Source organism: Quercus robur, chromosome 2, assembly GCF_932294415.1.
Source record: "Quercus robur chromosome 2, dhQueRobu3.1, whole genome shotgun sequence".
In the NCBI taxonomy this organism is placed as follows: Eukaryota; Viridiplantae; Streptophyta; class Magnoliopsida; order Fagales; family Fagaceae; genus Quercus; species Quercus robur.
The window spans coordinates 63,511,702-63,569,088 of record NC_065535.1 but is presented as its reverse complement, the minus strand read 5'-3'; the positions used below and the strand labels follow the sequence as shown (position 1 = coordinate 63,569,088).

The 57,387-nt window shown below is 34.8% G+C and overlaps 2 protein-coding genes across 3 annotated transcripts; both read right to left on the bottom strand.

The window, feature by feature from the left end:
* Positions 1-13,705: 13,705 nt before the first annotated feature.
* Positions 13,706-28,647, bottom strand: LOC126714428 (nuclear transport factor 2-like). 2 transcript variants are annotated; one of them, XM_050414574.1, is made up of 9 exons: positions 28,418-28,647; positions 25,173-25,358; positions 16,392-16,686; positions 16,049-16,281; positions 15,802-15,970; positions 15,491-15,612; positions 15,319-15,381; positions 14,661-14,724; positions 13,706-14,329 (listed from the first exon to the last, which is right to left on the bottom strand). In XM_050414574.1, the coding sequence occupies exons 2-9, from the start codon at positions 25,356-25,358 to the stop codon at positions 14,076-14,078; spliced, it is 1,386 nt and encodes a 461-aa protein (XP_050270531.1). In that variant the 5' UTR covers positions 28,418-28,647; the 3' UTR covers positions 13,706-14,075. The 2 variants fall into 2 exon arrangements, with proteins under 2 accessions (XP_050270531.1, XP_050270530.1); XM_050414573.1 differs by having other exon boundaries at positions 15,319-15,384; positions 28,418-28,644.
* A 19,830-nt stretch (positions 28,648-48,477) lies between these two features.
* Positions 48,478-51,995, bottom strand: LOC126701753 (malonyl-CoA:anthocyanidin 5-O-glucoside-6''-O-malonyltransferase-like). The gene is made up of 3 exons (XM_050400106.1): positions 51,797-51,995; positions 49,304-49,621; positions 48,478-49,220 (listed from the first exon to the last, which is right to left on the bottom strand). The coding sequence occupies exons 1-3, from the start codon at positions 51,993-51,995 to the stop codon at positions 48,478-48,480; spliced, it is 1,260 nt and encodes a 419-aa protein (XP_050256063.1).
* Positions 51,996-57,387: the final 5,392 nt, after the last annotated feature.

Genomic DNA, 57,387 nt, shown 5'->3' with positions numbered 1-57,387 from the left:
TGAATCAGGAACTCCTTCTAACTACCACGTGTCCTAGATATATTATTTATACCCCACCTCGTAAATCGCAATGGTAACGCTACTCTCTCTCTCTCTCTCTCTCTCTCTCTCTGAAATTTGATGACTAAAGTTTACTTTTGGTTTTAGGGTTGTTTTCGTTAATTTTTATTTTTACCACCCTCTTAAAATATTTGATTTTGTTTTCCTATTTATATCTTATTATCCATTGCTTTTAAAGGCATTACTTGTGGCAGTGTATTAGTGCGCTTAACATATTAAAATGCAGACATATATTTCAAATTGAACAAATATTTGTATCTTAATGCATTACACACAAGTTTAACCATGTTTTTAATAATCAGATAAACATGATATTTATTTGTGAGATCTATGACTTTATATTGGTTTGGGTTATCTTTTTCAAACTTTTATATCTTAATTTATAAGATATTCAAGCATATTATTTTTCAAAGAAAAATGTGTATTATTTGAAAATAAATTATTTTTTATAAGAATGAAAACGTATGATTTCTTTAATAAATTGTGTCTAAAATTATATATGAATAATCTTTCTAACTGTCACATCATAGATTAAAGTAAGATAGCTTTAAATCATTTTAAAAGCTAAACATGTGACTTAACAAATAGTACACCTTTTATCTTTTTTTATTACTATTATTACTCTACAATCAAAATATTATCAAGAGTCTTTGTACTTTCAAATTCAAATTCTTCACTGCAATTACAAATAAAATAGAGTAATCAAATTATTAATTTGTACATAAATAAATAAAAACAGTCAAATTACTATAAATAAAAAATTTGATAATATAGCCAATACAAAAATAAATCAAACATAAAAGATCAAATAAAAAAAGTTTAAAATAGAAAGGATATAAATGAAAAACAAACATTAATCAAATTCTTGAAACAGCTGCAAGTACTAGATGGGGTTGAATAAGAAGGTGACACGTAAGCAGAAATGCTCGGGATTTGGGTCAGAGGGTTTTCGTAGCCGTATCTTTAGGTTTAGCCCCACGAGTCTCGCTGTCCCAAAGAAGGAAGGCTGTCGCGACGTCCGAATTCGATGAGTACTCGCTGCCAGAGATAGGACACGTTTCAATATCGGCATTTCCGTAATTCAAGACAAATCTAGTGGGAGTTGTGGAAGCTGCCCTAGTGGATCAATTTTTTTTTTTTGATTATTATTATTATTATTATTATTTTTTAATTTGCCAAATTGTTACCAACCGTTTGGTAGAAAGGATAATTAATAAGGAACGTAACGTAAGCGTTTTTTTCTTCCCCACTTTTAGAATTCATTTATTATAGCAGATTTTTATTATGGCATAAATATAAAAAAATATCTATTATATTTTAAAAAAAATATATGTTTGCCAATGCTTTTTTGAAAATACTAGTTTTGTGTTTTCAATAGAAGTTTCTCTTAAGAGATGAGTTCCAAGATGGAAAGGTTGTTTCTTGAAATGTTTTAGAACAATCATATTTTACAACATCATTTTTATAAATAAAAAAATTATTCAATAAAAAGGTCCTCATTTTTTTTTGAGAAAAAAATGTCCTTATTTTAATTCTAGAGTTTTAATTTTTATCATTTCGTTCTCGTATTTGTAAACATTGTAGTCATTCAGTGCTTAATTTGGATTACCCTTGACTTCCTAACAACATAGTTTTACTCTATTTTCAACTTGTAATCTTTTAATACTAAAAATACTTGTTAATTTGTATATATAAAGTCTATGCTAAAAAAATAAAAAATCTTCTTTCTTTTTTCTTTCTTACCAAAGCCAGCTCTCATTTTTCCTCTCTCTTGGCTTGTACATAAGAGGATTTGGATCGGTTGAATGTATGAGTTCGGTTAGAGTATCTTCAGCAGCTTATCTAAATTTTTGTATTGTTTGGACAGTGAACAGTGACATTTAGGGCCTGTTTGGATTAGCCTGTTTTCATCACTCAAACTGAGTTCTCATCACTCAAACTGAGAATTGTGTGGGACCCACTAAATACTGAAGTGTTTGGCTTGATTTCCTCTCCCAGTTTTCATCACTCAAACTCAGTTTGGGTTGAGTGAAAAACATGAAGGAAGCAAATGGAGAAGAGGTGGGATTTTGGGATGATTTTTGGCTCCCTTTAGGTCCCTTAAGGAAGCAAATTAAGGGTCCCCTTGCTGTGGGGGAAAATAATTTGTCAGTTAAGATGTTCTTATCTAACCCCAATGTGCTTTCCTTCAATTTTCCTAAAACCATTTTGAAGGACATTCAAGGTATCTCATTAACTTCGTGTCCTGAATTGAAGGATAGGCTTATCTGGGCATATTCCAAGGATGGTTCTTTCTCCTTAAAGTCTGCTTATCTCCTTGCCAGAGGTTTAAATCCTTTGAACCTTGCTTCTTATTCTTGTAGGTGGGTCTAGGATGCTTACACTACTCCAAGGATCAAATTCTTTTTGTGGCTTGTTTCTCGGAATAGTATTCCTACTCATGTAGTGCTTGGTTCAAGGGGTTTCAACCTGTGTTTAACTTGTGAAGTGTGTGGACTCTCAAATGAATCTATTATCCATGCATTGCGTGACTATCTTGGGGCTAAAAGAGTTTGGGCTGAGTTGGGCATCCAGTGTACAAATCAAGAGTTCTATGATCTCCCCTTACCGGAATGGCTGAAGAGCAACTGCTGCTCGGTCCAGATTTTTTCTTGGCCTCGTATTCCTTGGAAAATGCTATTCCCTTAGGCTCTTTGGCTTATATGGCTCCAACGGAATAAGGTAATTTTTCGTAATGGAAATCTTGATGCGAATTTAGCTAGTCATTGCATTAAAAAAAGGAGTTGAGTTCTTTGCTATTGTGCCTGAAAACCCCATTAAACCGAGTAGAGTGTTGACTCGGGTCTCTTGGACTAAACCCTAAGAGGGATGGGGGAAGTTGAACTCGGATGGATCGGTGTTAGGGAACTCGAAGAAGGCTGGTGAAGGAGCTGTGATAAGGTGTAGTAATGGGGACTGGATTGCGGGTTGCTTAAGGAAACTTGGGAACACGTCTTGTATACTGGCTGAGTTGTGGGCACTTAGAGATGGGCTTCTTTTGGCAAAATAGCTTAATTTAGATAATATTTGTGTGGATATGGATGCTGAATATCTTGTTTATTTGCTTTCTAATACTTCTGTGGTTAACCTTAGTCTTGAACCTTTATTATCCGATTGCAGGAACCTAATAAAGATGTTCCTTAACTGTACTGTGACGCATGTATTTAGGGAGGCGAATAGGTGTGCTGATAGATTAGCTAGGTTGGGGGCTGATCTGCATTCAGACCACCTTATTTTGTATAATCCACCGCCTGTGGTGGAAGACCTCCTAGCTAGTGATAAAGCTGGCCATTTTTGTAATAGACTTGTGGTGCCTTAGTTGTATATTACTTGCATGGTTTACCAAAAAAAAAGAAAAACATGAAAACTGAAAACAGCAAAATGTTGTTTTCTGTTTTCACCCCTCAAACTGAGTTTGAGTTCAGTGGCATTTCCGTAAATCTTTTGACCTCGTGGAGCCCACCCCTATGACTTTTCCTATCAAGTAAAGTCTCTCTCTCCAACCCGTTCTCTGTCACTTCTCCTTCTTCATTTTTTTTTTCTTTTACCCAGAGCCCTCTCTTCTTACTGACCCAGAGAGAGAGCAAGACCAGAAAAGAAAAGGGACGCCGGCGAATCGAACTGAGCCAAAACCAGAGACCAGAGATCGGTTCAGCCCAATTTTGCCGCCACCAGCCAATGAACCAGAAAAGGAAAACCATAAGACTATGATCGCCGGTGCTGGTTCAGCCCATTTCTGCCGCCACCATCAAAGCGAGAGCCTTGAAACACCAAGACCATGATCGTCGGAGTTGGGTTTTGATTTTGTCGTCGGTGCTGGGTTTTATTTTTATTTTGATGAATGAGTTTTGATTTTGTCAATGGTTGATGAATGGGTTTCGTTGATGGTTGATGGGTTCTGTTAATGGGTTTTATTTTGATTTTGATGAATGGGTTTTAATTTTGTCAATGGTTGATAAATGGGTTTTGTTGATGGTTACTCGGTTTTGTTAATGAATGGGTTTTGTTGATGGTTGCTGGGTTTGTGGTGGTGGATCGGTTTGTAGTGGTTGATGGTGGCTTGTGGCTGGGTAAATGGTGGTGGATTGGTAGTGGTTGATGGCACCGATGAATGGCTGTGGGTTGAAGGGAGGGAGAAGATAGAGAGATAGAGACGGAGAGACGCGGGTAGCAACAGACGCAATAGTGGGTAGTGTCAGTGGTGGGGTCCACGAGTTTGGGGAAAAGTGGTAGAGATATGTAACTGATAACTTAACCCAAACATGTGATTTGCAATTTTTGAGTGAAATTGAGTTTGAGAATTGAGTTATGAGTTTTGAGTTTGAGTTATGAGAACTGAGTTTGAGTTAGCTCTAAACCAAACGGGGCCTTATCTTTTACCTACCTACTTTTTCAAATACACTTTCTAACAAATTCTGTATCATTTTCTCCATCTCATTTAAATATTATTTTTTTGTTCATTCTTTATTCTTTTTTTAATAATCATTTATTCTTCCTATGTTCATTCCCAACAACTATATTTTTTAATGAGAAGTGTTATATCCACAACATTTTTCGCAATACTTTCACAAGAATCACAACAAAATTTTATATGAAAAATTGTTACTAGTTTTAACATGAACCCACCACTGAAATTATTTTTTTTTCTCACCAATATTAGCTAATAACAATTTGTTGCTTAAAATTTATTTTGAAAATATTATGGTAGCATTTCTTAATTGTGATTTCTTATTCTTTATATTATTTTTCCTTTCAATTTCATCCATACGTTTTTTATTTCTCTTGTTTTTTCTCCACCACACACATATACCCTCTCTCTCTCTCTCTCTCTCTCTCTCTCTCTACTTGATTCTAGAACATTCTCTAGCTCTCTACATGATAAGAAACAAAGAAAGAACAAGCAAGAGATATCTTGCTTGCTCCACTGTTGATCGAAGGACATAGGCAGGTGTAGAATCTTGCTTGCTCCATCGTTGCTAGCTCTCTGTCTTTTTCTTTTCTTTTCTTTTCTTTTTTTGGCTTTTATTGTTATGATTTGATTAATTTTAAGATTGTGTTTTTGAGTTTGTATTTTGATTATGCTTGAGTTTAGAGATGTTTAAGAGATGATTGTTGTGTTTGTAGCCGTTGTGAATGTTTGTAGCTGTTGTGAGAGGAGAGAGAAAGAATTGTTTTTTATTGAGTTGTATGATTTTTTTAAGTAGAAAAATTCATTTGGAGATGCTATAGTGTTTTCTATATTTAGAGAAGCACTGTAGCAACTTCAAATTTTTTTTGGAAAAGTATTGCATTTGGATAATCTGTTGGAGCTGATTTTTGGGGTTTGTTCTCCAAAAAATAGATTTAGCTAATCTATTGGAGAAAGTGAGAATGTGGGATGATCTCCCATCCACCAAATCACATGGGAACTAGGTTAAGATGATAGTCAATTAGCATTTGATGCAACTTGATGGTAATTGGAAGATATTAAATGAAAATTTTAGGGTAATGGTTGAAGTAGCAGTATGACTCTCCACAACCCCAATCTTCTGATGTTCATGTCATATTATTTCGTATTTCGCAATTTAAAGGTAAACTCCAATAGGTTATGGATTAGATTCAGTGCTTCCAGTGCACTTGACCCAGTCAGATTATGACATGTGTCCAAAAATGGACACGTGTCACCATCTCAACGGGTCCAGTGCCACTGGACACTAGACCTAAACTGCTCCCGTTCCAATAGGTCAATGCTGGACAATCCTTCTAATCGGCGACACTTGCCAAGTCAACCGGGGCTCTCATGATTTACGAGAATTTCTTTATAGGCCTATGGCAATTATTGTAGGTCAGCTTTTAACCAATACCAAAACTAGGCTTATAGGTGGATGGTCGATCCTACTATTGTTATGGGCCTATAGAGATGGATTCCCCCCTCATGGTTGAAATAATATTTTCAGTTGTAACATAATGCCATGCCAATGAAGCAAGCTTTGGTGAAAAGAACTATCATCACCGACCCAACATGTGACAGATGCAAAATTGCTACTGAAAGTCCATTGCCCGCATTGTGGTCTTGCTCAGAGATTGATATTGTGTGGGCTGATTAGACCTTGTGGGATTTTAGAAGTCATGTTGGTTTTGTCGATTTTAAGCAGTTGGTGTCATGGATAGTTGAAGAAGGAAAACAATTTGAGCTCTTTGCATTTACGGTTTGGTCAATTTGGCATTAGTACAATCAGGTCCAGGTTTGAGCACCTGCAACAGTGCTTCACCAAGTTGCTGAGGTATCACAAATTTCTTTGACTGAATACCACTCAAGGTTATCGAACACTGAATCACAGGTTGAGCCTCGCAATCATCGTTTACAAACAAAATGGCTGCCTCCTCCAATGAACTTGGTTAAAATAAATTTTGACGGCATGGTGTTCTTAAAGGAAAATAAATTAGGGATAGGGGTGGTGGTCAGGAATGAAAACGGGTGGTGTTAGGCTCTTGTACTAAGCGCTTGTCCCAAGCTTACAATGCAACAGAGATCGAAGCAATGGCAGCAGCAACAACCTTAGTTTTCGCAAGCAAGTTGGGCATAATATGAGCTATCCTTGAGGGGGACTCTATGGCTGTCATTAGAGCATTGAAAGAGTTCGAGTATCCTTTATCTCCTTCAGGTTTTTTACTGGAGGATGTCAGAATGTTTTCCCAAAGATTTGACACAATGCTTTACTCTCATACAAAAAGAGAAGGCAATTTTGTAGCACATAGTCTAACTAGATATGCTATTAGCATACCAGATTTTTTAGTGTAGATGGAGGATGTTCCACCACACATTCAGCATCTTGTACAAGCTGATTTGGCTTGCTTTTGTTAATAAAGTTCATGTCTTTCGCTCTCTCTCTGTCTCTCTCTCTCTCTCTCTCTCTGTCTCTCTCTCTCTCTCTCTCTCTCTATATATATATATATATATAACATAATTTGAATTCATCTTATAGGATTTGTTTCGTCTTTGTATAATTGGTTTTGATGGGATTTATAAATAGTTATTTTGAAAGAAGAAATTGATTAAGTAGCTTCTTACTATTTAATTTTTTTTTTTGAACATTTACTATTTAAAATTGAAAAGACAGGTTATACACAATATTCATTAATTAAATGTTATATGATAGCCACATTAAGAGAAAACCATTGATAATCTCATAATTGTATAAATTCTTCTCATATATCTCTAATTAAAATGTATACAAATCAGTTTTGTCACATTACATCAAATGGATGTTTGGTTCGTTGTGATGTACTCTTAATGTGATGCACATTATGATGATGTGACACTAAAATTTTTGATTTATTTTATTTTTTCTAACATTACCATAATTTAAAATTACAAAATATATCATATCACCTTAATTTCTTCACTTTCCTAAACAATGTAATATTGTATTCTTGTATTGAAATTATATTAATGTAAAATTACAATAATGTAATATTACGGTATAACGGCAAACCAAACGCCCCCAAGAAGAAAGTTACTCTCAGTTCAGACAAGGGGAATAAGAAAATGCTGCTAAAACCTCATAAAGTTATAATTTTATATTGAAAAGAAGAACTGAATAACACCTAGGAAATGTTATTGGATACCTCCCAAGTTAAGATCCTAGAAGACACTAAAAAAATAACCTGTTATTCACTATCTTAATAAAAAAGAAAAAAAAAAGAAAAAGAAATCACAGATTAAGAAACTAACCTCAAATCTCAAATCTCAAATTGTGGGGTTCTAAATTCTGGCATTCCTGCACAGCGTGTTGAACGTATTAAACAAATCCAATAGAGAATATATCGTCGGCTTTTAATAAATGTAAGCCATCAGATAAGCCCAAGAGCAAAATGGTCCACGTAATGACCAAACTTTTTAGTTACATCGACGGCCAGGAATGAATGTCCCCACAACCAGTGAAATCAAAAACTCTAAAATAAGTGGTGTGTGTGTAGATTAGAGAAGCCCAAAAGAATCTCCGGGGGACACGGCAAAAAGGCAAGAAAATCAAAGATGAAGATCAAGCGCGGGGCCCAAGAGGAACAAGTTGCACACTATTTATTAATGATTTTTACTTTTTAGGATTATTATCTTAGATTTTGGCGTCAGCGTAATCTATCTGGGTCATCGCCACGTGTCGCTGATGCATTATTGGGCACGTGTCAGGATATAGTTGCACATGCACAGCTAAGCAGAGCAATCAAAAAAGAAAAAAAAAAGTTCAAGTTGTTCGAGAGCGACATGTCCTGAATTTTTTTTTTTTTGGTTTCGAAAAAAGAGAAAAGAAAAAGGTAAGAAATGACGTGGCGTGTCGTGTCGTACGCACGCGTTGTGTCGGAAAGCCGGTTTGTTTTGATTCACGTTTGATAAAGACGGTTGGGTGAGTGAGAGTGAGTGAGAAGAAAGAGAGAGAGAGAGGGTGTGGTGGATGTAACGGGTTGGTTTGTGTTTTGGGTGACATCTGTCTAACGTTGGACTTGGCTAACCACAACTTGCCTATGCTATGCTATGCTAGGCTTCTTCTTTTTTGGTTAAATATGCTATGCTATCATATGTGTTTCAACTTTCAATTATTCCTACTAGAACTAGAGTGAGAATCAAATCATCAAACCAAGAAAATTTATGCATTCTTTTCTTCTTTTTCATTTTTTAATGTGTTATATATATATATATATATATATGTATGCATGCATGTATGTATTTTTTTACACGCACAAACGAGTGCTTCTCTTGTTTATCAAGAATTGTAGGGGTAATTATACTTTGCCATTTTAGATTAAACCTTAAGGTATACTTTGTATCATAAACTTTGGTTTTTCATCTAAAATAATGATAGAATTGAGAAGATAGATGTCATCCAAGATGACATAAGAATTGATGGCATAGTGCAAAGTGTATCGTGTGCTATAATTTAAGGTGCTAATCATGAATTTTGAAAATTTAGGTGTAAAATATAATTTGAGGTGTAATTTCTTTCAAATTTTAAACATGTGTATTGTCCATGACATTCAATAGAGAATTAATGGGTCATTGAATAGAGGGGTTTTTTTTTCCTGGTGGGGTGGGTGGGGTGTTAAATATTCCCTTGATGCAAAATATCACATAATTCACATCCAATCAAGGGGAAATAAAAATACTAGTATTCACTTTGTTTAAAAATCATATAAGATTAATGATATATAATTTTTGGTAGAATAAGATTAATGGCATTTTATGAGTACGGATTGTATGGTGAGAAGTTAATGTGTAAAATCAAAACGGATGAGAATATGCACAGATCATTTTGATTGTACCAACAATGTGCATGTCCTAACTTACTTTATCTTTGAGAATCTTTTTTAGCAAGCTTGGATGGCTCTCTTAGTTGAGATTTTATTTATTTATTTATTTATTTTTTAATATCAATTTTATTGCATGATAGAAATATTTTGTGAATGTCTCATATATTGGGCTTTTTAGTCTATCAGATCTTTCTTTTTTTTTTTTTTTTTTTGGAGAAGGAAGACACTGAGTTATTTTATTCTAAAACGGTGGCTAAATCAGCCTGAAATCTTTCAGATCTTTGATTATAATTATAATCAATACACCACACCTTAAATAATATCTCTACACCAATAATTGCGAGAATTACCTACTTATGTATAATTTTTTTATTTGGCTTAGTCATATATAAACGGATTTCAAGCTTTGATTTATCATCCATCAAGCGCCAAATTTGATTTTATCCAAATCCTTGGTAAAATATTTATTTTTAAATATTGTCAAGTACTTGAACGGTTTTGTTTGAAACTTTAAAAGGCGTCAATTGACCTAAAAGCCATTAATTTAATTCGTAAATAAAATGATTGAAAAGTAAAGAAATAATGTGTTTTTGCACTGTTTGTTTGCGCTGTAACTGCAATCCAAGTATTTTCTAAATAGTATGTATTCAAAATTCATATAATGGAGTTACTGTTCCTAAATAAACCTTTTGAGTTTGTTGAATGGAGTCAAAAAGAAGAATTTTTAAAGAAGACAAAAGTGTCAAGGCCCAAAAAACGTTCAGAGTTAAACAAAAGCGTGTTTAAACACAATTAAACAATTTCATATATATAGTTTGATGGTATAAAAGATCGTCATCACTGCCTAACAATTCAACAAAAAATTCCATAGTACTAGTGTGCTAAACTATGTTTCCTTCGTCCCACGCAAAAGCTCTCCTCACAAGTCACAATAATTCCTTTTTAAATTGAAACTCTCCAACCCCCCTTTCACAAAGCAGTGGAGAAAAAAAAAAAAAAAATACCAGTATTTTAAAAAGAGGAAGAAGACAATGGGAAAGAGAGAGAGGAAGAAGAATAAAACGAATTTATTGAAATCAACTTGGCAAAAGAAAAAACAGTAATGGAATCCAACTAAAAGGGTTATTTACACTTTGATGATTTTCTATTGTCAACTTGCCTTGTATTTTACTCTATAAAAAATTTAAAAAAAAAAAAAAAAAAAAAAACCCATCTTTTGTACCCTCCTCACATGGCTATTGTGTGAGGTTTTTTTCATGCATATTTTGTGCTTTAGATCTATCATTTTAGATACTTTTTTTTAGTGGTTACAACAATGGGAGGGAAAAGTTAAATGTCTGTATCACTATTATATATTCCCTCCGTCCCAAAATAAAGTCCTCTTTAAAAAGCCAATAAATAAATTTTTTAACATGTCCTCCTTTTTATTTAAATGCTAACATGCAAATTGCACTCTCTAACTTTGGTTGAAATTCATTTCAATTTTCTAATTTTACTTTTGTTCAATTGAGTCTTCTAAGTTTCAAATTTATTCAATTCAAGCATTTTGTCCATTTCCATTATAAAATTGTCATTAAGTATGCAATCAACTAATGGAAAAAAAAAAAAAAAAAAATCTCACATAAAAAATTTATAAAATATTTTTATTAATTTATAGATTTTTTTATGTGAGAAAAACATTACTTTAATGACAATTTTTAAACGAAATTGGATAAAAAACTTGAATTGAATAAATTTGAAATTTAAAAGATTTAATTAAATGAAAGTGAAGTAGAGGACTAAGAATTTTAGTCAAATTTAAAAAGTGCAATTTGCATTTTAGCCTTATTTAAAAAGTCTCTTCTTTCACTAAAATTTAAATTAAGGAGGGTAGTTTTGGAAACTTGTACCATTTAATGTAAAAGACAATGTATTAAATGATGTTCCCTTAAAAAATTAGATTCTCTAAATAGATCAAACAAAATGGGATGGAGAAAGTACTATATAGTAATAGGAGTAATAAAAGTAGAGTTTTAGGAATCATCGCCGTGACGCCGTGCCACATAACCATTTTCACGCTATGAATAATGGTTGCACTCTTCTTTTTTCCTTTTTTCTCTTCTTGTTCCAAAGGACTACTCTTCATTCAAGATTTTCTTATTATATAATTCCCTCATAGTTTGGGCCTAGGGTGTTTCAAGTTAAACCCTAAACTTTAGTAAATTTTAATTAAAATTAAATTGTTTCAATTCACACCCTTAATGAATCACAATTGAATCAAAATAAGTTGTAACTAAAACCTATTTAAATACAAAAAATCATTCCATGTGAATTAAGGCTAATCATAAATAAAATTTACAATGGATGGTGTGTGTTATTTAAGTTAATTTATGTATTCTATTTTGGGAGGTTATACAAAATTCAACTCACCTTCCCTCGAAACTATGGTGCGGATATTTTTGACTGTTGCATTGATTGGCAAGTAGTTTGAGAATCTCTTACCGAACATCTTTGAGTTGGGTGACAAGTTTATGAGTAGTCTAAACCAGTGCAACTTGTGCTCACCCCTAATATTATGAATTATTGGACCTTTGGCACACATTATATAAGAATTTTGAAATCACATAATAATTAGTCAAGTTACAGGGCAATTAAACCCACACCCACACTCTCACCCAAAACTAGAATGCAGTTGTTTTCGACCAACGCATCAATTGGAAACAAGTTCTAAAATATCTCAACTGACATCTTCAAGGTGGATGATAGGTTTATAGGTAACCTAAACCCGACCAACTAGTGCTTAAGCTTATGAATTATAAGAACCTTTGACACATTATATAAGAATTTTGAGATTCTATAATAATTAGTCATTTAATTAATGTTATCAAAATGTTCAAAATAATATTAATATTATATAAATTCATGTTCTAGTTATGTCATAACATATATTTATATTATATAATAACAATTGGATCCTTAAAGTCATGGTTGCACTCTCCTTGCATCAAGTGGCTACCTTTTAGTTAAGACTTTGGTAAATTACAAAACTCCCCTATAGTTTGGGGTGATATTTAAAGTAAACCTTACATTTTAAAAAAGTTTTTGATTAAAAGTATGAACTTTTTAATCATTTTAGTATATGGCCTCACAATTGAACAAAATTAAAATAAAATCACATAGGCTGTGATTAAAACCTATCTAAACACACACACACACACAAAAAATCATTTCATGTGAAAGTATAATACCTCTTGTTTACAATATGAAAATAGTAAAATCATTTAATTATTCACCAAACATTCACAAATTAATATTACTGACTATAATAGCTCATGTCCAAATCATATTATATCTTATATTATATAATAATATTTATGTCTTGCACACCGGTTGTATTAAGTGGACGCCCTCTCCATTTAAATTTTAATTAGATTTTTCTTTATTGAAGTAATAAGTATTTATTTTATTAGTCTAGTATGTTAAGCTAGAGTTTGCCATTTATTGGGATATGACTTACAATTTTAAACATTCTTAGAAATTTTTTTGGGTTTTAATCACAACACTTATATTAATTTATTGAGTATATATACATATTATCTTATATTACATCGATAATCTCAAAACATATATCAGCCAGTATTTACTAGTACTAAAATATTTCATTGACCTAATTAAACCAAAATGGGCTGTAGTAGGACGCTGAAAACATTGGCTAAAGGTTCCTCACTCCTAACAATATTATATAACTCGCAACCAATCATGAAAGGCGCTTGTCGGTCAAATGGTACTGATAGTCCCTTCATAATTCATATACAGACTCGGGAAAGCAGAGGGTAGGTAGGTATTCATGGGATTAATAGGTTCACTGATGGTTTCATGTGTCTGAGGGAGACAAGGTTGCTGCTACTACGGGGGCTTCGGGCTAATAACACATAAAATAATGCAAATGGAGAACACGCATATGAAAGGCAGGAACGAACAAAAATGACGTTTATAAAGAGATAAACAGACAAGTAAATAAATGTGAATCACAGAAAGTCACACATCCAGGTTATTACATTTAAAAAAAAAAAAAAAAAAGTTCTTTGAGCTATAGGTTAACCCCAGATTACTTTGAGAATATAGGAAGAACATGTATATTATCTAGTAGTTCCAACTTCCAACCAACACACTTAGAACATTCTCCAGAGGTTTTTACATCACGTTAAGATTTCATCGAGGTTGAATGTCTAAATTCATCAATCCAAGATTATTTTAGACGAAGACTGATTAACCCCAAAGTATATTCTAGCCAATCATTAACGGAATGCATTCCCAAAAAAATAAAAATAAAAATAAAGAATCAGAAAAACATCACATCTACTCAATGGTTAAGATCATCCCATTAGAAAAACTACAACTATGCAACTTCCATTGAGAGTTATCATCAAAAGTTTCTTGGTGGAGCTGGAGGATGACCAGAAGATGCAGCAAAGCTACCTTTGAACCCAACAGGGAAAAAGAGCTCTAAACATTTTTACCTAGGGCCAAAAAAAAAAAAAAAAAAAAAAAAAACCAACACTACTGAAAATGCCTTTCCATCTCAATGTCACTCCAACTTCAGAGTCCAAAGGTTAAACTATCTGATTAAATCACTTTCAGTTCTTTGATGCTAGCACTGACCATAGAAACAATTTTGTCAAAACTGGCTTCCAAAATTCACCACTAGAGTTTCATGAGGAAACATTTTGCTTTGGTCCACTGGAACGGCCTCCTCTCCCTCTGCCTTGCTGATAACCTTCGCCACGCCCAGCAGGACCCCTACCTCGACCAGGGAAGTCACTACCTCGACCAGAGAAGTCACCCCTGTTTCCATAATCACTTCTACCATATCCCCGGCCACCACCATAACTTCCACGGCTCTTGAAGCTCTCATTACGATACAATACCCTTCCAGAAGAGAACCTACCTCTTCCACTACTACCAACTGCAAGAAACAAGAACATGAACTATGTCAACCCAGCATAGAGTTTGATCATCCACAATGATATGCAGCCTCTTTAACAGCCAAATATTAGTTAATATCATTTCCCTTCTCTGAGTTTTTTTCATTATTTTATTTTTATAATTCAATAATTACAACAAGGGAGGGGGAATTCAAGCCCTAGATGTCATAAACACACCAGGAGATGCCAATCAATTAAGCTACAGGGCTCTTGACATTTTCCTTCTCCAAGTATAAAAAACTTTGAATTAACTGTATCAAAATTTTCTTTATATTTGGATGAGAATCCATATGATAATTCATTCCCAATTACCTCGTGTAGTAGTTCTCTTTATTTCAACAACAGCCTTACGCCCGCCAATAATGATAGGTGAATCCTGAAATATCACACAACATTTTTTAATAGGCATAAAATCAGAGACATAAAACCCCAATGATTGTTGTACAATATGCTCTGCAACATGCGACTAATCTTAGTGAAGTTCTCCTATGTCATAAATAAAAATAATTGAGATAGCAGCTTGGTCGAACTGTGACTATAAAGGCAAGAGAGAATTATTTTGGATTGTTAAATTACACATGCACCCAATTTTTGAACCCACAACCTCATCCTCACCTTGTTCTACAAGGGAAGGAAGCACCATTTGAGCTAAGAATACATGGCAAGAACTATAAAGAATCCTTTTAACAGTATTCTACTCACATTCCATGCAAAAAGAAGATTTACGTCAAACCAATGTCAATCAGCAGCTCAAAAGAGAATGATCTAAAGCTTGATAAACGGTGTGATGGCCTATAAGTTGATTATAGTCCTCAATTGGATTAGAATAGCCAAAAAAGGGAAAAAGAGAAAACATGTTTGATCCTGATGGCAGCTGGGATGACAGATGGAAACTAATCACTTTCAACATCCAAATTCCAAAAACAACAAAAAAAATTTCAATGAAAATTGAGTATAACAAGGACAATACCTCAATTGCTCTATTCATGGAGCTAAATGACTGAAATTCAACAAAGCCAAAACAGTATCCCTGCTGCTGCACAGACCCAAAGCCCCCAAGAGAGGCAGTGGGGAGATAAAACCATGTCAGGAAATGCTGAACTGAGAATATATTCTATGCATTTTATGCATCCGATACCAACCTTATTATTTCTGACTTGGATGCCTCCTGGCTTGATTGGCCCAAATTTCTTGAATTCCACCTCAAGCTGCTCAGCTGTCATGCTGAAGGGCAGATTACGAATGTAGATAGAGTGGCCCTCAACTGTGAGAATTAAAATGTAGATATTAAAATCACACAGATTTTGGCGAAGTGTTAATGAGAAGCAGGACACTAAGACACCAAACCATGGAGGTATTTTCAAAATTTAAATACAAGTGCAATCATGGGGAAGACCACAATGTATTGTACAACACATGCAAAGGAAAAGAAAACCACAAAGATATAATATACCATCCTCTTGAGTATTGCTACTTTCGGGAGTACCAACACTACTTGGGGCTGATGCTTCTGGAATAGAAGTAGGTGGCACAGATCCAAGTGACTGATTCTCACTTTTCTTAGGAACCACCTTCATTGTATTAGTATTAGTTGGCCCTGGACTCCCTTTTATTACTCTGACCTACATGAATAAATAATAAATTTTAAGAAATAATTCTATGGCAATGCTTGCTGGAGAGAAGTCTTTATATGAACTCACAATTGATGCATAAGACTGCTTTGGAGTATCATCCTGCACTGAAGAAGACGATTCTACAGCTATGGAAACATCATCACCATTTGAATGAGATGGAGGCTGCACAGCCTCCTTTTCAATAGCCAATTGTATCTCATGCTCGGATGGGTCATAAGATTTCTCAACAACATTTCCATCCTCTTCCACAGGAGAAGTTTCAGGATCTGTTGCTGGAGGATCAGAAACATGAGTGGGCTCTGGCAAAAAAAAAAAAAAAAAAAATATATATATATATATATTAAAGGTATTCCTGATTCAATGTCAGAATGGAATAACAAAAGCAATAATAACAGTAGTATAACCTTACCTCGTTCAGAAATTTTGGGGACTGTTGTCACATCATTAACTCCATTAACTGCATGGTTGTCCAATGGCTCACCATCTTCTACATACCTAAAAACATCATTAAGGACAAAGTATCCATTGTCTTGTGGAGCAAGAAAAAACGATTGCGCAAATTTCCTTCTCAAGTTATCCTTGCCCGTTAGACATCCAGTTACTAACACAGTTACTCCATCCTTATAAGATTTCTGAGCATCTGCAGTCTTTATCTCAGCCTTAAAGTCTTTGTACTCCAAGGATAGAATCTTCTCATTGATACCCTTAACCAAAAAAAAAAAAAAAAGAACACTTTATTTTCTTTGCACAAAGTAATGCCCTTTCCCAGTTTCGATTGGCTGATAGTTGTTAAAGATCCCACAGAATGGTTTACGACCAATCAAGTTAACAAATATTTCTTTAAGACTAGAATTTTTTTTTTTTTTTTTTGGGGGGCCCGGGGGGAGTTATGCAAGACAGAAATCAAAATGAAATTTGCAGAAAGAAACAAAAGAAAAAAAAAGGATAAATCCTAAGAGTTAGCACCTAAGGTTGCTTGGAGTCAGCACAAAGCAGGATAGAAAACCAAAGAGTCAACACCTAGAGTTTCCTGGAGTCAACACCATGCGATTGCAAAAAAATTTAATATTAAATCAAGCATAACAAACTAAACCTTGGGACCTTTAAATAGAATTCCCAAGCTACAAGACTAATTTTCTAACCAAGCAAGATATGAAATAAAGCCCTAAACCTAACAGGAAAAAATAATTCTTGAACAGTTACATAAATGCAAATACAACTTAAATCCTATAAATCATAGTATTTTCTAATAAATATCAATTGGGCCCAATTCGTAATGGGCATCCATTGTCTAGGCATGTGATCAGGGGCATGCATCTGGTGTTCGCTCCAACTCTCTTGGGGTGGGACAAATTCAACACCATCTAGTTTGGCTTCTGCCAGCAGTAATAGTAGTCTAGCAAATCAGGATCTAATTGTTGCAGCTCCTCTCTGATGATCCAAACGAAGTCTGGATCTAATGGTCATCCTTTCCAATGAATTAGGTAGCACTACACTTCTCCATCCCTGTTGAAAATAATCTACTCATCCAAAATAGAATCAATATGCTTTTTTAACTTGTGGGTGAAAGATTTATAGGTGCAGGATCAAGTATAGATATGTCGCCGGGATCATGAGAAGACTCATCAAAAGGGATATCTAGAATAATTGCTAAATCCTTTATATTAAAAGTAGAGCTAACGTCATTAACCAGATAAAAAGTCAATGTGAAGCCAACCATTTCAATACTTTGAACAGTTTGGCACTATAGGCATGGAGACCGATGCTCTATGGAGGAGGGTTATTGAGGTGAAATATGGGAATGCTTGGGGTGGTTGGTGCACGAAAAAGGTGACCAGTGCTTATGGTGTTAGCTTGTGGAGATTTATTAGAAGTGGTTGGCTGAATTTTTCTAAACTCATTCTGTATGATGTGGGGAATGGTACTAGAGTGAAGTTTTGGAAGCATGTGTGGTGTGGAGATCGTACTCTCCAAGAGGCTTTTCCGGAACTTTATTGTATTAATAGGACAAAGGATTCTTCAGTAGCGGTGGTTATGTGTTGGTCTAGTGGGAGGATTCATTGGGATGCTAAATTTCGTCGTCCACCACAAGATTGGGAACAAGAATCCTTTGATCTGTTTATGGATATGGTCTACACTTCGACTGTACGAGGGTTGGGTCCTAATAGGGTTTGTAGGAAGCTAGCAAGGAGAAGAGGTTTTGAGGTTAAAGGATTCTATCTTTCTTTCTACCCTCCTACTCTCTTATCCTTCCCTTGGAGAATGATATGGCAATCGAGGGTTCCTCCAAGAGTAGCTTTCTTTTCATGGTCTGCTTCCTTAGGAAAGATTTTAACAACAAATAACCTTCGCAAAAGACGTGTGCTAGTTCTTGATTGGTGCTATATGTGTAAGAGTTGTGGGGAGTCAGTGGATCATCTTCTTCTTCACTGCCCCATAGCTTGTGAGTTGTGGTCGTTGGTGTTCTATTTGTTTAGAATCCACTAGGTTATGCCTCACAAGGTTATTGAGTTGTTTGAGTCTTGGTAGGATATGTTTGGACAACATCGAAACATAAATTTGTGGAGGCTTGTGCCTCATTGCTTGATATGGTGTATTTGGCGTGAAAGAAATGCTAAAAGCTTTGAGGGATGTGAATGCTCTATGCTAGAGATTTAAGTCTTTGTTTTTACACACTCTCCTTGATTGGAGTGTTGTCTTTTGTCATCTTTCTTGTTCTTCCCTCACTGTTTTACTTGATTGTTGTAATTTTGGTTCTTGATTTGTGCCCCCATAGTACATGCCCAATGTACTTGGGTTGGCTGTTTTCTTATTTTAATAAAATTTTCGTTACTTATCAAAAAAAAAAAAAAATTGGCACTATAGGCTTGAAGTTGCGTAACTGTTTTGGAGGGAAACTGTTTAGGCTTAATTGGAACCATGAAATAATCCCCCACTGGAAATAACATATAATTAATCAACCTGGATTTTATGTACACTTGGAGATTGCTTACTGATCTCATGTTGTAATTTTTGGATATGAAGTGTCAATGTCCCTACTGACTCATATGCCTTTAACAGATGGTGATCAAGAGGGGATCTAAAGGCTTCCTATGGTTTTGACCATGTATGCCTTCAAACAAAGTCATTCCTATAGACATAGCGATATGACTATCATATGCAAATTGGGTGGAGGGGGAAATAAAATCATCATTCTTTTCCCTCTCAAGCTCTTTTAGTTTTATAATGCTTAAGCCATTTTTCTTAGTTTGCACTTTTAGGCAGTGCTAATGTACAGTCAACTTCACTCATCTTAGGTGCACCAAGACTACTTTCTCAGGGCTCTAATTGAGGTGCTATAGCTTAAATGCTACCTGGGTAGTTAGGGTTGCCCTCTTACTCTTCATCTATGTCTTGGATTTCATCAATGTTAGACTTATTAACTAGTTTCTTCAAGATTTTCCTTGCATCCTCTTTTTCTTGTCCCTTAATCAGGAGAGTTTTATTGGGACAGGCTAGTACATGACCAAAGACTAGGCATCTTAAGCATCAAGCTTGGGAATTTTGTTTAGGAGGTTCATTAGCCACTTCTTTTCTTTAGTAATCTTTGCTTAAAGGTGTGTTGTTGGGTTTGGGCCGGAGCTGATGTGGACCTACCAAAGACTTACTACCAGACGACTGAGGGTTACTAGATGTGGGTTGGGTTTCAAGTCGCCTCACAAACTGGGGTCTGGTTACCAATTCATAGTTTTGAACACGGTATATGCTTGGGCTAAGGTGTTTGACCTCCTGTAGAACAAGTTCCTTCTTGAGGTCTTTATTCAGACCTTTCCTAAACCTACTGCATCCTCAAGGTAATTGTCTCATCATTAAGTATACAGCATTTCATCATGTACTCATCAAATTGTGCCATGTAGTCAGAGACAGGCCTATTTCTTTGTCTCAGGCTGTTCCACTGATTAGGAAGCTTAACTTGGTAGAATTGGGGTAGGTATTTCTCATAGAGCTTTGCCTTCATTTCTTCCCAATAAAGTATAAGGGGTTCATATATCCAAGCAAATAGTTGTTCAATACTTTTCCATAGAAGTTTTGTTCTACTTATGAGTTTCATTTTGGAAAATTTGACTCTTTAGTCCTAATTCCTAAAGCAACTTATAACACTCAATGAAGCAATTCATTTTTTTTTTATTGGTAAGCTACACATACACCTAGTGGGTCTTGAATCCATGACCTCACCCTTCATTCCATTATTATGGGAAAACAAATTGACAATTCAGCTATGATTCATCGGCCAAAGTATCCATCTCATGTAACCAGTTAGTCAACACTAGTGGATCAAGATGACTGCCAAATGTAGGCACTTCAACTCTTATGTTCCCTCTTATCCTTCCATTAGAATTTCTAGGTTCCCTGGGATCATCATGATTATATTATCCCTGACCTATGCCTTGATCCCTATTAAAATTATCTTCACGATTTTGCCTAGAGGGGTGGTATGTTATTGCCTCCTGCGTGGAATGTGCCTTCATTGCTATAGGTCTTTCTTTGGAAGGACGTCTTTGATGAATCAAACGGGCATCAAGGGAATCAAACCTAGTGTCCAACTTCTTGGACTTTGCAAACAAATCTTGGATAACTTTCAAAATATTTAGAGTTTGTTCAATGGTAAACTAAGACTCGTAACAAGAAAATATAAGACCACTATGCAAATGCATTCATGGGGCATGCTCAATATAGCTGCGATTGAGATTAATAAACAAAACCCTTCATAGTTTAGTTTTCAATATAAAATAAAGGCTAACAAATACAAGTGGCAAAATTTGAAAACTAATACCTTTTTAATATTAATTATTTAAATTTCCACTGTTTTGAAATCATTTGGGAATCTAGCCTTATTTCTAAAATCATGTTTTGGAAACATGATTTTAAGTGTTAAAATCAAGTTTTTTCAAAACATGATTTCACATTAGCTCATCCAATTCAGTAGAATTTTAAGTGAAGTTGTGTTTTCAAAACACTATTTAAAAAAAAAAAAAAAAAAAAAAAAAGGCTACATCCCCCAATAACTTCAAAACAGTACCAATATAATAATTGTTATTAAATAATATAGTTTTGCAATTTTTTCCAGGAAACTTGGTCCATACTTCAAACTAATAAATTGCAATCAGGTAGTGATAGAGTTCACAGTACAGAAGGTGTCCAAATAAAAGTCAACTTTCTAAGCTAGCTCAATGGTTAATAATGAGGATTAAGTGCCTACATAAAGAAAATAATGATGAGATTTAAATGGTAAATTGAATCCGCTATAGAAAGAGGAAGTTCAGACCTAGGTTAGAGGATATTGCTAACCTGGACTTGATCGGTTACCAGGGACGGACCCAGGATTTTAAGCTAGTAGGGGCCGGGAAAAAAAAAAAAAACTCCAAATAGGCATCATATAGTATTAAAAAATTATAAATACACAAAATTGTTGTTTCTAAATACATTAAGATGCAAAGATTTACCAACAAAGACAAAAACAAAAACAAAATAATGTTTTTTTTTTTTTAATACTAGGCAGGCTATGATTTTTTGTTGTTGTTGTTTAAGTTAGAGCATTCACAGTGGTGGTACTAAAAATTTTAGCTTTTAGCACCTCAAAAAACTACTTTATCTATTTTACCACCCCATTTTACAATGCACCCAATATCAAATGTTCAATTTTTTTTATTACTTCATTTAAAATAATATAAACAATTCATTAAAATAATAAAGGAAGAGAGAGAATCTGAGTTTTTTAATTGAAGGAAGAGATAATTTTAATAAAATATTGTATTTTATTTTTAACAAGTATTTATATCAATTTACCGTAATTGCAAAAAATTTAGCTTTATCTTCTCCAATAATACATGATTTTTTGGTTCTTTGGTGATAATTTTTTTTCCCTAAAATACAATCACCATTGTGAATGTTTTTATTGTTTTTGTTAAGTTTTTGGGTTTGGATAGTTGTTATTTGGGTGAGGTTAACTAGGCTTATTGAGGAGAAGGGAGGCATAAGGTTTTGGAAGGGGTTTCAACTATAAAAATGAAATATATAATAACAATAAAAAATAAAAAAAATTATGGACCCGGGGGGCCCGGGCCCCAACCTGGGTCCATCCGTGTCTCCGTCCCTGTTGGTTACTACAAGAGCTATTTACTTTTTGAATATCAAAAGGGCCCAACATTAGGATACGTGGACCTAGATGTATGGGCTTTCATACCCAATGACCTCTTGTCCATCACTTAACAAAGATTTCCTCCCTTTCAAATCAATTCCAAATCAACATTTACAAACAAAATCTTGAAATTAAAGAACCAGTGGGGAAGTTTCCCAAATATGACAATAAAATTGCTTACGAATGCAAATCAATTTGAAGAGATGCTCAAGGCAATGATCAGGTGCAGTCCGGTGATGATTACAGATGTCCTTGTGGCAAGCCTCAACTTAAGTGACAATTGAATGGCTCAGTTTAGGAGGCGCTCAGGGTGCAAACCTTGGTTTTGGCAGTGATGCACAAAGACTATGAGTGAAACGACGATACTTGAAGACCACGACGCTTTTCTCAACTCATCTTACACTATCAGTGTCAGTCTTGTGATTGAAGCCGACTTAGCTATTTTTCGACTTTTTATAATGGAAGGATGGTACATTTTTTTTGTTTGTGTATTTTGTTGGATAACAGTATGGGTGATTTTCCTTGGGTACTTGAGTGGGTGATGGTGACTCATTAGATTGTGGGTGGCTTATCATCTGGGCGTGGGAGTTGCTGGTGGAATTCTTGATCAAAGGTGGTATGGTGTTTCAATGTTGGTGTCTGAGGGTGGTGACTGTGGTGGATCGAGGATTGCTCTTTTACCAAATTTGATGCAACTCAAAAAGATTTTTTTTTTTTTTTTTAATAAGTAAAACTCAAAAAGAAATTTAAGGGAAAGAAACCAAAAAAAAAAAAAAAAAAAAAAAAAACAAAACAAAAACTAAACAAAAAACAAAAGAATAAAACTTAAGAGTCGACGCCTAGAGTGGGTGGCCTGAAGTCAGCACCAAGTGGGATTGAAAACTGATGAGTCAGCACGCAGGATTCTTAGAGTCAACACCAAGCAATTAGAAAATCCCAAAGAAATCTTATAACCAAATCAAGCATAACAATACTGAAACTTGGGGCTGTCAATAGAAGTCCCAAACTACATTTCTAACCAAGCAAGTAAAGGATATAGAGTCCTAAACCTAATAGGTATAAATAATTCTTGACCAATTACATAAGTGAAATAAAAATTAAATCCTATAAATTTTAATAATGTATAATAAATATCAACTGGGCCCAGTTAGTATCTGGTGATTGCACCAGGGAGAGTAGCTATGATACAAAGTGCAGCAAAATTGCAGGCTCTAAAGAAAATAATAACCTGCTATGTCTTTTGCCCAATTATCGCCCTTACTTTTTCTTTTTCTTTTTTTTTCTGCTTTGGGGGGGGTGGGTAAGCATCTAAAGAAAATAATAACCTGTTATGTCTTTGTTATTGCCTTTACACCAGGTGATGCCCTTTTTTATTATGACATGGCTCACAAAGGTAGGGATACATGACCACAACTGCCAAAACCGTGTATTAGGTAATCTAGGAGAACTCCTAGTGGGGATTGAACCCAGGATATTTGGGTCTAAATCTCATCCCAAGCCTCCAACCACCAGGCTGCACCTTGCACCTTTACAGGTTAACACCAGGTGATGCCCTTACAATTTGATATTCGATTGAGTTGTTCAAAACACCTCAGAAATGGTTTACTACCAATCAAGTTAATAAAATATCTCTTTAAGACTAGGGTTTTTAAATTTATTACTAGAGAGAGTTGCTAAAATACAAGGTGCAACCAAGTCAAAATTTACCAGCACATTGAATGTGTGTTTTTGTCATTGAATGGTTAAAAATGAAACTAGTAAATTGTTACCCTCTATTTACTAGTGAAATTTTATTTCAAGATTGGAATATTAGTAAATTACTTTAATAGTCCATTTTATATCTGCATATATATAAGTTCCACATAAAATTGTCAACACCATACCGTACCAATCAATATTTACTGTACTGACCACTAAAACAGTATAAATACCACCCTGAAATGAACAGGATAAAATAGCAGCTTCTATTGGGGTTTTCGAATGTTTCAGCCAATATTTCCATTTTGGCTGGAGAGTTGAAATTTAAAAAATATATATAAAAAAAATAAAGGGGTTATGAAAAATGCTATTTGGGCTGATATATTGGGATAATGTAATTGAGCTAATAGATTGGACTTATAAAATATGTGGACTTTAGCCTTTATATACACACACACAAACACACAGAGACAATCCCGAAATGGTACGCTAGTCCACTTAAACAATCTCTGGTACAATATTGTCAACTTTGGTTTCACAAATAGAATGTCAAATGTTATTGTTAAATTATTGATTCTCCGAAAAGCTTAAACTATTAGGAAATAAATTTAATCATTTAATCACAATTTTAACACTCCCCTTCCTGTGTTGCTTAAACTCCCTCTTAATAAGTGGGGCCCAACATGTGGGGTTTTTAACATTTTAAATGAGAGGTAAAGTAGATATAGGAATCAAACTCAATATCTCCTACTCTGATATCATGTTAAATTACAAATTCACCATTTCCTAACAGCTTAAACTTTTGGGAGAATCGGTAATTTAATAGTTATATTCAAATATTAAAATTTTCTTTTCTCTAACTTCAAATTATCCTTATGATGGATTTGTTTAACTTGCAACAAGTTATTCTAACCAAAGGCATTAGTTAGAATCTGATGTAAGCTAGTTGCCTAGATGCTATAATAAACAGAGCAGTTAGCCTTTTGTTGATGGGCAGAATCATGCAGGTATGAGCATTTTAAAGCAGCATACATCAAGTATTTTTTTTTTAAGCCAACAAAAGGTCACATTTAAATGTGAAAACTAGTCCTGGTGTATCATATTGTGCAAATGATGATAACTTCTGAATACTTGATCAGTTTTCTATGCCATAGAATGACCTTGTCATCTAACCTAAACAGTGATAACAACATAAAGAACTATGAACAATGGCTCTTCTATTCAATAGACAATAACTGATTCCAATATTTATCTTTAGGATAATTCACTGAAAAAGTTATATAAACCCAATTAGTAGTGAATCAAGAAACGTACTTGCATGGTTGTCACTGAGTTCATCACACCATTAGAATCAGGCCGGCTTAGCACACTTGAATCTTGATAGAATCTATAGACCAATTCTGGTGAGTGGTGAAGAATATGGTAGTACTGCTCAACAAAAGCATTTCCAACCACTTGGGCACTGGGGGTAGTAGGAGGATTTGCAGTTTGCAAGGCCATCTGTTGAAATGCCAGCACAAGAATACTCAATTATCTCCCACATCTCTTAAAAGTAAAACCGCTAAAAATTGAAAAACAACAAACCATGGAATATCTAAGTCCCAACAGATGAGTGAGACAAACAGGCCTTACTTTTAATCACATTATTGCTGTGATACGATTAAATGATATTAATGACATAATCACCAATGTTCTGTTAGCACCTAAACAAATCAATAGACTTGCAAGAACCAACAAGATGTCTTTACACCTTCAAGATTTTCTTTAAAAAAAATTGACATTAACAGAAAGATTTTGTGGTCACCATTACAGATATTCTCGAGAACAGATTTGGAGGTGAAATTGCTTCCTTCCATGAAAGGTGATGATAATTGACTGAGCCCGATCACCTGTACTCCAGTGGCAGTTTATTGATCCCCATGCAGTTGTTATTTCAAAGGAGAAAATGGTTAATGATGATGTTTCAAAGTGAGTCATGAAGAGTATCAAGGGATTGAGTGAGTTTTTAGGCATCTCCTATGAGGGATTAGCTGCTATTGAAAAAAGGATGGCAAGAGAATGATGGCTCCTCTAGTAATAGGAAGAAAGGGACAAAAACACAGTAAAGGGTAATTGAGAATTGGAGATTATCTTTTTCTACCAATTATGATGGTAGGGAGGAGGCAAAAGTCACAGGGTATCGATTGGTTACAAAATGAAACTTTGAATATTATCCAATGTTAGGGAGACTAATGATACTAGGAAAAGAGCAGTGGTTAAGAATATGATGGAGGCTGCAGCAATGGAGACCCGTTGAGTTGATAAAAAGGAAGATTGATTGGGTTTCTTTGGGTCAGGCAAGGGGTGTGTTCTTGACATGGGATAAGAGAATGTTCTTGACATGGGATAAGAGAATGGTGAGTAAAGAAGAGGAAAGCTTGGTACTTTTACCCAAATTATTATTATTTTTTGATAGGTAAAATAGGATATCAATAAAAAAGACTACTCCATGGAAAAAAAAAATGAGGTAGCCAGAAAAATACAGGAGATATACTAAGCTATGTCTATGGAGGAGGGTCATAGGGGCCGAGTACAAAGAGATGTGGAGGTCATAGGTGTTTTGCGGAGGTTAGTGGTGCTCATGATGTGAGTTTATGGAAGAATATTAGGCATGGTTGGGAGAGGTTCTTGAAGTAGATTAGATATTTAGTGGGGGATGGTAGTTGCATTCGTTTTTGGCATGATTTTATGGTGTAGTGATTTGCCTCTTAAGAGTTCTTTTACCTACTTTGTTTGCCATTGCAGTGAATAAAGACATTGCTATAGCAAATTACGTGGACAGAGTGTGTCCCACTTTCTCTCAGGAATTGCATGATTAGGAGCTTGAATCTGTTGAGAATTCTTTTCACTTTTTGTGGATCATAGAATGGGAATGGAATGAATAGGATGGGTTGGGTGGGTAATATCTAAGAATAAAAGGTTTGATGTGAGGTCTGGCAATCAGACTTTACAAGGGGATGTGTTGTGGACTTCCCATGACAAGCAATATGGAAGGCAAAAGTTTTGATAAAGGTTGCTCATGGTAAAATCCTAATAATGGACAATCTAAGGAAGCGTAATATAATCATTGTTGATTGGTGCTAAAGAGTTGATTAGTCGAACTTTTTCTACACTGTGATATAGCTTGGGAGCTTTACGCTATTGGGAATTTATTAGGTAATGATAAATTGATTAATGAGCTTTTTGTTGGAGAGACAGTTTTGAGAGACTTCAAAGTTTAAATGTGTGGCATGTGATTCCTTTCTAGATGTTTTTCAGAATGGAGATCTCCTTGCTTCAATTGAAACTCTTATTTCTCAGATCTTTGTCTGATTGGTTGGGGGAAATTGGGGGTTTTGCTTCTTCCTCTTTGCCGAAAATTTTTAAATCATCATAATTTTAGGTCTTAGTTTTTTCTTGCATTGCTCTTGTACACTTCACATGTACTAAGCTTTGTCTTTAATAGAAGGGTAAATTACAATGAGCAACCCGAGGTATAACTAAATTAGACCACTATACCCAAATCTTAAGAAATGATACTCCAACCCAAAATAATTCAAAAATGAGGGTAGAGTGTCAATTACTTTGACCATTTGAGGAGCGTAATTTCTTGAAAAATGGTTATAACAAGTTTAATTTCGCCATTCCTCAGAGATGTCAATGTAATTTACCCTGAACAAAATTTCTATTATTCATTAAAAGAAGCTCCACAATGTGATCCAACAAAGATAAAAACCGGAGTCATAAATAGGATGGCTTCTAGCATTTATTCTCTTTGCCACAGAGTGTTGATGGGTGGGTTAAGGGTGAACGAAATAGGATTTTAAGAAGATTACAAGCACTTGCACCCCTACTATAGGAACTGGCATCAGGGGAGTGACTAAACTAAAATAACAGTCAGGAAAAAATTCACATTCACAAAGCCAGAAACAAAAGGCTATAGATAGTAACATCACAGCAAGCAAGTGCTACAAACACAAAACACATTATTTATAAAGGACAGAGAACCAGGCTTTAATACATGAATCTCCACATTCTCACATAAACCCCAAGGTAAAGATCAACTCAAAGAAAATCACAAAACACCAAAATTTTGGAAAAGATTTAGATCCTCAAAGCAACATCAGCAATTTCCTTGGATCCAAACAAAGCAATACCCAAAAAATCTAAAACCCTAAACTAAACTCAGAACACAAAAAAAATCAAGGAAACCCATTTGAGGGAACAAGGTATATTTGCTAAAATCGACAACCCATCTTTCCAACATTCACATAATTAAACAAAAGGTAATTAAAATTAAACCAAAAAAAAAAATCAATAATTAAAAAAAAAATAGAGATTGAGCTGCCTCATTACACATAATAATGCCTGATTGTAAAAAGAAATATAATTTATTTCTCTATGAACAAAAGGGTATTCATTTATGAAAAAGATTGAGCAAAATAAAGGCTATATAAAATTTTAAGAAAACCGAAGAAATGTTTTATGGGATTATGTGAAAAATTGAATGCTTGTGAGTGTGAGAGTAAGAGTGAGAGTACCTCTTTGTGGAAATGCTTAGCTTTGTTGCAATGGACACAGATTGGCTACGATGAGATGGTACAGTATCTTCACCACCGGACTTCAGAGAGAGAGAGAGAGAGAGAGAGAGAGAGAGAAACAGTTGGCGCACGAAAAGGGAAAAATAGGAGAGAGCCTGAAAGCTACTTATGAACTGTGATGTATTTTTTTCCCTCTTGGGGTGTAAATCTAATCAGCATATGTCAGGTTTCTTTCCATGCAGTTTTTCCAGTTATGAAAAATAAGAGATGAAAGAGGCTTTTTTTATTGTTTATTTTAGAATCAAAGAAATGAAATAATTAAAGGTCTTTTTGTATGTTTAGATTGTACTAATTAGGTCATCTTTCCTAAAGGTCCTCTGTTTGCTTCCATTATATTTGCAATGTAAAACATACAAAAAGGGATAAATATTGTATATATTTACAAAAAAGTGTACAATATTTATATTTATTTACAAATGTGTATGACATTTTTTTGATGAACATAAATGTGGATGACATTTATCACTTTTGGTGTGTCTATAATATAAATTATATTGTACCATATAATGTAAAATAAGAATTTCTCATAATAAATGCAAAAACTACTTGTGAGGTCCCGAATCCCGAACATAAATAAAAGCACTAAGCACAGTTTGAAAGCTCCCTACTTTTTTTAAGTTTTTTACTTCCTTCCAATGCCTCGTCTTGGTTGTAAAAGAGTTGATGAATATATTAAACGATGTTAAGTGATGCCTGTGCTTATGGAAAAAAGTGGATATTTAAAAATAAAAAAATAAAAAAAAGACCCAAAAAAAAAAATGTGAACTTGTTATTTATTTATTTATTTATTTTTGCTCTTAAATAAAGCCTCGTTTGCGAGGAGAGGATGCAATGGAATGGAAAAGAATGAAAATAATAATTTTAGAGTATTCTTCCCTTCCCTTATTTGGAAGTTTTAATGGAGAGAATATAAAGTTCATTCTCTTGTTTGAGAGTTTAAGTGAGAATGAATGAAATTGGTATGAGGGAATACTCATTCCTCTCTATTCCTTTAAAATCTCAAATTTTCATTTCTCCCGAAATTAAGAGAAATGGGAAGGAACGAAATTAGATTTAATAATTTTTTTTACTAAAACTCCCAAAATACCCCTATATATTCAACCCTTTATTTTAAAATAAGAGTCTAATAGTAATATTGTCATAAAATAATTTTATTCCATTCCCTCCATGTTACTCCCAAACAAAATTATTTACATTCCATTCATTTTCATTCCTTTATTTTAAAACATTCAATCAAACTTGCTTAATTTAATTCTATTTCATTCCTTTCTCTTACTTAAATATATTCCATTCCATTCATTTCCGCTCTTTTATGATCATTTCATCTCATTTCCTTATGAACTCCCAAACGAAGCCTAAAGGGGTGGTTTAAAGTTTGTAGGATATAATGTCTTAAAAAAGAGAATGTTGTATGATTTGGATGTAAGACTTTTTTTTTTTTTTTTTTTTGGGATTATAAATACATGTTTTAAAAAATTTTGGTGAAATAGCACTATTTGAAAGTTATTTGGAGAAGTAGCATTTTTTGTACCTCGCCTTTTCAAGAGACTCATCCCAGCAAGCAAGCATGATGAAACTCATATCTTAAAGAGACAAGATATCAACGCATAATGCTAATCTAGGTAAATTGATGTGGCTAATTTAAAAAATTTAGGTCCACATCAATCTGATATCTTTAAGAGATGAGATTCATGTAAGTACGTTTTTCTCCCCCTCCCTTTTTCCCTTTCAATCTACTTTGCCAAAATTTGTCTCCCACCATCTCTATTTCAACCACCAACCACCAATTGTAAGTGCCACCATTATGTCGAACTGTAGACACCCCCATTTTATAGTTGCGAGTCAATTCACTAACTAATGGTAAAATTGTAGTTCCAACAAGGAAAGAATAAAAATGTCGTTTAATTCATTAGATGAGCAAGCACTTAATTTTAAATCACATTAGAGTTCAAAATGACATCTTTAATGCTAAAATCAGATTCCTGGATTGAAAGATCAATCCACATGAATTCTTGGAATTTAGGGTAAATGCATGGGATTATGACTATTTAATTATGATTGATTCTTAAACTAATTAACTTTAATTAATTACAAGTGATAAGAACTTTAAGCGAAAAGGATTTCACTAGCCTTCCAAGAGACTAACCAATCCAGCTTTATTTCCTATTATTGTTTTATCTTTCTTTCTTCCCCCTGGTTTCCTAGCCTTGTTCTTATCTCAACTTTGTTTTGGTCGTATTTAAGCTATGGTCTCAATAAATAATTATCATGGATGAGTTGGTGAAGTATGAGTGGCACTACAAAAAAATAAGCTTATTTGCGATGGTCAAAGTTTGTCGCAAAAGCACAAAAAGCCGTCGTAAATTCGTGTTACCGACGGCAAAAAGTCATCGACGTCCGTCGGCAAAAGCCTCATCGGTGATACTATATTGCTGACAAGGTCGTCACTAACACTTATTTTCAACAGCAAAACTCTGTCGTAAGTTCTTAATAATTGCCATCGCAAATTTAACTTCATATGAGGAAGTTGAATGACCAAATAGAGTTTGCGACCAACTAAGGTTGTTGTTAATTTTTTTTTTTTTTTTTTCGACAACTAAAAGTTGTCATAAATACTTGCCTTGTCGTCAAAAATAGAACTCCAAATGAGGAAGTTGGTCGACCAAATACCTTTTGCGATGAACAATGACCATCGTTAATGTATTTTTTCGACGACTAAAAGCCATCATAAATACCTAGTTTTTCATCAAAAAATATAGCATCAATGCAACCAATTACTTTTTTTTGACGAACTTTAGCCGTTATTAAAAACCATTTATCTCGTCACTCATACATTATTTGCAAAAAAATAGCTCCGTAGAAAAAAAATTTATGATATTTTTATTTTATTTGATAATATCAAATATTTCTGTATATGGAATAATTAATATATAAATTACAAACACAAATCTATAATTGTTCATAAAAGTTTCTCCATTCAAATGACAAACACAAATCCATAATTGTTCAAAACTAATAAGTGCATTAAAAATGAAAATATTAAAAGGTCTACAAAATAGCATGTTTGTTCAATAATACATGAAGGCTATATTATATCCTTTACTAAACTTGAAAGCATAAATATTGGAAGATCAATTATCATCTGAGTCAATGTCGTCCTCCATCTAAGAGTCATCTTCCTCTTGTGTCATTATTTACATTGTGATCTCCTGCTCTAGCATTAGTTTGCAATATTTTAAATTAAATTGAATAAATATATAAGAACATTGTAGTGCTCCAGTTAATGAGAACTTAAAGAATACACCTGCCATCAATAACCATATTAATAGTACATCTCCATCACCCTTAACAATATATCCATCACCACAACAAATCACATGAAATCACATATGTACCAACAATAGCAATTAATTGAAAATTATAATGAGCAAATTTATCACTTATTTCAACAACCTAAATAAAATAGCAAAAACAAATAATTTAATGTTGATTATACTGAGAAAATATATGTGTGAAGTAGTTGCTTGCATATAATTAAAGCCCATCGATTTCAAAACATTTTTTATAATAAAAGCTATCACCTCTTTCAATTTACTAATTGTTTCCTCCAATAACCACTTATCATATCATAAGGTTATAGAAAATATTGGAAAAAAAAAGTTTAGAACTTTAGTATTTTTCATTTTTAATATAAATATAAATAAAATAATATAACTTTAGAGATTGTTAAAGTTAATAAGCCTTATATATATATATATATATATATATATGTCTGAACTACATGTATTCGTTAGTCTAATATGATCTATCAATATATATTGCATATAAATGATAAAAGAATAATATAATCACCAATCCTATTATATAACTATAAGTTGCTTTTGTCTTTACTTGGAACTTTACTAACAAAGAAGAGGCAAACTCAAACAGGGCAAACTCTAAAAGGCTAAAACACAAATTGAACAAAGCACTATTATCAAGTTAAAAACGCTTCCCATGAATCAACAGATTGGTTGAGGCCACCAATACACACAAACATTACACTATGGGTTAGTACCAAATTATCAAGAACTTTGCCTACAATACTAGATGATATATTATGAAAGAGGTATATCTAAACCAAACCCAAAATTTAGATAAATGAAATAAACAAGCAAATACATTTACTAAACCACAATACATTAACCCAAAAAGAAAAAAAAAATCAAAAGATAAGGATCTAAGAAGACCAACCTTTTGGATTTGATTATGATTGGGAGAAAGAGAGAGAATGAACAATAGATGGAGATAAGGGCTTCTTTTTTTTTTTTTTTTTTTTATATATATATATATATATAGTGAAATAGGAGTGTTAATTTAGTGAGGGGGCAAGGGAGGGTTGGGGATTGAAAAAAAAAAAAATAGGTGGGGGCGCTTGTTTTTTAGTGAAAGGGAGAGGGAGAGTGCTAGGGTGCTAGGGTTTTGTCTTTTCCTTTTTTTTTTTTTTTTACTAAAATATAAAAATGATATTGTGGGGTTTTCTTTTTTATATAAAAAAAAGTAATAATAATAAGGTATGGCTGGATTTGTTTTAAATCAATGTAACTTTATTTATTTATTTATTTATTTTTATAACAAAACTATGTGTGGGGCCTGAAATTTGGAATTCCGGCCCACTTCACATTAAGAGCCCAAAGCCCAAGCCGAGGAGCCCTACTGCCGAGGAGGTATGAGGAGAACCCCTTGATGGCCCAATAATATAGTTGAGGACAACCTCATGTTCAACACCTCACAAAACGCCTGAAGAAAAGGACAAACTCAGTACAAGAGCAGTACAAGCTAGAAAGCTGCCAACACCATAACGTGGAGCCCAGCACCTGACAAGCCCATACCCCATACCATGCTATCCAGCTTTTCCTAACCACTCTGACGTGAAGATTGATAGGACGAGTAATTGCCCCAAACAAGGAGAAACTGACACGTAGATGAAGAAAGGAAATCGAATACTAGTATAAAAGGGAAAAAAGGAGGAGAAAGAAAGGGGGGGAGGGAAGGCCCCCAGAGAAAGAAGGAAGAAAAAGGAGGAATTGTGAGAATGTAATGCTCCTCGGACTAATTCCGAGGAGTCAAACTTTTCAAACTACATTAATGCAAGGCTCTGCTATACAGTCCAAACTCGTCTTTGTATGATCGCTCATGAAATCGGGACCATACCGAAACTCAGCGCCCAAAGGCAGGCCTTTCCAAACCCACTCTCTACAAATCATATTGTTCGGGCCCTTTACACACGAGCCCAACGTTATCCTTGGGTCGTTAAAAATTGTGTCCCTACACTATGTATTTCATTTATGACAACCACGCCACTTTTTTTTGTTGTTGTTGTCACTTTGAAATATCACTTTTTATTAATTATTATTATTAATAAAAGATTGAAACACTATGAAATCTCACTTCTTGCAATTTTTTTTTTTTTACATCAAGTTTTCTTTTTTGATAAAAGAAGATAGATTGTTTATTTATTTAATATCTCAATTTAAAATAGGAAAGAGAGATGAGAGATATTCTTCACATCGGCCAAAGCTTGAATGTGAATGTGAATGTGACTTGTGGATGATTTAAGAAATGCAGATGTGGATGTAGTGAAGAGATTACTTACTATGTACCCACAATTTTTCAGTTTTCCAATGGGTCATAGACCCAACTTCAATGTTGACCATGTTTGACAAAATATTGACCAATTTTTGCAAACTTTGACTACTCATTTTTCACAATCTGACCGTTTGATTTTTGTCATACTTTACAAACACCAATATATCACCACATTCTTCTAATCTAACGGTTAGATTTTGGATTTACGTCTAGAACATTATGGACATGTGTCATTGTACCAACACATCAAGAAATTTTGATTGGTCACTTTCTCAAAATCCAACCGTTTGATTGAGCTCAAAGTTCATCAAAACAAATATTTTATCACACTCTTTCAATCTAATGGTCAAATTTTAAATCAGATTATGGCATAAGATGGAAGCGTGTTGTTGCATCCACCTATCATGAAACTTCAATCACTAAAAATATTCATTTTTCTTTCGAGAGAGTAATATACTATATAAACATTACTAAGAATTGAGAAAATGATCTAAAAAACACGACCCAAAATCTACAAAATGACCATAATGGATTTGTATGTGACTTTTGACTACCTTGTTATGCTATTTTAAAACTTGAAATTGATAAAAACATGAAAATCAGGTAAACCTTAAAACACTGACTAAAACCCAAAACCCACTTAAAACCTCCCTGATCAACCTAATTTGATCAAATCTAGTGGTCCTGGAACCAACTTTGAAGTTGGACCAAAGATTGAACAAGTTTAATAGACTTTGACAAATTTTTGCAAGATTTGACTACTTTGTTCTCATAATCTAACCGTCTGATTGTCACTATAATTTACAAACACAAATATTTCACCACATTCTTCCAATCCAACGGTCAGATTTTGGATCTCTATCTAGTTGCATGATGGACACATATTGTTGTACCCACCTAATGGGAAACTTTGATTAACCCTATTGACACAATCTGGCCATCCAAAATGGCTGAAATATGCCATCAAAGCTAGGAGATAACCGAAATACCCATAAACTTCTAAAATAACCAAAACACAACCCAAAACCTACAAAATGACCAAAGTGTCCCTCAAAGCTTTAAGATGATCAATATACCTTTTACCTCTAAAATGACCAAAATAGCCCTTAAATACTTGGAGGGTCTTGAAAGATGTTTTTGTGTAGCTTTTAAAATTAAGATTGAGGAAAATTCACCATTCAAAGAAAATAACCATTTTTTATGGCCATATGTATGTTGGAAATCACATTTATTGTGACTGATTTACCTTACCGTCACTAATACTTTCTTTTCTTAAGAAAAATTTAACTACTAATGACAACCAACATGTTTGTCGCAAATAACAAATGCAATATATAGTGATGGGAAAAAAAAAGTTAAATACATGAAAAATAAGGGCATGAATTCCCCATTTGAAAAAAAGTACCATTGTCGATGGCTTAGGTCCATCACAAATCTTATTTATTGTGAGGGATCCAAGTCCATCACTAATACATTCTTTCTTTTAAAACAAATTAACTATTTACCAAGGTCAACATGTTCGTCGCAAATACAAACTCAATTAGAAAAATAAAAAATAATAATTGTGATGGATAAATGTCATCACAAATGTGAAAACTAAGGGGGGAATTTTCCCTTCAAAATATTTTACCATTTTCGATGGCTTTATGTCTATCACTAATATTCTCTTTTATATTTACGATGGAAGAATGTTTGTCACAAATACTAACACCATAAAATTTTTTTTTTGGTATTTTCGACACATGAAAGCCGTCACAAGTGTTAATAATTCCGACGGTTTTTCTTCAGTCGTCGTAAATAATACTTTATTAGCGACGAATATTTTTATTCCGTCGCAAAAAGTAAGGCGGGAACACTTCCCTAAAAAAAAAATCATATTTTTGACAAAAATAATAGGCATTTTCAATAGACTTATTTTGCTGTCACAAATGTTTTAATATTTGACGAGTAATTGTCGACGAAAGAGACTTGCCGTTGAAAAAGCTAGTTTTTCCGACGGCTTTTTGTAGTTGTCAAAAAAGTTTCATCGCAAATAGCAATCTTCATTGTTGGAAATTGCCTCAAAATGTAATACATTCTTCTGATTTGAATTCCTTGCATTAGTCATATAATTTCTCTTACATTTGTTTCTCGCTTTGATTAGTATGGGTGGAATTCATAGTTTTTTCATTGAATTTAAGCTTTTCCAATTGGTGGTTGAGGAAGGAGGAAATTTTTTCTCCTTATGTATTTTTAAATGAGGTAAACACTTCATGAAGTCACTATTCATGGGCAAGAACGCAGCGTTATGGTTGATGAAGAATATAGAACACATAGTGGTCGAAATCAATCCCAAACAGTTTTTTACACTTAGGGAAGGAGATACCGCGTACACTTTGCAGCGAGGATCAAACTCCTTTGGTCAGTTCCTTTTAGTGTCTGAACTCAAAGTTGGCGGACATAGAAGAACTGTCATAATTCCTGGAGGCAAAGCACAAAATGGTTGGAAGGTCTTTGGGCTTGAACTGAGGAAGATGTTGGAATTTGACCAATATGCTTTAGGTGGTTCAGGCCAAGCTAAATTTGTGTCTCAGCCATAGAGGAGAATGTCAGGGTTTCATCCCTCTCGATCTTTTGTTGAGACACTAAAGGGTCAGGTGTAGCGAAGGGATGTGACTCAGTCACAGCATATTACAACCAAGGATAAGGATAAAAATATGATTAAGGGGGAGTTTGTGGAGAGGCAGAATCGGTCAAGGGGGTTGTTGGCGATGAATCTAAAGCTTACAGGTACTAAGGTGGGGGATTTTCCAGTGGGCAAGCCTGATACAATGGTGGTGGGAGGAAGGGATAGGAGGGAGCAGTGCATTAATGTGGATCAAATTAGGTGAAAACAGGAAACGTATCCCAGTAAGATTCAATTTGAATTCAAAATCAGATGAAAATGGGAAGAGGAGTGATATAAGGAGATCATGCCAGATATAGAGTGGTTTAATTGTGGAAGTTGATGTGAAAAGAAGGAGACGGGTTTCCTGGGATAGCAATAAAGGGGGAGTAAAAAATTTTAAATGGGTAACACAAGCTTCTAAGGAACTTGGAAAGGGTAAGTTGGGTTTGGGCTTTAACAAGTTGGCAGCCTTGATTCAAAACCAAACTACGATGGCCTCAGACCAAGTTTGTAACAACCAAGTGGGCCTTACCTCTAACCCATAGTCCACCGGCCCAATTAGGATGGAAATGGGCGAGAGCTCATCCTTGGTTGACTAGAGACCATCAACGCCAACGCAGCTAACGAAGATTCTGTTGCTCAGAATGAGGTGATGGGTCAACATGATGAGTTTAAGAGGATGGTTGACACCACAGTTGCTAGTGGACTTCACGCCGAGGAGTCACCAACGCTAATGGTTAAGTCCGATACAGTGCAAAATCACTCACCGATGATGGCGAAGAGCTCAGATGGTTGTGAGACCTCAACTAGTCAAACCAAGAAGATGGGTCACCCCTCGAAGTCATCGGTGGTGACCCAGTGTCTTGTTTCCGATAGGTCTCACGCCAAGGACACACTGATGACACTAGATAGGGCCTATACAGCACCAATCCACTCCACGAGGATGAAAACAATGTCTGATCCTCGAACTGAGAACTTGGGTTACCTTACGAAGCCATTGGGGGAGGCTGAGTGCCTTATTTTCGACGGGTCTCGTGCCAATGAGCCTCTAATCACACTAGGAAAGGCAGAAACAAAGGACGACAAGGCATCAATTGGTCTTGTGTTATCTAATTATGTTCTGAGTATATCGAAAGCTAGGACTGAGGATTTGGGTATTCAGGATGGAGATGAAGGTGGTCGGGTTGATTGTGCAAGTGATATTCAAGGGATAGACACATCCCATCAGGCTAATCAGTTATCGGTGCTGGCATTGACTGAGGTAGATGTAGTTAGTGCAAATATAGGCTTGGGTGGGGATAGTTTATCTCCCTTGATGACTATTAATCCTCTAGGATTGGTTGTGTCGGCTGAGTTGAATAGTAATACTGAGGTGATGGGGTTTGATAATACACTGAATATTTCTAATTGGGTGAAATATAGAATGCCTGGTTTTAGTAAGCTGATGGGGCTTTCTTTGGGTTGACATGAGGAGATGTGTATTATGCTCTTACAAAGACTTGAGAGGGAGATTAAGGCTGCCAATCTGATGCACAGGAAAGATGCAGCCCATCGAAAAGTTGTTTCCAAGGATAAATGGACGAGGGAGTTGAGGAATTTGATTTCTTCGGTTAATTATGATGGTAGATAGTGTTCTTGATTGCATTATTGAGATTGTAGTAAGGAGTTTATAGTTTTAATGAAGTTGAAAATGGTGTCTTGGAATGTTTGAGGATTGAATGATTCGTGGAAATGTTTTGTAGTTAGAAATTTACTACATGAGTGGAATTGTGATGTAGTTTGCCTACAAGAAACTAAGCTTGTTAGCATGAATAGACAGTTGGTTTGCAGCTTGTGGAGCTGTCCGTATGTAGATTAGGTGACTTTGGATGCAAATCAGACAGTTGGTAGGGTTTTGATGATATGGGATAGAAGGGCTTTAGAAAAGTTGGAAGTAATGGTGGGTCACTTTTTCGTATCGGTTTGGTGGCAAGGTGTGGGAGATGATTTTATTTGGGCATGCTTTGGGATTTATGGCCCAAATGATAATAACTTAAGGGGGTAAATGTGGGATGAGCTGACTGGAATCCAACAATTTTGGAAAGTTCCATGGTGTTACATAGGAGACTTCAATATCGTTCGCTTCCCAAGTGAATGATTGGGGGGCTCGCACCTTATTACGGCTATGGAGATTTTTTTTGAGTTCATTGAGGAGCTTAATTTGATAGATTTGATGTTGGAAGGAGGGAGTTATACTTGGTCTAGTGTTTCGGATCAGCATTCTATGTCTAGGATAGATAGGGCTTTGGTTTCTCATGATTGGGAGGATCATTATCAGGATGTGATCCAACGGGTTTTACCTCAACCTATTTCAGACCACTTCCCCATATTAGCGGAGGCAGGAGGGATATTGAGGGGAAAGAGTCCCTTTAGGTTTGAGAACATGTGGTTGAAGACGGATGGGTTCATAGATAGGGTTCATTCTTGGAGGAATCGATATACTTTCTCAGGTACTCCTAGTTTTTGTGCTTGCCAAGAAGCTGAAGGCTCTGAAAGAAGATATTATTCAGTGAAACTGTAGTGAGTTTGAGAATGTAGGTCATACAAGGAAAGAATTGTTAGAGGCCTTGAAATTATTGGATGCGAAGGAAGGGGATTATGCCCTTTCTGAAGTGAGATAAGTGAGAGGGCTGTGGTGAGATCTCAAATACATAACCTTCTCTCTTTGAAAGAAGTCTCATGGAGACAAAAATCGAGGATGCTATGCATTAAGGAAGGAGACAACAATACCAAATTCTTCCACAAGGTGGCAAATTCTAGGAGAAGGTATAATCATATTAGTATGGCGGAGGTGGATGGGGTTACTTATGAGAACGAATCAGAGATGGCGGATAAAGTTGTATAGTTTTAAAAAATTTGTATAAGGAGACAGAGGAATGAAGGCCTTTTGTGGAAGGTTTGGAGTTTGATCAGATAGAGGAGATGGAGAGGGACTGGCTTGAATGAAGGTTTGAAAAGGAGGAGATTCTTTGAGTTGTCAAAGAGTTGGAAGGAGATAAAGCTCCAGGTCCTGATGGTTTTACTATGGCTTTCTATCACCATTATTAGGGAGTTGTGGAAAGAGATGTCTTAGTTTTGTTTGAAGAGTTTTATCAATACAGTATGTTTGAAAATCTCTTAATGCAACTTTCATAGCCTTAATCCCTAAGAAGAAAAATGCTTCCAATATTCGAGATTTCAAACCTATTCGCTTGGTGGGGAGTGTATACAAGATCTTGGTTAAGGTTTTGGCAAACCGCCTGAAAGAGGTTTTGGATTAGCTGATATCTGAGTCTCAAAACAGTTTTGTCGGTGGTAGACAGATACTTAATTTAGTTTTTATTGCTAATGAGTGTGTTGATAGTAGGGTGAAGAGTAAGATTTCGGGGGTTATTTGTAAGTTGGACATTGAGAAAGCTTATGATCATGTGAATTGGAAGGTTGTTCTAGATTTGTTGAAGAGAATGAGATTTGGGGTGAGGTGGTGTCAGTGGATCCGTACATGTATATCTACAGTCCAATTCTCTGTCTTGTTTAATGGGTCCCCAACCTAACTTTTTTGGGAGTTTGAAGGAATTGAGACAAGGGGACCCGCTTTCGCCTATGTTGTTTCTGGTTATGATGGAGGTCTTCAGTAGGATGATGAAAAGAGTTGAAGGGGCTGGTTTACTTCGAGGTTTTAGGGCTGACGGTAGATAGGGTGGAGAGGTATGTGTCTCACATATTTTGTTTGCAGATGATACGATTCTGTTTTGCGATGCAGATGAGGAACAAATTCTACATGTTCAAATGCTTCTTCTTTGTTTTTAGGCTGTGACAGGTTTAAGGGTTAATGCTTTGAAGAATGAGATGGTTCCCATAGGGGAGGTTCCTAATGTCCATGTCTTGGTAGAGATTTTGGGTTGTCGGATTGGATCTTTGCCTATGACTTATCTTGGTATGGCATTGGGGGCATCCCACAAGTCACCTACTATTTGGAATCCTATTTTGGAGAAACTTGAGCGTAAGTTGGCTAGGTAGAAGAAGATGTACTTGTCAAAAGGTGGAAGACTGACATTGCTTAAGAGTACATTATCTAGTTTTCCTACTTACTTTTTATCCCTTTTTACTATCCCTACGTATGTAGCTAATAAAATTGAGAGGTTGCAAAGGGATTTCTTGTGGGGGGATTCCAAGACACATTTAGTGGGATGAGACAAGGTGTGTGCACCTTTGGAAAATGGTGGATTAGGAGTAAGGAAATTAACTACTTTTAATAAAGCCCTACTAGGAAAATGGTTATGGCGGTTTGGGGTTGAGGAGACAAGACTTTGGAGAAGGGCTGTAGCTCTAAAGTTTGGGGAAGAGTTGGGGGGGGGGGGGGGGGGATGGACTTCCAAGCTAGATAGAGGGGTACATGGGTGTGGGTTATGGAGAAGTATTCGAATGGGTTGGGTGGCTTTTAGCAAAAATATTCGGTTTAAAGTAGGGGCAAGGGATAGAGTGAAACTTTGGATAGATCAATGGTGTAGAGATTCTCCACTTCAATTGACCTATCTGGGTGTGTATGGGATTACTTCCAATAAAGAGGTATTAGTGGCCTCCTCTCTTGAACGATTAGGGATAGAGGATCGGAGAAGTTGGGATGTTTGCTTCATTCGGAGACCAAATGACTAGGAGATGGGTGGTGTGGATGAATTTTTCCGTACTTTGGGTTCTAATTTACCTCATACTGAGAATGGAGATTGTATGCGATGGAAGTTAACGAAGAATGGGGATTTCGATATCCGACCGTTTTATAATAAGTTAAGAAGTCCCTTGCCCATTATCTTTCCTTGGAAAGGTGTTTGGAAGGTGAAGGCTCCTCGGCGTGTTTCTTTCCTTGTATGGATTGTTGTATGGGATAAGATCCTTACAGGTGACAATTTGAGGGGTAGAGGAAGGGATTTTGTTGATTGGTGCATTATGTGTCATTATAATGAGAAGACGGTAGATCATTTGCGACTTCATTGTGGTAAGGCTTACCGGTTGTGGAGTTTGGTTTTTAGATCGTTTGGGATTTTATGGGTCTTGCCAAGATTGGTTGCAAACACTCTCTTTAGTTGGTGGAATTGGCCTGGAAATCATTCGTTTAGCATTTGGAATTTAGTTTCGTTGTGCTTAATGTGATGTCTTTGGAGGGAACTTAATTGGAGGGCGTTTGAGGATATGAAAAGTTCTGATGACCAGCTATTGGCTTCTTTTAGTGGCTCCTTTTATGACTGGTTTAGGGCTTTGGGACTCACCACTAGTGATTCTCTCCCTATATTTCTTAGCTCTCTTCTTTATAATTAATATCTTTTCTTTCTTTCTTTCTTTCTGTCTTTCTTTCTTTCCTTTTTTTTTTCTTCTCTCTTTGTAATTTTTCTCTGCCTTATGTTTTTCTGCATAAGGCAGTTTTCTTGAATATACATCTTTATTATTTATAAAAAAAATTAATTACAAGTCAAAATCTCATTGACTCAACTTTTAACATAAGAATTGCAAGATAATTCCAACAGATAACTGGGGTTTTAGGATTATTAATTGATTATTATCTTTAAAAACTAATTGGTTAGCTAAACTTTAAAAATCCTATATAATCTGTAGCATTATATGACTAAAAAGTAGCTAAAAATTAAATCAAAACTCGTATTTTTCCCAAAAATTTATTAGAAAATAATATAAATTTAAAACAAGATAAAGATTGAACACTTTGATCACCAAAGGGTAGAGTGCCAAACAACACTTCGAAAACCCAGATAACATTTAAATCCAGTTTTGCACAACTTCAAGTTTTTTGGCCTATTTTTTTTATTTGCACACTTATTTAAACGACCTAACTTTAATCAACTGAGAAAGGGGGATTCAAGGGGATGGAAAGTTAAACATTGAGAGAGAGAGAGAGAGAGAGAGAGAGCATTTTCACACTTCACACAATTCTTTCTTTTCCACCATATAAAAATCACATATCATGAACCACCAAATAATTAAGAAACACAATTTTTTTTTTTTTTTTTGATATAAAGAAACACAATTTAGTTCTCAGAGAATTCCAATCATCAAAATCTAAAGAGTATGCGGTTACATTCATCTAACCAACAATCAAAGACAGTCAAGGCGCAACTCCCTTTCATCCAAGCAAGGGAACAGTTAACCAAGGGAGAGAGGCAGCGAGAGAAACCAAAGGTAATCTGTCCCCAAGTCTTTTGCAAGAGGTAGTGCAAGCATGTATATCTCTAAACTCTTTATTTATTTTTTAATTAATTACACATAACATGCTTCACATTGATGACATGGGTTGAATAATTAACATGCTTCTTAGAGTAAAACTCAAACACGATGAAATGCAATATGATGAGATTATATACGTATAGACTTTCCATTTTGCAATCGGAGACGTTGATCAACCAACTTATTTTATATTTGCTAGATGATCCACCATCATATCATTTGCAAGAGGCCGTGCATGTCAGTAAGGATCCAAAATTAATTTAATTCTCATCATCATTGATTGTATGAAATCATAGTTTTTAACAATATGGGTTGATTAACATGTTCATGCATATAAGCCTAGATTTTAATTTATGTTAAATTCACATGTTTTTTTTGGGTTAAATTCACATGTTGAGGATATTGAATTAGAAGGGTGGTCTTGGCCTTCAAACAGCAAAAGGCAGAAATTTGGCTTATCTCTCCAAGCTTATTTGGAGATTTCACTCAGAAAAGGACTCACTTTGGGCTCAAGTCATCAGGAAAAAGTACATGTCTCCTAGAAGAATCGCCTCTAGCAATGAAGATTCCCTCCCTAGCTCTCGGACTTGGAAGGCTATGAAGAAGGGTATGGAAGTGTTCAAGAAGGGAACAAGATGGAGTCTTGGCTGAGAAAGCAGTCTGAAGTTTTGGCACGATAATTGGACATCGAATGGCCCCTTAAGATCTATCATTCATGGCCCGCTTACTAGGGAGGAAGATGAGATCAAAGTTAGAGATATTGCTTTGTTGGATGGTTGGGATTGGGAGAAACTTTCTATGGTTCTTCCAACAAAAATCTGTCTAGAAATTCAAGCGATGCCCCGATCTCATGTGGCTAATGAGGATGACAGAATAATTTGGGATGCTTCTTCCAATGGAGAGTTCAACCTCAATAGTGCATATACCCTTGCCAATGGGGAAGCTCCTCAATTTTTTAATGGTAAGTGGATTTGGAAGTTAAAGGTACTGCCAAGAATTCAATTCTTTATTTGGATGTGCCTCCATAACAGCATTGCAACTCGGGAAAGGTTAGTCTCTAGAGGTTTGCAAATGTCCTTGCTTTGCCCTCTCTGTAATTCCTATCCTGAGACCATCGTCCATCTGTTGAGGGACTGTCATGTAGCTGCAAACTGCTGGCAGAACCTTGGTATAGGGGTCTGTACTCCTGAGTTTTACTCCATGAGCCTTCCAATTTGGCTGGAAAATAACTGTAAAATAAAAACCTCCAACCATCTTCAAATTCCTTGGAGCACAATATTTGCATTTGGGATATGGACTATTTGGAACCACCGTAACAGTGTGGTATTTAAAAACAAACCAATCAGCCACTCCATTCACAAGGAGATTATTCACAAAGCAGTAGAGTGTTCTTTTATTGCTCAAAACTTCTCAAATTGCAAGCTTCTGATTGAAAGAAGCATTCGATGGGAGAGGCCTAATAGAGGCTAGCATAAGCTAAACACGGATGGATCTTCCCTAGGCAATCCTGGTTTGGCTAGTGGAGGGGGTATTCTGCGAAATGAGGTGGGTGGTTGGATAAGAGCGTTCATTAGGAAGATTGGTATAACCACCAGCTTTGTGGCTGAGCTCTGGGTGCTTAGGGATGGCCTTAGCATGTGTGTGGATATGCAGATTCCAGCTCTTGAAGTTGAATTAGACGCTAAAGTGGTCGCTGACTTGATGAACAATACCACAAGTTTGAATGCTGATTTCGCGGCCATTGTGGCTGACTGTAGGCAGCTCTTATCTCAAATTCCCCAAGTTAAAGTCTCCCATTGTTATCGAGAAGCAAATCGTTGCGCCGATGCCCTCGCAAGACTAGGTTGCACTACATCTCTGAATGTTATGTTTTTCAATTTTCACCCCCCCCCCTAGTATTTTGAATGTTTTTCTTTCTGATTTATATGGTCTGACTCAGATCAGATTCTGTCCTGTAATTGACACTCCTATTTCTGTTTAATTGAATATGTTCCCAGGTTACCAAAAAAAAAAAAAAAAAAGATAATATGATTGGATAAATTCATAGCATAATATGGCTATTAATTTCAAGCATCAATCTTTGAATTGGGTGAAATGGTTGCCTAATACTTGTCCCATTTTCGTGACTTAGCCTCCAAATTTAGACCTTGAGCTCGTAGACCATTCCTTATCAATGTAATATTTATTTTTCTCCATATTGTAACTAGAATCCAAAGCAATGTATTTTTTTAATTTTAGATTGTATTTAGAACCAAAGCAATGTACTTTTTGATTCTTAAATTGTATATAGGACCAAAAACAATGGAAATGACTAGGATCCTCACAATAAGTATAAAATAAAGGATTTGAAAAATTAGGGGATTTTGCTAGGAAGTGGTGTTACGCTTCAACCAAGATCGCTTTAATGTTTGTAAAATAAATATTATTTTTTGGTTAAGCCTTCTCAATGTGTTGGGATCATTTCTCATCGAGACTAAAGGCATAAGTTTATGGACACAAAATAGGGTGTCTACATCGGACTCATTTTCCAATATTTAAAAGACAACTTCCTTGCTCACAGTGGATCTCGTATCTTGAAAAGAGGAGTTGCTTATTTATGGATAGACTCCCAATTCAAAGTCCGAGATGGGTTGATTAAGCAATTTGGTTCCTAGATCTCGTCTTAAAATGTGTTTAAGTGAAATTTATGTGAAATCCCACATTTCCCTATCATTATTTTTTTGAAAAAATTAAATTAAATGTGTGGACCATGTGATTTAATTGCAAAGTTAATTTGTTTTTGTCATATTAGTCATTACAAAAGGAAAGGAAAAAAAAAAAAAAAAAATACGGCCAACTAGATTTAAATGCGGTAATTTTTTCTCTAAAAACAAAACGAGAGTTTAATTAGATGCAAGAATATGGCTAACTAGATCAGCTTAATTGGGTGCGTAAGTGTTGATATCTTATGTAACTATTAATTAAGAGTAACATTATTTATTTATTTGATAGTTACAACAATAAGAAAAGAAGAATTGAATTTTAGATGTCTTTATTGGAAACTCTAAAAGATATATATCAGTTGAGTTACAAGACTTTTTGTAATGTTACATTATTACCAAAAAAATTTTGGTAATCATATCTTCGTATTCTCATATGCTAGTGCTCTAAGAAGTGGGCTTTTTAAGCATTTAAAAAATTTTCATGTTCTATAATTTTCTGGCCTAGGGCTTACAAAAGAATAAGTTGTTTCGGCCATGTTTTGGGGTAATAGCAAAAGAGGTAACATATATGTGGTGCTATGATTTTCTTTGTAAATCCTCCACTTTTACGCAACCACTTAATAACTTTTTATGGTTTTAATTTTGAAAATCTTAATTGTTTTAATTTATTACATATTATTTCTATTCTTAAAGCACGACAAATTTGTACTAATGAGGTGTTATTTACTATATTCAATCTATAAACTCATTAACTGTGTATAATTTTAAAGTACATAAAACTTGAAATTTAAATATTATATAAATGATGTGTTGGGTTTAAATTACACATATTGTAACTCTAAGTTATGGTATATCATCTGATAACTTTTTATTGGATTAGTATTTCAAAAACTTATCATTGGATTACATTTCCTCTATTTTCTTAATGCATATACCAAGTTTCATGTGAATCAGATGTTATTTACTATTTGATTTCGAAGCTCACCTTTTATGCACATTTTTAATATAAAAACTCGAAATTAAAATATCTGGTCTCAAATCATCTTGAAATTTTACAAGCATGTAGAATATAGGAAGAAATTCTAATCTCACAGTGGATTTGTTAAAATTTGTATCCAATACAAAATTATTGAACAATGTAATATAGCTTAGAGTTACACCTTAAGTTTAACTTGAAATGAGATGCTATTAATTTCTGACATCATGATATTTTGCAATTGTTAAGGGTATAAGAGGCATTGTAATCCCAATGGGGAATATATATATATATACAAAGATTGACTTACCTTAAGAACTTTTTTAAAATGAATTTCTTTTTGTTTTAATGAGAGACTACCGCATTACCCACTAACTAAATAAAAGGCGGGATTAAAACTCACTACCACTTACCATTGTATATTTAAAACAAAAAGACATGTCTAGTCAAACTCATATATATATATATATATATATATATATATGGGTGTGTGTATGTGTGTGAAAACTACATTCTTGGATTACATTCTTGTATATTTAAAACAAAAGGACATGTCCAGTCAAACTCATATATATATATATATATATATGGGTGTGTGTATGTGTGTGACAATGTAGCATTTTAGTATAGAATGACTTTCTTAGTAGGTGATGTTGGCACTAATAACATTATCAAATTCAATTAAAGTTAATGGAAATACCTCACAGAGCTAATATGTGCTTTATTTTGGACACCTACTTTCTTTGTGATTAGCTCTTTGAGGCATTTCCGTTAACTTTAATTATATAGAAATTGAAATAAATATATATATATATATATATAAAAAAGTAAACATTATTATTTATTTGTCTAAATACTTTTATTTTTATAAGATCTAAATACAATTCATGAGTGGGTTCCAGTTAACTTAACTGGTAAAATCTCGGATGGTTGAATAAAAAATTTGGAGTTTAATCACCACCTACACTAAAAATTGATTGACAAATGGAGGGAGACTTGGACTGGGGGGCAATGGCCCTCCCTAATTTTTTTTTTAAAAATTAATATATACATAGACACCAATTTTAGCAATTTTGTTCTATAAAATCACACTTTGCCTCCCTTAACATTATCATTGATTCTTTTAAGAGTACTACTTTAGCCACAAATTTTTTTATAACATTTTTACAAACTGTTGAGATAGTAAAATTTTATTGGTTTGCGTTTGAGCCTATCACTTGCATCACATTTTTAATTACTAATAATTACTCACCACATTAATAATTTGTAAAAAATTTTGTAATTCTAGTATTTTCCTCATTTTAAAGGCCAGATCTAAAATCTAAAGCAAAATAAACAAGCGCAAAAAAATTATTCAACAACAAAAAATTACCAATAGTAAAGCTAAAAACAATTAAATTCAATCAATCAATTTTACCCAAAATAAACAATCTGACCCTTTAAATAATTTTAAACAAAATAATTTTGTTCATACTTGGATGCACACATAAAAAACATAAAAAAAAAAAAAAAAAACCATTAGCTGTTAAGCTAGATTCATCGCATACAACTAACAACAAAGCTGTCCCTCTAATTTCAAGTCCTGACTCCGTCCCTGCTAATTAGTGTCTTGATTTGATGATAAAGAGCTATTATCAGAAGCGGACCTATAAATTGAAACTCTCTCAAAAAAATAAATTTGAGTCATACTTAGAGATGACTATATAAGTTGTCTTTATTTAATATTTAGCGAGTAATGAAAACAAAATTCTTATTTTTCTCTCTCTAAAGCACCTGGTAAAAACATAATGATATGATCTTAAAGGCTTTGTAAACCAGTAACAAAAAGAGAAGCAAATAGGTCCATTTCATGCTTCTTTAAGACCACACCAACTTCAACTCCTCCATTCCCATTTTTGCTTTCCGCTATAGTAGTTGCTCTAGTTCTGTGTATGTTCGTGAGTGCCACTTTCTGAGGTCTCCCCCACCCGAAATCCCTCTCATAATCCTTAAATTTGTTTGACCATGCAACCGTAATCATTTCCGGTAGGGTTTGGGTTCCTTCAGCTCCCATCTGTCCTGTCGCCAGTTTAATCCATTTCTCTGCTTCATCAAGAAATCCCTCAATCTTTTTGATGCCATCAATGATCCTATAAGCAGCAATGGCCAACCCAGTTTCCTCCATTAACTCTCTTGCTTGGGCAACTATACCACCTGCTCCAGCACAATTACCGAAATAATTTGTTGGAACTGGAGGGTCTAAACGAGACCGATAATTAGCTGGGATATATAGGCAGATCAATTTGTTACTTTCTAATTCTTTGGCTTTTGCCACACAAACCATTATATATGCAAATGTAAGAACAAAGGTTGATAACTGAAATGGTTCCACTGTCTTTGTTTTAGCTTCATCACCAACCTTGTCCCCCCATGAAAAAACCCTTTTCCTGAGTTTTTCTATGTCTGCACGGCTTAACTCGAATGTGCCTCGAACAATGTCTTCTGTTGGATCCTCGAAATTGTGTGGCTCAAGGCTTCGGCTATTTGTCGCTAACAAACCGTCTGAGAACATAGAGTCGAGTGTAGCCGGGTATTTGACAGCAGTTCTGTCGATGAATGGCGTTAGTTCTGTCGATTTGAGTCTTTATCAAGTTTGCTTATATAAGCCCATGAGTCCAAGAACAATGACATGGCTTTCCCATCAAGAACCGCATGGTTCGCAACAACGCCAAGGCAAAACCCTTTGTTTGAAAAGAGAGTGACTTGCAATGTCAAAATTGAAGCTTTTGAGTCCGATGTTTCCAAGTGGGGTATGAGATGACAAAAGTTTCTAGCTTCAGTTACATGGTCTCCAGATAGATTGTCAAAGTTGGCATCGGATTCAGCTATAGTGAGTGAAATGGAATCACCAGGGGTGTAATGAATGATGGGTTTTTGAGAATCAGGAGGCCATGTTAGTTTCCCTACAAGTGGGAGAAAGTGCGGGAGAGTGAGAGAGAGTGAGTGCTTGAGTTTGGAGAGGATTGAGTCAAAGGAAAAATAGTCTAAGTTAGCTTGTGAGTAGAAGGAAAGAACCTCAATCTGTGCGGCTTTTAAGAAAAAGAGATCAAAGATAGTGAGTGGGAGAGAGATCTCAGTGGCTGTGTTTGGGGAGTCTGAGGACGGAGAGATTGTACTGACCTCCAATATTTTCAACGAGCTTTGTGCCGCCATGAGAGAGAGAGAGAGAGAGAGAGAGAGAGAGGGAGATAAGATCACAGTGATGCCTCTGTGAATATTTTAGAATTAATGTAATTATAATATTACAAACACATTGTTTTTTGAATCTACAAGATGATAGGTTTTTGGAATCCAAGAGAAGTAATAGACAAAAGTTTGAATTTTTGTCAATCTAATAACTAAATTGCTTTAGAGGTTATAATGTGTTTAAATAATAAAAAAGAAAACTTTGGACGGCTAGGAAAACGTTCAAAAAACCTTAATTCATGCTAATCATATAATTAGATGACCAATTAATAAATTTGATAAAAAATAGCAAATTTGAGATAATTACAGAAATTGAAACTAATGTTTCTAAGAGTCTTCCCAAAACAAACTAAGCTAAAGGCTGTTAAGGAAAATAAATATTACTAAAAATGAAAAAACTACTATTTATTAGGCCTTAATGAAGAAATTTACTAGAATTAAGGCGAACCTCATGGCATGATCATGAGTTTTGACCAAAAGGCCATTTCTATTTAGCCCACAAATTTCATGCAATTATGAGAGAAATAGTTATTCCCCAATTTATGGAATAATTATTTTTAAGCAATAACTATTTTTTGTAATGAAGATACTAAATAATAAAACAATTGTTCCACAGAATAACAATTTCATTATAGGTTATTTACAGTATACAAAACATACTCTTAAGCTTTTTTTTAAGCCAACTCTAAATGATTCCAAACTTGTGACTTCATTTGTGAAATTCAACAGCACAAAATACATGACATATACAGAAGTATTATTCAAGAAATTAATTAGCATTTTTACAAAAACAATGTAGTAGACAAAGAAAACTTCAAATATTATTTCTAGAACAAATAAAATGAAAATGATTAAGGAAAATAACAATAATAGAATAAAACCTGGTATTGAGAAGTACAATTTGTCCAGCATAACTCCTAGAGAAGTATATTCGTACAGCGCGCGGAAATCTCTCAACACCCATAGAAATAATTGTTACGTATAGAAATCCTAGGCTTGACGTTTAGTAGAAGTATAACTCGTTACACAAATTACTTATATTTATAATTGCTATGTACATATGGAATTCACTTAAATTTTAAAAATATTCCTTTTAAAGAAATATATAGTAAGTAAGATATTTCTTAAGTATGATCATCTTGAGTTTTATTTTAATGTTATGTACATATAAAAAGTTTATATATTTAAAAAATATATGAAATTTAGAAGTTATTATACGAACTTCCTCCAAGGAATTTCTGATTGCCCAAGTACTTCCATCGGCCTCTGAGGCACTTTCGGACTATGTTCATTACTTACCTATTTATGTTCGTCACTTTAATTAGCTTGCTCCTCTCGGGTTAGATGGAGACCAAGGTTTTCAGACCCGGACCGTTCATTGAACCGTTAAAGGGAGAGGTTCAAGGTTTTTGAGGTCGAACCGAGGTCGAACCAGGGTCGAACCGTGATGACGTCATAATTAATTAAATAATTAATTAAAGCCTAAATATAGATATTAAATTTATAAAACTAGCAAAATTGACAATATATCTATATATTTGAGGGAAATTTAATGATTTTCAAGCATATATTTAATAATTAAATAAGAAAGTTAATAAAATAAAATAATAATCATGAAAACATTAAAATTTATGATTAATTTTTGAAGTAAAGTTTAATATCTTTGAAGGATTTTAATTATAATTTTTTTATTCCTTGTAAGAGATAGATAATTCAATTTAGTAGAATAAAATTGTAAAAAAAAAAAAATGCTAAGGGGTTGGACCGCACGGTTCTCACCGGTTCGTACGGTCCAACCCCGGTTTTAGCGGGTCACGGAATTAACAAAAAATTCGGTTCTTTATGCTTAAAAAACCGGTTTTCATCCCGGTTCCCGGTTTTCACGGTCCGACCTCCCGGTCCGGTCCGGTTCTGAAAACTATGATGGAGACCACCTCCAGCTCCTAGCTTGAAGGTCAATTTTGATGGAGCTACATTCAGAGAAACAAATGAATCAAGTCTCGGGGTGATTGTTCGAGATAACCAGGGTAGGGTGCGAGCTTCTTTTTCTAAGAATGTTCCAATCCTTCCTTCTAACGATGTGGAGTCCATGGTAGCGGTTCGAGCAATTCGGTTTGCAAGGGAGCTTGGTTTGTCCTCGATCATTTTGGAGGGAGATTCTGAAGTGGTTATAAATGTTTTGAAGAGTACTGAAAGTTCCCTAGCTTCCTTTAGTCATCTTATTGATTCAGTGAAACCATCCTTAGAGGCTTTTACGCATGCTTGTTTTTTACATACTCGTAGACTAGGCAATTTTGCAGCTCACAACCTAACTAAACATGCTAGAGGTTTATCGGTATAGATGGAGGATATTTCTCCACATCTTCATGATGTTCTTCTAGCTGATAATGGTTTAGTTTTTTTTTCAATAAAGTTTCTAGTATTTCTTCTAATAATAATAATAATAATAATAATTGTTATGTATAGAAATCCTAGCTAGGCCTGATGTCCAGTAGGAGTATAATTCGTTACTCCAATTATTTATATTTATAATTGTTATGTACATATAGATTTCACTTAAAAAAAAAAAAATCATTTTAAAGAATGTATAAGTAAGATATTTCTTAAGTATGATCTTGAGTGTTATTATATTTTTTTTTTAAGAAGATCTTGAGTATTATATTATGAGAGATGCTATGTCTACAACATTTTTACAACAAATCACAGGTGGTTAGTTGTTGTTAGTTCAAATTTCAAACTAACGCTAAGATTACTTTTTTGCTCCAACAATAATAACTAGTAACAACTTGCCACTTAAGATTTGTTGTAAAAATGTTGTAGATATATCATTTCTCTTATATTATAGGGTTTGACTTACCTCCAATACTTTTTTAACTGTAATCTCTTTTTATTTTAATGAGAGACTGTCACATTATCCATTAACTAAATAAAAGGTAAAGATTTAAACCTACTACAACTTGTCATTGTATATTTAAAACAAAGGACATGTCCAGTTAAAAAAGTATTGGACGTAAGCCATACCCTATATTCTAATGTTACAACCAAACTTAGTTATGAATAAGTTTTCTCTTAAGAAAAAAAGAAAAAGAAAAAAACCCTATGAATAAGTTCAATTATTTCCTTACAACATCTTTTGTTCCCAAAAATAAGGATTATCATTTCTATTGTAATTTTCATTTAATGTACCCAATGTGCCCTTGATTTTTTTTTTTTTTTTTTTTTTTTTTTTTTTTTTTTTTGTTAAGAAAAATCCCCTCAGGGGTAAAGATCATATTATTGCATTCTCAACAAATCAAGTTGGTACACCTCAAGAATGTCTGGTGGAACAGATTCCATCCAAACCAAAAAAGGGTACCTGGCAGCCTGCCTAGCAAGCTTATGTGCCACACAGTTCCCTTCTCTATTAATATGCTTAACTAAAATGTAAGAAAAACTAGAAAATAAACATTTGATATCCATCAGTACATGACCCAAAGCCGAGTAATCCATGTGACCTCCATTAATAGAGGTAATAGTGTTTGTAGAATCTCCTTCCACAATCACCCTGTCAAAACCGAGTTCCTTAGCAAAAGCCAAAGCTTGGTAAGCTACTAACACTTCCACCATCTCCACCAAAGTAGGCAGTGGAATTTGTTATGAGAGAGCAGCCATAACTAATCCTTGTTCATTCCAGATTATAATGCTGATCCCTTGAAGTTATGATAAAAAATCAGCAAGATTATGACAATTGTTGAAGTGGGCCGTGTGTGTGGCTTGAATTGCCACAAGCCCAAAGTCAGTCACAAGTAAACCGAATTCAACTAGGAATATAATTCCTAGTACAACCGACCTATAATATATATATATATATATATATATATATTAGGTTTGTGGAGAAAAAATACATAGAGAGAATTAGAGTAATTCCTAAAACCCTAGCAGCAGCCGCATAAGAAGAAGAATAGTGTTTTCTTGTCTTGTGGGTGAGAAAGAGTTAGGGTGTATTGGGATTTTGGTTTCTTGAGAGTGTTCTTGTGCACTATTGTATCTCCCTATTTTTTTATAGTGAAATTTCTCCGTCGTCTTTGTGGAGGTAGACAGTTTGCCAAACCATGTAAATTCTTGTATTCTTTGTGTGTGCTTATTATTTAATTTCCACTTATTTACTGTTATTGATTTGAGTCTTAGGGTGCTATTTGCACAACAAGTGGTATCAGAGTAAGGTTAGGATTTAATCCTTTGAATACAGTAAAGATGTCAAGTACAAAGTATGATGTAGAGAAGTTTTGTGGTAAGGGAAATTTTTCCCTTTGGCAAAGGCGGATAAAGGATCTCCTAATTCAACAAGGAGTTCACAAGGCCTTGCTTGGGAAGGAGAAGAAAACGGAAATGATGAAGGATGTAGAATGGGTAGAGATGGATGAGAAAGCAGCTAGCGCTATTTGTCTCAACCTAGATGATGAGGTCATTCACAACATCCTAGAAGCAAAGACCGCAAAGGAGGTTTGGGAAAAACTAGAAGGTCTTTATATGAGAAAGAATCTGACGAACAAGTTGTACGTGAAGAAGCAATTGTATAGTTTGCATATTAAGGAAGGTTCAGATCTGTTGGAGCATCTCAACACGTTTAACATGTTGAACACCCAATTGTCAAGCTTTGGGGTGAATTATGAGGACGAAGATAAAGCGTTACTCTTATTAGCATCGCTTCCTACTTCTTTTGATCATCTAGTGACTACGTTGATGTACGGGAAAGAGACTATAGTACTCGAGGAGGTGACTAGTGCTCTCTTGTCACATATAAAGATGAAGCAAGATGGTAATGGTTCTCAGGCTGATGGACTTATTGTAAAGTCTGAGTCAAGCAATAGGGGTATAAACAGGTCAAGAGGACGAAACTCCAACAGGAATAGATCACAATCTAAATCACATGCAAAGAAAGATGTAGAGTGCTTTTATTGTCACAAGAAATGGCACTACAAGAATCAGTGTAAAGAGTTGAAAGAGCATTTAGAGGAGAAGAAGAACGGAAAGAAGCCCCTAGAATTAGCTAGTGTTGCTGAAGAAACATCAGATGATAATGAAGTTGGTGCAGATTTACTTTCAGTTTCATCAAGTAACAATGTTCTATTGGAATCTTGGGTTTTAGATTCAGCATGCTCATATCATATGACTCCAAAAAAAGATTGGTTTGACACGTATAAGCCTTACAATGGTGATATGGTCCAAATGGGTAATGATGCTACATGCCCAATTATTGGAATTGGTACCGTGAAGATCAAGATGTTTGATGGAGTTGTGAGAGTTCTTAGTAATGTCAGACATGTTCCAGATCTTAGAAAGAATTTAATTTCTTTTGGAGTATTGGATGATTTGGGCTATTCATACTCATCAAAGGGTGGAATTATGAAGATTACCAAAGGTGCTTTGATGGTGATGAAGGGACAGAAAATAAACACACTTTACAGATTGATTGGGAACACAGTTGTAGGAAGAGTTGCAATCACCACTTCGGTAGAGTCCAGCACTGACGACACAAAATTATGACATATGCGACTTGGCTATATTGGTGAACGTGGTATGTTAGAGTTGCATAAGAGAAATTTATTGAAAGGGGTGAAGACATGCAAGCTAGACTTCTGCAAGTATTGTATGTATGGGAAGCAGCATAGAGTCAGTTTCAAGATAGACTCTCATACAAGTAAGGGTGTTCTTGACTACATTCATTCAGATGTTTGGGGCCCAGTATCAGTTTCTTCTCATAACGGTGCTCAGTACTTCGTCAGTTTCATTGATGACTACTCTAGAAAGGTATGGATTTATTTTATGAAACATAAGTCTGATGTGTTTGGCATATTTAAAAAGTGGAAAGCACAGGTTGAGAATCAGACTGGCAGGAAAATAAAATACCTTATAACAGATAATGGACTAGAGAATAGAGATAAAGAATTCATAAGATTTTGTGAATTGAAAGGTATTACTCGTCACTTCACAGTTAAAGGAACTCCACAGCAGAATGGGGTTGCAGAGAGAATGAACAGAACCTTAGCAAAAAGAGCCAGATGCATGAGATTGAATGTAGGGTTGCCTAAGGTGTTTTGGGCAGAGACAGTTAACACAGCAAGCTTCATTATTAATAGATCTCCATCATCAGCTATTGATTTCAAGATTCCAGAAGAGGTTTGGTCAGGTAAACCAGTTGATTATTCGAGTCTAAAAATCTTTGGTTGTCCAGCTTATGTGCATGTGCAGAGTGGAGAGCGTTCTAAATTAGATTCAAAGTTAAGAAAATGTGTATTTCTTGGTTTTGAAAAAGGTGTTAAAGGCTACAGGTTTTGGGATCCAATCTCAAAGAAAACGGTGACCAGCAAAGATGTCATAATTGATGAAGCCTTTATGTTGAAACAGAATAAAGCAAAGACATGTGATGATAGTCCATAGGAGAAATTAACTGTTGAGGTGGAGCTTGACGAGAATAGTTCACCCAGTGATAAGAGTGATGTTGAGATTGATTCACAGCAGTAACAAGAAGAGTCTTATTCAATTGCTAAAGGTAGAAAGAAGCGGGTTCACAAAGCACCACAGAGATATGGCTTTGAAGACATGGTTAGCTTTGCTCTCATAACTAACAATGGAGATCCATTGTCTTACAGGGATGTAGAAGAGATGGGGTCACTACAGAAGAATAAGACTTGGGAATCCTCTAGTATGTTGACAAAGTCAGTTCCAACAGATAAGTTCAAGAGTTACTTGGACTTGATTGGTGTTTGCAGCTTGTGAGCCCTTAAGGGCTAAGATGGAGATGATGGAGGAGTTTGCTCGTGTAGCTTGATCAATTCAAGCCAAGGTGGAGATTTGTTGAAGTGGGCCGTGTGTGTGGCTTGAATTGCCACAAGCCCAATATCAGTCACAAGTAAACCGAATTCAACTAGGAATATAATTCCTAGTACAGTTGACCTATAATATATATATTAGGTTTGTGGAGAAAAAATACATAGAGAGAATTAGAGTAATTCCTAAAACCCTAGCAGCAGCTGCATAAGAAGAAGAATAGTGTTTTCTTGTCTTGTGGGTGAGAGAGAGTTAGGGTGTAGTGGGATTTGGGTTTCTTGAGAGTGTTTTTGTGCACTATTGTATCTCCCTATTTTTTTATAGTGAAATTTCTCCGTCGTCTCTGTGGAGGTAGGCAGTTTGCTGAACCACGTAAATTCTTGTGTTCTTTGTGTGTGCTTGTTATTTAATTTTCGTTTATTTACTGTTATTGATTTGAGTCCTGGGATGCTATCTGCACAACAACAATTAAGCCAATATATAACATCAGCTACCTGAATTAAATGTAGTATTATGTAGGGGTCGGCCTAAATCCTAATGTTCTGCTGGGCATCCAATAAATATATAAATATATTGATTGGAAGCCCATGAGGGATATTATTCTTCAAAAATCAAGGAAGAGAAATTACATCCCGAGTGCACGAGTGCTCAATAAGGCTAGCAATTTCCTCCA

Coding starts and splice junctions, on each gene's coding strand:
- LOC126714428 (XM_050414573.1), bottom strand. CDS start 25,358: ATGGCCTTGCAAACTGCAAATCCTCCTACTACCCCCAGTGCCCAAGTG. Junction 16,687..25,172: donor ACTCAGTGACAACCATGCAA/GTACGTTTCTTG, acceptor TTTTTGGTTAAG/GGTATCAATGAGAAGATTCT. Junction 14,330..14,660: donor AAAGAGAACTACTACACGAG/GTAATTGGGAAT, acceptor TGTTTCTTGCAG/TTGGTAGTAGTGGAAGAGGT.
- LOC126701753 (XM_050400106.1), bottom strand. CDS start 51,995: ATGGACTCCACATCGTTAGAAGGAAGGATTGGAACATTCTTAGAAAAA. Junction 49,622..51,796: donor GAACCGGACCGGACCGGGAG/GTCGGACCGTGA, acceptor TCCCACTTGTAG/GGAAACTAACATGGCCTCCT. Junction 49,221..49,303: donor TTATATAAGCAAACTTGATA/AAGACTCAAATC, acceptor CTATGTTCTCAG/ACGGTTTGTTAGCGACAAAT.